This window comes from Nicotiana tomentosiformis, chromosome 7, assembly GCF_000390325.3.
Source record: "Nicotiana tomentosiformis chromosome 7, ASM39032v3, whole genome shotgun sequence".
In the NCBI taxonomy this organism is placed as follows: Eukaryota; Viridiplantae; Streptophyta; class Magnoliopsida; order Solanales; family Solanaceae; genus Nicotiana; species Nicotiana tomentosiformis.
The window spans coordinates 49697750-49758697 of record NC_090818.1 but is presented as its reverse complement, the minus strand read 5'-3'; the positions used below and the strand labels follow the sequence as shown (position 1 = coordinate 49758697).

At 37.3% G+C, this 60948-nt stretch overlaps 4 protein-coding genes and 1 long non-coding RNA gene across 6 annotated transcripts; 1 reads left to right on the top strand and 4 right to left on the bottom strand.

Moving 5' to 3' along the window:
- Positions 1–24778: 24778 nt before the first annotated feature.
- Positions 24779–25165, bottom strand: LOC104095223 (glycine-rich cell wall structural protein 2-like). Its single transcript, XM_009601304.1, has one exon. It carries the CDS (start codon positions 25163–25165, stop codon positions 24779–24781), a length of 387 nt encoding a protein of 128 aa, XP_009599599.1.
- A 2054-nt stretch (positions 25166–27219) lies between these two features.
- Positions 27220–28401, bottom strand: LOC104095224 (putative glycine-rich cell wall structural protein 1). The gene is made up of 2 exons (XM_009601305.4): positions 28244–28401; positions 27220–27851 (listed from the first exon to the last, which is right to left on the bottom strand). Exons 1-2 carry the CDS (start codon positions 28337–28339, stop codon positions 27426–27428), a joined length of 522 nt encoding a protein of 173 aa, XP_009599600.1. The 5' UTR covers positions 28340–28401; the 3' UTR covers positions 27220–27425.
- A 5173-nt stretch (positions 28402–33574) lies between these two features.
- LOC104095220 (uncharacterized) lies at positions 33575–36504 on the top strand. The gene is made up of 2 exons (XR_011409690.1): positions 33575–33901; positions 35957–36504. It is a non-coding gene; the product is annotated as an uncharacterized lncRNA (long non-coding RNA).
- Positions 36505–37260: 756 nt separating this feature from the next.
- LOC104095221 (threonine--tRNA ligase, mitochondrial 1-like) lies at positions 37261–38732 on the bottom strand. Its single transcript, XM_009601301.4, has one exon. It carries the CDS (start codon positions 38630–38632, stop codon positions 37415–37417), a length of 1218 nt encoding a protein of 405 aa, XP_009599596.1. The 5' UTR covers positions 38633–38732; the 3' UTR covers positions 37261–37414.
- A 7725-nt stretch (positions 38733–46457) lies between these two features.
- On the bottom strand, positions 46458–56335 carry LOC104095222 (uncharacterized). 2 transcript variants are annotated; one of them, XM_009601302.4, is made up of 15 exons: positions 55996–56335; positions 55341–55612; positions 55168–55232; positions 54347–54541; positions 53663–53760; positions 53196–53389; positions 52882–53063; positions 50798–51136; positions 50645–50709; positions 50124–50172; positions 49858–50014; positions 48427–48511; positions 48271–48340; positions 47472–47612; positions 46458–46883 (listed from the first exon to the last, which is right to left on the bottom strand). In XM_009601302.4, exons 2-15 carry the CDS (start codon positions 55447–55449, stop codon positions 46587–46589), a joined length of 2046 nt encoding a protein of 681 aa, XP_009599597.1. In that variant the 5' UTR covers positions 55450–55612; positions 55996–56335; the 3' UTR covers positions 46458–46586. The 2 variants fall into 2 exon arrangements, with proteins under 2 accessions (XP_009599597.1, XP_070037616.1); XM_070181515.1 differs by lacking the exon at positions 55996–56335 and having other exon boundaries at positions 55341–55625.
- Between the last annotated feature and the right edge of the window lie 4613 nt (positions 56336–60948).

Sequence of the window (60948 nt, the reverse complement as noted above, 5' to 3'; positions counted from 1 at the left end):
CAAGGTAGTCGTACTTGCTAGAATTCTATCAGAGCATGGATTGAAGGGTGAAATATTATAAGAGATTTTAAAGGTAGAGTGAACATGAAATAGTGAAGTGCTAGCTATAAAGATGTTACAAGGGCGGAAAATAATGGCCCTTAGCAATATATGTTGCAGCTAGTAGCGACGTGATACTTGAATACAAAAATGAACAAAGAAAGTTCCTACAAGTATAACCAATATATCATATTGTCAGAATAATGAGCATATCGGTATAATGATGAAACAAAAGATAATGTACGATGAAAGATTGAAGCGGTAAAGTAGAGATTTTGAATTGGGGGAGCCCGCCAGAAAGCTTTTGACAAAATAAAGGATGTAAAAGCAGGTGAGCATGTAAATGGTCAGAGAAAATTTATCTGAAACTTTTGTTATCTTTTTGAATGGCAGGTAAGAGTTTCAAATTTTATTTGCTCCTAAGTGGGGGATCGTCTGAGTAAGCATATGTCACCTTTAAAGTGATGGTTTATAGAAAAAACAAAGAAGAAGGGAAAAGGTTATAGTTACTAAAAACAAGATGAATGAGGTATTATCAGTAACCTTTATGATCATAAGGGTACAATTTTCATGAAGTGCTTGTACAACAATTATAAACTCATTACGAGCAATAGTTACGATGTTCTGCATCGGGGATGTTGAAAGTTATGTCTGATAGTCAAGAATTTAATAGGCAACTCAAATGTATTCCTACAACTTGGGGACATGTGCTATTTGAATTAAATTCAAGTATTGTAGAGAATGAGGGAGTACTTTGAATATACGTGGAATCGTATGGAATAAGGGAGTCCTTTTAGTATGTGCACACTTTGCAATGAATAAAATAGAAAGGGGTAATGCAATGCTTATTCTTAAATAAAAATAGACTTCTATACAAAAATAAAAGATGTCAGTAAAAAACACGGGTTCAAAGAAGAGCACTAATATTAAAAGGATGCAAGTGCCATCGTGGTAACGATGACTCTTGACTGTTGAAATTTTACGGGCTAAGGTAGCATGTCTATGGTGCGCATGAAAATAAATGCAATCCCAAATTTTTGGTAGAAAAATATCACAAGATAATCAATGGTGTCAAGGAATTGGTAAAAGTTAAGAAATAAAAACTAGAACACGGATATCCGCTAGTAGATGGCAAACTAGTGTCATGAACTCAAACGAAGTGAGTTGACTTCTTTTTAGATTAAACTTGTTGGTAACAATAGTTATCAAGTTATGGGTCTAACATAATCTCTAAAGGTATGAGCAAAAGTGGGGGTATGAAATTATCATATGATGGATAAATCTGAGAAAAATGTCTTATTAATCTTTGGAAGGAATAAAAGGACATTCCAAAATAGTTTTGGTGATTAGAAAATATTAAAAGTCTGAAGTGAAAAAACTTTTCCTAGAAACAAGACTCAAAAAGGGCAACAGACTAATTTGAAAGTATTTGTTATAAGGAAATTTTGAGACTACGAGTCGTAATGAACAAGATTTGGAGATACCAAATGGGCAATATAACTTCGATCTCATAAACTATGAGATATTGCCTTGAGCAAGCTAAGAAATTAAGGGGGCATGAAAATAAGTTAGTGTTTATTAAGGAAGTCCAATCACAAAGAGATTTTTGATTTATTTGAAGATACTTTTCAGGTACAAGTTGACGTATGCATGACTAAAGAAAATGCAGGCATGTATAATAGTGACATGGGAGCTATGTATAGTAGCAATTATTGATATTGAATGGTATTTATATATGTTACAAGTTAAAAGTTTTAAAGATATACATTTGATGCACTTATGGTATATGTACGACCGAATGAGGTCAAGATAGTATATTATATTGTGCATTATTGGTTGTTGAGCGATATTGTTATTGGTGTCCGTGTGGGGCTTGTTTTGTATAGGTTAAAGTTTTTGGATAGTCCTAGTTATAGGGGAAACTCTGCCGAAAGTTTTAAGAATTTGTAAAGATAGCCAAATTTTGAGGGCCATAAGTAAGTTGAGATTTTGGAAAGAAAGTATAAGACTCATGTAGTCATAAGTGCCTATGAATAATGGTTGGAAGTAAAAGGATGGTAACTCTATTCCTAGAAATGACTTGTAAAACATTTGAGGATGAATGTTCTTAAGTGGGGGAGAATGTAGCACCCCGAAAAATTTCGAAGTACTTAAGCGCTATTAAGAAAGTTGATGTGCGATAATTATATTACTTTGTGTGCAGACGAGGATTATTAATATTATGGATATAAATTGGATATGATAATAAGTGTGCGAGGTATATTATAAGTGACGTGTGGTCTAACGAGAGCCCTAAGTCAAGTTGGAAATTACATGATAGACTAAAGTTCCAAATGAGTACGTACAAGACCAAAATTTGTACGAGTATATCTACATATATATAAATGGTTATGTGATGTAAAACCTATTAAATGAAATATCTTCGAGTCTAATTTCTAACACTTCAAATCGTTTGTCATTTGGACATTCCTACAAGAAGTTATGACCAAATTACCAAAGGCAAGCGGAGGAGCCTGCAGATGCGAAGCATCCGAGGCCGCGTCCGAAAGAGAGGCTGGCAGTGAAGTGTTGCCATAGCGTCCAGGTCCGCATCCGAAATTCAAAGAAGAATGAAGTGGGGAGGCGAAGCATGTAGGGCCGCATCCGAAACCCAGAATTCTGGGCCTATAAATACAAAATCGGGGAAGAGGGTATTTTGTGTATTTGGGGGTTAGGGTTCTTGAAGTGAAGTGGTAATTTTGAGCTCAAATCAAGTCCAATCAACCAAGGTAAGATGTTAATGATGTTTTGGGTTGATTATTACTCAATATACATGAGTTCTAACATCATTCTTACATCCAAATACTAGATTTCATCATCAAATCTTCAAGAACACAAAAATTACCAAAGTTATGATTTTTCAAGATTGATCTACTAGAGGTAATTCCAATGCTTCAAACTCATTTATTATGAGTAGTTAGAAGTATTTGAAGCATTTGTTACAAGTTTTAGTGGTTGAAAGATTGGATTATAAAACTCTAGTTCATGGCATGAATAGTTCTTTTGAGAAAATAAGAGAGAAGATGAATGGTAATCTTGACGATGAACTTTATGAATACAATGAACCTATGGAAATATTTGTTAGCAAAAGATGGAAGTGATCAATTAAGTAATCACACGAATTGTATATTTTGCAAGTGTCGATTATGGAAGACGATTAATAGTAACTTGGTGGCAATGGACAATTGATGTAGTAGCATTAATGACTTCGAATGGGTATTAAAACGTAAGAATGAAGTTGAATGGTCTAGCATGTAAAATTATTTGGCGATTTGAATTGTTGAAGGCTTGTATCCAACTTATGAGCCATATATGGAAGTTGATCAATATCCTAGGTCATATTCTGATGTAATTAGGATATCTAATTGTAGATATCGACTTGTTGGTGATGTTGAGAATTTTAATCAACATTGGAATAATGGAGAAGGACTGAAAGCTTATGAATGTTAATAAAGCGAAAGCGAGGTAAGTTGATTAAAACCTACTCTTCTTGAGGGACTTTCTCTAAAAGCATATTTTGAGTTAATACTTAAGTTGTTTGCGAATGTGCTTTCGTGCTTGTGGGGACAAACAAGTATGTATGTCTCCATGTACTAAAATATTATGTTGCATATGTAGTGTCATGCCGTTTTATAAAATTTTATTTTAAATCTTGTTGGCAAAGTGACACTCAAGGTAAATTTTATAAGTTTTTATCAAAACTTACGTATTGACAAGAGTATACATATTTGAGTGCTAAAGATAAGTTTTCATGGAAAGTATTTCTTTTGAAAATTGATGAACAAAATAGCACTTGTGGTATCTTTTAAATATTGACGTTAAATTGCTAAAGGCTTTAGCATGTAAAAGGTTATTTATTTAAATTTTGTTCAAAGGATTTAGATTTTCTATAAATGCTATGATTTGATAAAAATATATCATTTGAGGCTACTATGCTATGAATCTATTTTGAAGTATCAAATATTTTGGGAGTTACTTGTATTCACCGAGATTGACTTCGGATATATCGCGTTCGTTGTCATGAAACTACACGTCTCGGTGTAGGCGTAGATGGCCATTTTGTGGTATAGACTACGGCAGAGTGCTCTCCCTCGAGAGAGTACTATTTTGTGCTATTATTAGCATGGATGAGTCGATTCGTACAGCACTACGATGAGACGACCTGAGCAAGTAGGGTATATGATACTTGCCGCTAGGTACATAACCTAGTTAACCTTCTTGTGTCGGTAATGGTATAGTACTCCCAGTGAAAGGTAAGGATGATCTTCTTATGTTTAGGCCTAAAGAGCCGAAAGTGATTTCGATGACTTAAAGTAAATGAAATGATTTTGTACGATTTTATCCAAAAACTTGGATTGATGTAAATGTTTTAAACGTTTATATTGTGGGTTATATTTCACTTGGTTGTTATTTAAAATAACAAGGGTCATGAATTGAGAATTTCTTATCGTTTTATATCAAATATTGGTACATTTTTTCTATAATGTTTGTCCCAAGAACTTGAGTTAGAGAGAGTCTATGACACTTATTGAATACCGTTGTAGTTTACTCAACCCTTAGGGGTCCCCCTCCAGGGCCCTGCTTACTTTACATGTTTCAGGATGATATGATTCGTGGCATACGGTCAGGCTAGGATGACTCTCTTTCCGAGGTATTTTGAAGCACGACTTTTATCTCGCGGTAGCTATCTATGTTCTTTCTTATTGTGAGATTTTGAATTGAAAAATATTTTATCATTTAACTTGAAAATATATATGATTTTCAAGGAGCTTCCGCAGTTAAATTGGTTTTCATGCATATGATTTGGTGCATCACATAGGGGCTTATGACTTGTACTACCAGTCTGTCACGACCCAAAATCTTCATCCGTGAACCGTCGTGATGACACCTAGTCTCTACGACAAAGTAAGCCTAACATTTGCGAAAATGATTGAAAAGCGTGAAAATTAACAACTAACAGTAACAGATATTATAAATAACACATTTGAGATGCCGCTCGGCATATACAATAATCACTCTCGGATTGTACAAAACTCTCTCAAGACCCGAAACACCGTAAGTCACAAGCTTCTACGAAGTTCTACCTATTATATACATCAGTGTCTATAGAAATAAGAGAATAATCAACATAGGGGGATAGAGGGGGACTCCGAGGATCTGCGGGCGCGGGCAGATGTACCTTGAAGTTCTCCGTAAAACAGCAGCGACTGCAACTAAGGACGAGGCTGGTAAAAGTAACCTAGATCTGTACGCGAAAAATATGTGCAGGAAAAGGCGTGAGTACTCCACAATAGTACCCAGTAAGTGCTAAGCCTAACCTCAGTCGAGTAGTAACGAGGTCAGGTTAAGGGCTTACTGGTATATAAATAATAGAGCAAAGCAGAATGAAATATCATAGTAAAATAAAGACTGGGATTTAACAAGAATGAAATCATAGAAAGGTAACAACTCAGTACACAACGATAACAACAGGGGATCTCCCGAGATACCGTCCCGTAGTCCCAAACGTAAATGTGCAGGGGGATCTCCCGGAATACCATTCCATAGTCCCAAAGTAATTATGCAAAATAGGAGGGATCTCTCGGGATACAGTCCCGTAGTCCCAAAGTAAATATGCAGGGGGATCTCCCGAAATACCGTTCCGTAGTCCCAAAGTAAATACGCAGCTCAAACAAATGAATATAACAGTTACAGCAAGAAACCTATAATTTAGACTAAGTACAAGTCAAGAAAGAAGCAGGATTTACAAAACATGCTTTAAAGAGTTCAAACAGGAAATTAGGACACGTAGACATGCTCTTCTAGGCTAACAGGATAACTATACATGCTAGTATACTCAGATAAGATGAAAACAGGCTATTACTCGATAAAAATCAGGTTTTTCCACAATTAGCCCGTGTACGCACTCGTCACCTCGCGCACACGGCGCGCACATATCAAAACAATACCCAATCGTAAGGGGATTTCCCCCCCCACAAGTTTAGGCAAGCCACTTGCCTCGAACCAAGTTCAATCAATCCGTAACAATGCTCTTTCCACAAAAATCCGACTATGAATGGCCCAAATCTAGCCAAAATTAATTACATAACATAAATATAACTATAAAAAACTAATCTAGCTACTGAAATCAAAGCTAAAGCAAGAAATTAGAAAATCGCCCTAAAATGTCTCCCCGGGACCACGTCTCAAAATCGGGTAAAAGTCACAAAATATGAACACCTATTCACTCACGAGTTCATTCGTGCAAAAATCATCCAAATCCGAGATCAAAATCCCAATCAAAGACCAAAATCTTAGTCTAAGAACTTCTACCATTTCCCCCCCAAATTGCTCAATCAAATTTCTTAATTAGATGATGAAATCAACCATACATTAGAGGAATATAACCATAAAGAAGTTAGGAATTATTACCCCAAAGCTTCCTTTGAAAATCCTTCGAATAATCGCCAAATTCTGAGCTCTCAAGTCCAAAAATGAAGAACGAAATCAAACCCTCGCACTTAGGTTTTTTCTGCCAGTAATCTCGCACCTGCGAGCCTTCATCCACACCTGCGGTTCCACTTTTGCATCTAAGACTCCGCACTTGCGGAGTTTCATTAAACTCCCAGGCTTCGCACCTGCGCACTACCCTCTGCACCTGTGAACGCGCTTCTTCGCTCAATCGTCCGCTTCTGCGGAACCTTGGCCACCTCAGCTTCCTCCCCAATTCCGCTTCTGGGACCACCATACCGCATATGCGGATGCGCTGATGCGGCCCTCATCTCGCATCTATGCTCACCTGCTCTCTTGACCAAACACGCACATGCGGTCTCCCCACCGCAGATGCAAAACACCATAACCAACAATATGAGAAATTGCATAAGTCAATTTTACATCCGTTAAGCATTCGAAACACACCGGAACCAGCAACTTCCCGAATCGGAATCCGACCCTAATATAAAAAATTTCACTACCGGTCCAAATCTCCAAAAATTTGATTTTCGCCATTTCAAACCTAAATGAGCTACAGACCTCCAAAACACTATCCGGACACGCTTCTAAGTCCAAAATTGCCTAACGGAGCTAACGGAACTGACAGAACTCCATTCCGGAGTCGTCTTCACACAGTTCTATCTAAGGTCTATATTCTAAGGCTTAAACCTCCATTTAGGGACAAAGTATCCCAAAACACTCCAAAAACCAAAACGAAACCTCTCGGCAAGTCACAATAGAAAAAAAAGATATGGGAGAAGCAGTTAATAGGGGATCGGGGCTATAACTCTAAAAAAAAACCACCCCGGGTCGTTACAGCCTTCCCCTCTTAAAACAATCGTTCATCCTCAAACGAGCATAAAGACATACCTGAAGTGGTGAAAAGATGAGGATAACGGCTGCGCATATCATGCTCGGTCTCCCAAGTTGCCTCCTCGACCGGCTGACCCCTCTACTGAAGTTTCATGAAAGCAATGTTCTTTGACCTCAGCTTTCGAACATGCTTGTCCAAAATAGCCACTGGCTCCTCAACATAAGATAGATCCTTGACTAACTACACTGAGCTGAAATCCAATACAACAGCCGGATCACCGTGATACTTCCAGAGCATAGAAATATGAAATACTGAATGGACCCCTACAAGACTGGGAGGCAAGGCAAGCTCATAAGCAATCTCCCCAACACGTCACAACACCTCAAATGGGCCGATAAACCGTGAGCTCAGCTTGCCATTCTTCCAGAACCTCATAACGCCCTTCATAGGCGAAACCTGGAGCAAGACCCCCTCTCCAACCATGAATGCAACATCGCGAACCTTCCGATCCACATAACTCTTCTATCTCAACTAGGCTGTGCGAGGTCAATCATGAATCACCTTCACCTTATTCAGGGAATCCTGAACCAAGTCTGTACCCAATAATCTAACCTTGCCCGACTCGAACCAACCCACTGGAGACCGACACTGCCTACCATACAAAGCCTCATACGGTGCCATATGAATGCTCGATTGATAACTGTTGTTGAAGAAAAACTCCGAGAGTGGCAAGAACTGATCCCAACCACCCCCAAAATCTATCACACAAGCACGAAGAATATCCTTCAGTATCTGAATAGTGCGCTCGGACTGTCCGTCTGTCTGAGGATGAAATGTTGTGCTCAGCTCAACCCGAGTACCCAGATCCTACTGTACGGCCCTCCAGAACCGTGATGTAAATTGGGTACCCCAGTCAGAGATGATAGATACCGGTACACCATGAAGCCTGACGATCTCACGGATGTAGATTCGAGCAAGCTGCTCGGAAGAATATGTAGTCATCATAGGAATAAAATGAGCTGACTTGGTCAGCCTATCCACAATCACCCAAACTGCATCAAAGCTCCGTTGAGTCCGTGGGAGTCCAACAACGAAATCCATAGTGATCTGCTCCCATTTCCACTTCGGAATCTCTAACTTCTGAAGCAACCCACCCGACCGTTGATGCTCATACTTCACCTGCTGGCAATTTAGGCACCGAGCCACATATTCCACTATGTCCTTCTTCATCCTCCTCTACCAATAATGCTGCCTCAAGTCCTGATACATCTTCGCGGCACCCAGATGAATAGAGTATCGCGAGCTATGAGCCTCCTTAAGAATCAACTCATGCAAACCATCTACATTAGGCACACATAGCATGTCTTGCATCCTGAATACGCCATCATCCCCAATAATGACCTCCTTAACATCCCCGTGTAGAACTGTGTCCTTAAGGACAAGAAGGTGGGGGTCATCATACTGACGCTCCCTGATGCGATCATAAAGAGAAGACCAAGAGAACACACAAGCCAACACTCGACTCGGCTTAGAAATATCCAATCTCACAAACTGGCTGGCTAAGGCTTGAACATCCAAACTCTCTGCCCGGCGATTCAAAGCATCGGCCACCACATTGGCCTTCCCCGGGTGGTACAAAATGGTGATATCATAGTCCTTAAATAACTCCAACCACCCCCGCTGACACAAGTTAAGATCCTTTTGCTTGAACAGATGCTGCAAACTCCGATGATCGGTGTAAATCTCACAAGGAACACCATACAAATAGTGCCGCCAAATCTTCAGGGCATGAACAATAGCTACTAAATCAAGGTCGTGGACATGATAGTTCTTTTCATGCACCTCAGTTGTCTGGATGCGTAGGCAGTCACCCTACCGTCCTGCATCAACACCGCGCCGAGACCAATCCACGACGCATCACAATATACAGTGTAAGACCCTGAACCTGTAGGCAATACCAATACTGGGGCTGTAGTCAAAGCTATCTTGAGCTTCTGGAAGCTCTCCTCGCACTCCTCTGTCCACCTAAACAAAGCACTCTTCTGGGTCAGCCTGGTCAAAGGCGCTATAATAGATGAGAATCCCTCTATGAAGCGACGGTAATAACTTGCCAAACCAAGAAAACTACAGATCTTCGTAGCCGACGACGGTCTAGGCCAACTCTGCACTGCTTCCACCTTCTTCGGATCCACCTTGATCCCATCACTCGATACTACATGGACCAAGAATGCCACTGAGTCTAGACAAAACTCACACTTAGGAAATTTTGCATACAACTTCTTTTCTCTCAAAGTTTGAAGCACATTCCTCAGGTGCTGCTCATGATCCTCCCGAGTCCTGGAGTACACCAGAATGTCATCAATAAACACAATGACGAATGAGTCAAGATAAGGCCGGAACACACTGTGCATCAAGTGCAGAAAAGCTGATGGGGCATTGGTCAGCCCAAAAGACATAACAAGAAACTCATAGTGACCATATCGGGTCCTGAAAGCAATCTTTGGGATACCTGGCTCCCGGATGTTTAACTGATGATAGCCTGAATGCAAGTCAATCTTGGAGAACACTCTGGCACCCTGTAACTGATCAAATAAGTCATCAATACGAGGCAGTGGATATATGTTCTTCATTGTAACTTTGTTCAACTGGCGATAATTAATGCACATACGCATAGAACCATCCTTTTTCTTCACAAACAAGACAGGAGCACCCCAAGGTGACACATTGGGCCGAATGAAACCCTTATCAAGCAACTTATGTAACTGCTCCTTCAACTCCTTCAATTAAGGAGGAGCTATACGATATGGAGGAATAGAGATGGGCTGAGTGCCTGACAATAAATCAATGCCAAAATCAATATCTCTGTCGCGGTAAGCTAGAGATGTAGGGGTATTTGGAAAGTCCCTCACTATTAGGACTGACTCAACTGTAGGGGTATTAATACTGACATCTCTCACATAAGCTAGATACGCGTCACACCCATTCTTAACCATTCGTTGATCTTTAAGAAATGAAATAACTCTGCTGAGAGTATACTCTAAGGTACTTCTCCACACTAGTCGCAGTAAACCTGGCATAGCCAGCGTCACATCTTAGCGTGACAATCAAGAATGGCATAATGGGGCGATAACTAGTCTATGCCCAAAATAACATCAAAGTCAACCATACTGAGCAATAATAAATCAGCTCTGGTCTCAAAACCACTAAGAGCAATCAAACACGACCGATACACGCGGTCCACAACATGAGAATCTCCCACAGGAGTAGACACATAAACAGGGAAACTCAAAGAATACCGAGATACACCCAAATGTGGGTCAAAGTAAGAGGACACAGATGAATACGTAAAGCCTGGGTCAAATAATACCGACGCATCTCTATAACAGACTGGAACAATACCTGCAATGACAGAGTTGGAAGCAACAACCTCTGTACGAGCTGGAAGAGCATAATACCTGGCATGGCCTCCCCCTCTAAAGTGACCTTGACCTCCCCGACCTCCACCTCGAGTTGGCTGAGCCTGTGGGGCAGTAGTTGGTGTTGGAATCATAGCCTGAGGACCCGGTGGAGCACATAGTGGATGAGAAGTCTATGGAGATGCACCCCTCCTAAGTCTGGGGAAATCCCTCACCATATGGCGAGTGTCGCCACACTCAACACAACCCCTCGGAGGGTGTGGCTATTGTGACTGACTCGGGCCAGGTCTGCTGGACTGGCCATTAAAAGCACCCCGAGCAGGAGGCATACTAGATACTGGCGGTGTATAATAAGGCTCCTGGGGCCTAGGAGGGACTGGGACACCAATGGCGACTGGAAGGGATGAATGAACGGGGCGACTCACATAACCCCTACCATGGCGAGCTTCTAGGGCACGAGCTCCAGAATAAGAACCAGTCTCTGGAGACCACTTGGCCTCTCTCTCCTCTTGGTCCCGGGCAAGCATGCCCTCCAATCTCCTGGCAATACTCACAACCTGCTGATAAGGAATATCCATCTCCAATTCCCTGACCATACTAATCCTGATACTGGGGTGGAGTCCCTCAATAAATCGAAGAACCCTCTCTCGAACTGTGGAAACCATGGTCGGTGCATGTCAGGCCAAATCACTGAAGCGGACTGCATGCCCTGACACAGTCATAGTGCCCTGGCGCAACTGCTCAAACTCTGCGCGCCATGAGTCCCTGAGGCTCTAAGGGACATACTCTCACAAAAACATGTCCGGGAACTGAGTCCATGTAAGTGAAACTACCTCATCCGGACGCCACCACTGATAGGCTTCTCCTCTAAGTTGAAAGGTGGTAAAATAAACCCCACTCATCTCCGCTACGCCCATAGTACGTAGAATGCGATGACACTCCTCCAGAAAACCTAGAGCATCATCTGTAGCCAATCCGCTGAAGGTAGGTGGGTGGTACTTCTTGTACCACTCAAGTCTGAGTTGCTCCACCTCAGAAGCGGATGTCCTAGTCTCATGCTGAACCGGAGCTACCAGCGGCATAGGAATGAACTCTGGGGTCGGATCAACCTGGACCCTCTGCTCAGGAGTGCGGGTTGCGGGAGTTTGTGCTCCTCTCCCGGCCTGAGACGTGGCGGGAGCTAATGGGATCAATCCAGCCTAAGCTAAAGTACTGAACATGTTCATGAACTGGGCTAGAGTCTTCTGGAGGGCCGGTGCAGCAATAGAAATCTTTGGTGCCTGCCCTCTAGCTGGATCTGATGGGGCCTCCTCTGTTGCAGCTCGCGCGGGTGCTCTGGTTGCACCACTTGCTCGTCCTCTACCCCAGCCCCGGCCTCTGCCGGCTCTAGCAGGGGGCGCGGGTGCCTGGTCATCAGATCCTCCGGTACGGGTCCTCACCATCTGTGAGAAAGAATGGAATACATAAGTTTAGAATTTTTTATGTCAACAAATTTCGCACGACAAAGAATCAAAGAAGTATAATTTTTCCTAACAATTCCATAGACTCCCGAAGATAAGTACAGACGTCTCTGTATCGATCCGCGAGACTCTAATAAAATGGCTTGTGACTTACGACACCTATGAACCTAGAGCTCTTATACTAACTTGTCATGACCCAAAATCTCCCTCAGTGAACCATCGTGACGGCACCTAGTCTTTACGACTAGGTAAGCCTAACATTTGCGGAAATGAATGAAAAGCGTGAAAATTAACAACTAACTGTAACAGATATTTTAAATAAAATATTTGAGATGCCGCTTGGCATATACAATAATCACTCTCGAAATGTACATAACTCTCCCAAGACCCGAAACATCGTAAGTCACAAGCTTCTACGAAGTTCTAACTGTTCTATACATCAATGTCTATAGAAATAAGAGAAGAATCAACATAGGGGGATAGAAGGGGACTCTGAGGATCTGCGAGCGCGGGAAGATGTACCTTGACGTTCTCCGTAAAACAGCAACGACTGCAACTAAGGACAAGGCTGGTAAAAGGAACCTGGATCTGCACACGAAAAACATGTGCAGGAAAGGGCGTGAGTACTCCACAATGGTACCCAGTAAGTGCCAAGCCTAACCTCGGTCGAGTAGTGACAAGGTCAGGTCAGGGCCCTACTGGTATATAAATAATAGAGTAAGGCAAAATAAAATATCGCAGTAAAATAAAGACTCGAATTTAACAAGAATGAAATCATAGAAAGGTAACAGCTCAGTACACATCGATAACATCAGGAGATCTCCCGAGATACCGTCTCATAATTTCAAACGTAAATGTGCAGGGGGATCTCCCGGAATACCGTTCCGTAGTCTCAAAGTAAATATGCAAGACATAAGGGGGGATCTCCCGGGATATCATCCCGTAGTCCCAAAGTAAATATGCAGGGGGATCTCCCGGAATACCGTTCTAGAGTCCAAAGTAAATATGCAGGGAGATCTCCCGGAATACCGTTCTGTAGTCCCAAAGTAAATACGCAGCTCAAACAAATAAATATAACGATTACAGCAAGAAACCTATAATTTAGACTAAGTACAAGTCAAGAAAGAAGCAAGATTTACAAAACATGTTTTAAAGAGTTCAAATAGGCAATTAGGACACGTAGACATGCTCTTCTAGGCTAACAGGATAACTATACATGCTAGTATACTCAGATAAGATGAAAACAGGCTATTACTCGATAAAAATCAGGTTTTTCCACAATTAGCATGTGTATGCACTCGTCACCCCGCGTACACGGCGCGCACAAATCATAACAACACCAAATCGTAAGGGGATTCCCCCACACAAGGTTAGGCAAGCCACTTACCTCGAACCAAGCTCAATCAATCCGTAACAATGCTCTTTCCACGAAAATCCGACTCTGAATGGCCCAAATCTAGCCAAAATCAATTACATAACATAAATATAACTACAAGAAACTAATCTAGCTACTAAAATAAAAGCTAAACCAAGAAATTAGAAAATCGCCCCAAAAAGTCTCCCCAGGCCCACATCTCGGAATCATGTAACAGTTACAAAATATGAACACTCATTCACTCACGAGTTCACTCGTGCAAAAATCATCCAAATCTGATTTGAAAATACCAATCAAAGACCAAAATCTTAGTTGAAGAACTTCTACCATTTTTCCCAATTTTTTCAACCAAATTTCTTACTTAGATGATGAAATCAACCATAGATTAGAGGAATATAACCATAAAGGAGTTAGGAATCATTACCCCAAAGCTTCTTCTGAAAATCCCTCGAAAAATTGCCAAATTCCGAGCTCTCAAGTCCAAAAATGAAGAATGAAATCAAACCCTCGCACTTAGGTCTTTTCTGCCAGTAAAATTGCACCTGCGAGCCTTCAACTGCACCTGCGGTACCGCTTTTGCAGCTAATACTCCGCACCTGTGGAGTTTCATTAAACTCCCAGGCTTCGTACCTATGCACTACCCTCCACACCTGCGGACGCGCTTCTGTGCTCAATCGTTCGCTTCTACGGAACCTTCTCTCATCTGCGCTCACAGGCTCTCATGACCAAAAACGCACCTGCGAACTTCTCTCTGCATGTGCAAGTCCGCACCTGCGGTCTCCCCACCGCAGGTGTGAAACAACAAAACCAACAACATACGAAATTGCATAAGTCAAATTTTCCACCCGTTAAGCATTCGAAACACACCTGAGGCCCATGGTACCTTAATCAAATATACCAACCAATCCTAAAATACCATATGAACTTAGTCGAACTCTCAAACCACATCAAACAATGCTAAAATCATGAATCATCCTCTGATTCAAACTTAAAGAACTTGAAACTTTCAAATTCGACAAGCGATGTCGAAACTAACCAAACCACGTCCGATTGACCCCAAATTTTGCACACAAGTCATATTCAACATTATAGACCTATTCCAACTTTCAGAATCGGAATCCGATCCCGATATAAAAATTTCACTACTGGTCCAAATCTCCAAAAATTTGACTTTCACCATTTAAAGTCTAAATGAGCTACATACCTCCAAAACACTATCTGGGCACGCCTCTAAGTCCAAAATCTCCTAACGGAGCTAACGGAATCGACGGAACTCCATTCCGGAGTCATCTTCACATATTTCTGACTATGGTCCAAATCCTAAGGCTTTAAACCTCCATTTAGAGACTAAGTGTCCCAAAACACTCCAAAAGCCAAAACAAAACCTCCCAACAAGTCACAATAGCAGAAAAAGATATGGAAAAAGTAGTTAATAGAGGATCAAGACTATAACTCGCAAAACAAATGGCTGGGTCGTCACACAGTCGTTGGGGTAGCTGTATTGAAATCGATTGTAGTTTCTATTATATATATTGTTGATTTCACAATTTAGTTATAACTTATATTGTTTGACTAACCTAGCGGGTTGTGTTAGGTGACATCACGACTTAGTGGTGATCTCGGGTCGTAATATGTTCTTAACCTAGTGGCTCAAGAGCTCAACTCGTATCCGCTTCACGACCTATACGATAACTAGAATGATACTATCGTCAACCATACAAATAATTCTCTTAATCGCATAACGAAAGATAACCATCCTACAACGAAACAGAGAGTATTTTCCCTGTTATTATAATTTTTCCTAAGCCTACCATAATCAAGGTAACATAACAGCACAACCAAGAACTCTTATAACAAGTTTTACAACCCAAACAACGATACAACGAGCGGCAAGCTCAGCTACGATTATCAAACACACTTCTTCAATCTTTTCTTTCATTCAAACCACATATCAATCACTACATCAACTATATACTTAAGTTACTACAAATATTTCCAGCCACAACACAACTTAGAAAATTATCAAACAATCGATACAACAACAATGTCAATGTACGATTTTCCGCTACTAATTCTATATTTCTCATCCCATAATTTAGCTATGACCTGGACGAATTTGAATATATCAAGGAGGGAAAAATTCTTACCTTATTTGTCAAGAAATACTCTTATTTTACCTTACTTTACTTCAAAGAAAGTATAGATTTAACAACCCGATAAAACGAAACAACGATATCGAAGTAGTGGGCAAAACCCATATATTGTCCTTGAGCAAAATTATACTTTGCTTTCATAAAATTTGGAGCTCATGTTGCTGAAAATTTCTCAAATTAACGTTCTTTGCTGCTACACTATGTTGAATCTATATATTCTTCAATTTAATTCTCAAATCAAGTGAAACAAGAGACTTAATTGTAACCTTTTTGTCCTCCTTAACTTCTCCCTCAAGATATTAAGTTTAATAGTGCCACCACCACCACTTATGGGCGTAGATTGATTAGTTACTAATATTGCTGCCACCATGTGACACATGGAATGTTATCCACTATACCATTTATTTGTATCATCACTTATCCAATAATTCAATTTAGTTCTTGTCTTTCACTATAATTTCTCATTTGCCAATTATACACATAATTAATTTTTTGATCTCAATTTATTTAAATAATTATTATTTTACATACTTCATAAATTCATTATCACTATCTTGTGGTATAATTCTAGTCCATAGCCTTCTTATACACACCAAATATTATTCCCAACCACTATAGTTATTATTTCGTGACTTCATCTTTTTATACACCGTGCTCTGTATTTTTATACTTAAATATGACCAAAATTCTTCGTGGTTCTGGTCTACTAACATAAGTCGAGCGGCTCAAGGCATAGCCCGAAAGGATGAGGTATTATATTGATGAAACTTATTATCTTTAATTTGTTGACCACTAATCCTTACGACACTTCCTCAATGTTTTTTTAAATATAGCATAACCACTTATAACCTCAAAAATAATCTTGTCCTTGAACTTATGTCAATTGACTTACGACAAATCCAACGTACAAAAGTACAGGATATAATATTATTATCCCTAGAGTAACTTTTATCCGATGAGCGAATACCCTTTCACTCGGCACAATCGTATCTCTAAGGCCAAAGATTCGAACCTTTTCATGTATGTACCAAAAACCGATGCCTCATCACTTGGCTATATTCCGTAGGCCTGCCTATTTGGATGGTAGGAACGGGAAGAGGGGGAAGGGAGAAGCAGTGCTCGAACCATAAAAAAGAGTACATATTAAACTGATAACTAAATATCAACTACAATACCTATTATCCAAAGAGGAATTGTTCCACTAGTATCGACCATTTACCTATTTTTCTTTCAGATTTCATCAAGTGATCATGCTAGAAATATAAACAGTCATGAATAATTAAGTTATGAGATATTTTCGAATGAGTTAAGAATTTAATTTTAAAAGCAAAATTGGAGAGAGAAAATAATTTTCAGCTTTTCCTTTTTGCTTTTTTGTTTTAGTTCCTATCAAAGGATGAAAAGTTGACCATCTATAAAGTTGAATCTGCGGTAAGTGGTTGGCTTTGGGGGCATGGTTTGAAAAGCTACTCTATTTTTATAATGTTAGGAATTTTTATTGAGTAGTAAAATTTTATAATAAACAAAAATGTAATATCTATCTTCCATACTTCCATCGCCTTAATCTTTTTAAATCATTCTAGGTGTTTTCACTTTTATAATTTGATTGATTTGTTAGAGCTAATTAAATTACACGGATTTGACAGAAAAAATAAAATTAAACATAAAGACAATATTACAATTTGTGATTCTTTCTATATCCGAAAGAAAAATCCAATTAAGAAAACGTGATCTATTTTATTAGAATTGTTTTGGTTTTTACAAAGTATTTATTTTTTAGAATTGGGAAATGCCAATATCGGAATGGGTTGCTTAGTTATCCTAATTAGGGGTGCACATAGGTCGGGTTGGATCGAATTTTTTAATTACCAAACCAAACCAATTGTCTCGGATTTTTAAATCTATAAACCAAACCAACAAAAGTCGAATTTTTCAATCTCGGTTTTTCTCGGGTTTTTCCTGACAAAATCTCAGAGCATAAGTATATAATTTGTTCTCTAATATTGTTTAGGTCCTGGTAGGATAAAACTATATAAGATGTTAAACAATAAAATAATACAAAATAATGTGAGAGGAATCATGATTATACTAAAATACTCAACAAATCGTATAAAATAAATATTGCTAATTAATAACCCATAATAAAAATAAATATAATCTAAAAGTGCTAAGTCATGCTAAAATAAGTACGACTAATAAGTACTAAATAATATTAAAAGTAAGTTATGCATTTTCACTATCTAAACTAATGCAAAAGTAAAAAAATAAACATCTAATACTATTGTCATTCATAGTATTGAATTGAATTCTTTTTGTTAGTATTAGTATTGATTTGATTTTGCTTTGGGCTTTATTTGAGTTACTAATTTTATGGGCTATAAAACATATTTGATCGTCAAAAGTTCTAAGTCCAAGCTTGAAATAATACATCAAAAGCGAGAACTATAAAAAAGTTTAAATAATATTTATAAATTACATTACAATTATTATTTTATGCATAAAATATTTTTAAAACTTATATACATGTAATGTCGGGTTGATTTGATTTCGGTTTGACTTGTTTTAGTTAAAACCAAACCAAACCAATTATGGTCGGGCTTTTTTTCTAACACCAAAATAAATCAAAACAAACCAAAGTCGGATTTTTTTTTCTCGGTTTGACTCGGATTATCGGGTTGGTGCAGTTTGTCGGTTTTCTTTGTACACCCCTAATCCTAATGTTGGAGGATTGGAGACAACTTCATTCTATATGATTTTACATATATCTCAAACTCTTTTAACACACTCACCATAATTTTATCTATTAACCAGTGCATCTGGAAGCGACACGACCAAATTTTTGGGCTGATTTGATAGGTTTCGGCGCGAATTTTAGAAGTTGGAAGATTTGAAAGTTCATAAGTTCGATTCTTGGTTTGATTCGTAGTTTTGACGTTGTTTTATGTGATTTGAGACCCTAAATGAGTCCGTGTTAGGTTATAGAACTTGTTGGTATGTTTAGACGGGGTCCCGGGGGCCTTGAGTGTATTCCGGGTGGGCTACGGGTCATTTTCCTCCTATTTTGAAATATTGTTTCTATCATCTGGTTTTTCTCCTTCGCGTTCGCATCTGCTCCTCCGCGTTCGCGATGAGTTATTTTGGAGGAGGGAATATTTGCTCTTCGCGTTCGCGTTCGCATTCGCGTTCAAACTCTCACGTTCGCGAATGTCTGCCTTTTTCCTTCATCGCGTTCGCGTTCATCCCACGCGTTCGCGTAGCTATGCCATTCCACTCTTCGCGTTCGTGTACTACTTCACGCGTTCACGAAGAGCAGTCATTGGGCCATTAGACTTTTCCTCTCCACGTTCGCGAACGTGTTGTCGCGTTCGCGAAGCACAACTGGGCAGCTTTTATTTTTCTTCTTCGCGAACGCGATTGCTCTCCCGCGTTCGCTATGCATAAATACCTCGGCAGAATAAATAGTACTCTATTCTGAGGGTTTGCCATTTTTACCATTTTTGGAGTTCTAGAGCTCGGTTTTGAGCGATTCCTTGTGGGTTTTTCAAGCAAATTGATTGGGTAAATGTTCTTCACCTAGAATTTATTATATTCTATGATTTTATCTTTATTTTTATCATTTAATTTGTGTTTTGAGTTGGGGAAAAAGGAATTTATTTTTGAAGAAAATTTTAAAAATAAAAAATCACGATTTGAGGGACGAAATGGTATCGGAATTTGATGATTTTAGTATGGTTGAACTCATATCGGAATGGGTATTCGGGTTTTATAAAATTTGTCGAGTTCCAAGGTGCGGGCCCGGGGGTCGACTTTTGGATTAATTTTTAGATTTTGATAAAGATTGAGGCTTTATGATCTGGAATAGTCTCTTACAAGTTTTATTTGTGCTTTGAAGTTATTTTGATTAGATTTGAGCCGTCTGGAGGTCATTTCACTCGAGAAGTTCATTTTTGAGTATCGGTCTATTTTCTTTGAGATAAGTATCTTGCCTAACTTCGTGTGGGGAACTACCCCTTAGGATTTGAGTCTTCTATGCTAATTGTAGTCCGTGTACGCGAGGTGACGAGTACGTGTCCGGACTTATTTATGGAAAATTGGCCTTTAGGGATTCTTAGGTCCTTGTATTCATTGAATATGCAGTTGTTCTCATTATGATTACGTTTCTTAATTTCCTGTTTGACTTTTATCTGCTTTAATTGGAATTAATTGCTTCATGATCCACTTTTGTTGTTCATTTGATTCATATGTGCCTTAACTGAAATTATATCTCTTCTATTATCGTGTTTTCTTTTTCCTAACTACTTATCTTTATCTGAAATTATAGTTATCTCTTCTGTAATTATTCATCCTTAATTGAGGCAAATGATTATCCTTATACTGCGTCCTTAATTGGAGTTAGATATCCTATATTTTAGTTGACTTGTCCTTATTTGGAATTATTCGTCTTGTGTTAGCTCCCTCGTTGTCGAACTGTACATTGTGGACCGTTGTTACATAATATTTCCTTTCTTGTTGAGTTGTTCTTATTATGACTATTGTTCTCTATTGTGGCTACTCCTTGTGAATTAGTTTCCTCTGTTTCCTTATGTTCTAAAATCTCTGAGTTGACGTATTTGTCGTATCATTGTATTATTATCATTGTTGTTGTTGTACTTATTGTGGTTATGCACGAGGTTTATGTCGTGCGATTGTTGTTATTATGATGCACGAGGTTTCTGCCGTGCGGTTGTTGTTATGGGGTTGCACGAGGTTTCTGTCGTGCCATTGTTACTATCGATATTTGCACATGCGGAGTGAAAAGGCAGAATATATATATATATATATATATATATATATGTGTGTGTGTGGGGGGGGAGGGAGGAGGGGTATGTATGTGGCAAGACAAGGTGGAAACATTGTTATGCACGTGTAGCGAGACAAGGCGGGTACTTACTTTATTATTGCACACATGGAAAGACAAGGTGGGCTATGTCAGGGATTGATTTGTGATGGCCTGGGGGCATTCTTATTGTTGATATTGTGTAGTGGTACACTAACTTGTGTGAGCTTTATCTTGTGAAAGCTGTGAGAAAATATTCTACGTGTTGTCCGTTCTTTTTCCTTATGCTTATTTGCCGGTATGGACTATGTTAGGACACTTGCACAAGCATACACGTAGTTAAGCACTCTTATCAGATAAGAGGTGTTCTTGATATTGTTGAGCATATATGCTCACCCTTGCTTACTTGCCTTCTATGTGAGAATGGCTCTATTGGCACGTGAGTCGTCAGTGCGGTTATCAAGTGTTATGAGGACACAGGATGCCAAGGGTTAGGGTTCAGGTATTGATACCCGTGAGTTGTGATTTGTTCGAGGTTCGGTACCTCATGGAGTTTGTTGACTAAAACCTGATGTAAAAGCGGTTGTAGTTGCTGAGTTATTAATTGTCCCTACTATATTTGTGATTCCGGATTTAGGTTGTGTTCCATTCACTTTTCTGTGTCATTTTTATGGTATTCCGCTGATACTTGGTGTTTCCTTTCTTATTGCTATTACTGTATTATGAGCCATAATGCATAGTCTTTACATAAATATCATATTTTTGATGTTCATATACTTATACTTGTTCAGTTTATTAGACCAGTGGGTGTCTTGACTTTTTTCTCGTCACTACTCCACCGAGGTTAGTCTTGATACTTACTGGGCACCGCTGTGGTGTGCTCATTCTATACTTCTGCACATTTTTGTGCAGATCCAAGTATTTGTTCGTTAGTAGCTGTGCAGGTCATTGCCGTGGAGACTCAAGGTAAACTTGTTGCTGCGTTCGCAGGTTTCGGAGTCTCCTTCAAGTTTTTGTTTTGCACTGTTTATTCTTATTTCTGGACAATCGTATTTAGAAATTTTCTAGCAAACACTCTGTAGAGCTTATGACTTGTACTACCGATTTTGGAAATTATAAATTTTAAGAGATTTCTATTTCAAATTATTAGATGTTATTTAAATAATGTTATTGTTTCAATTAATGTTAGGCTTACCTAGTCCCTAAGACTAGGTGCCGTCACGATACCCAAATGGAGGGGAAATTGGGTCGTGATAAATTGGTATCAGAGCTCTAGGTTCATAGGTACTACAAGTCATAAGCGAGTTTAGTAGAGTCTTGCGGATCGGTACAAAGACATCTGTACTTATCTTCGAGAGGCTATAGAACTATTATATTAGGACAATTTCACTTCCTTCATTCCTATCGTGCGAGTTCATTGATCTCGAAGTTTGAACTTTTGTCATTCCATTCTCTCACAGATGGTGAGGATACGAGCTGCAATTACTGATGACGTTACCCCCGGAGCAGACGTCGCTAGGGGCATAGGCAGAGGCCGATGAGGAGCACACGTCGTAGCTAGAGCACTTACCAGAGCAGCAGTTGAGGAGCCTCCAGTAGTTCCGATTGGGGGGAAGGTACCGGAGGCGCCTGCTTTTACCCCGGGACTTCAGGAGATCTTAGCATAGTTCCTGAGCATGTTTGGTACATTAGCTCAGGCGGGGTTAATTCCGGTTGCACCAGCTACTTCACAGACCGGGGGAGGAACTCAGACTCCCGCCGCCCACACCCCAGAGCAATGAGTTCATGTTGGTCAGGTTCCAGGTGTCATGGCGACACAGCCTGTGGTTCCAGTTCAGCCCGTGGTCATGGCAGCAACATCTGAGGAAGAGCAGCTTAGACTTGCAAGGTTCAAGAAATATGACCCTCATACATTCAGTGGTTTGGCTTCAGAAAGTGCACAAGGTTTTCTAGAAGAGTGCCATCGCATTTTTCGCACTATGGGTATTGTTGAGACGAGTAGGATTGCTTTTACTACGTTCCAGCTTAAGGGAGCGGCTTATTAGTGGTGGCAGGCATATAAGTTGGGCAGCCCAGCCGATGCAGTTCCACTTACGTGGGTTCAGTTTTCAGAGATGTTCTTAAGAGAGTTTGTACCTCAATCCTTACGAGATGCATGGCACGCGGAGTTTGAGCAGCTGCGCCAGGGCACTATATTAGTATCAGAGTATGCCGTGAGATTCAGTGATTTGGCCAGGCATGCACCTTCTTTGGTCGCCACAGTTAGAGAGCATGCTCGTAGATTCATTGAGGGGCTCAGGCCTGATATTCGGTTCAGCATGGCTCGGGAGTTAGAGTCGGATGTTTCGTTTCAGCAGGTGGTAGGGATCGCTCACCGAGTGGAGGGCATGTGGGATCAGGAGAGAGAGGACATGCGGGGCCATGAGAGAGAGTACCGGCGATATCAGGAGAGAGAGAGGACAGGTAGGCGAAGAGGCCTCGTAGACCAAAGAGATCTACTGGTACTTATTTTGGAAGCAGGGTACTACATGGTAGAGGTTTTGTGGGTCAGCCAATTCAGTTTGCACTTCAGGCTTCACACAATATTTCAGGTGCTCATAGGTCTCAGAGTACTCGTACCGCACAGTTCCCATAACCACGTCAACAGAGAGGTTGCTTCGAGTGTGGAGATACCAGCCATAGGGTGAGATATTGTGCTAGACTTCGGACAGGTGTGAGTAGAGGGCGCCCAAGAGGGGAAGGCCTGGCCCGTTGATGTGTTTCATATAGTAGGCTTGAGGCCACTGCGCCAGATGATGTCATACATGTATGCTTTTGATTTGTTACAGAGGGGCACCATTCATATTTTGAATCGGTTCTGCTTATCGGGGCGAGTTCCCCTATTTGTTTTCCGGCCTATGGGTGAGTTCATGACTTAGTATCATGTTTATGTGTTTATCCCTGTTAGGAGATTATATGAGTGATAGTTGTGTCTATCGTTTGTTTCTATTCATTAGTGAAAGTTACGAGACTAAAAGTGAATTCATGTTGTCTATTATGACAGATTTGATGTGATTCGTGAATAAATTGGTTACGATTTGTGATTTGATACTCTACTGGGTGAGAGTTTAGTAAGTGTTGTGATTTTATTGGCAGAATTAAGTTAGTGAAAGATTTTTATTGGTATGATGTGTATTCGACTTGTAATTCAGAATTGATGGTGAGACCCTCGCGATTTCATGTGATTTGATATGTTTGAGTCGGGCTACGTGCCGCGGTGGAGAGTTGTACCAGGATGAGATCCTTATGATTTGTTCATGTACTTTGATTTTTCCTATTTAAATTGATTCGTATTATGGTACGGTTAGAGAGTTGTGCCTGTCGGGTTTATTTATTATTTCTCTTATGTGTTTCTCTTTACATATTCAGTCATTTTTGTTATGTACTTCTTAAGTTTTAGCTTGCGGGGTGTGTGTCCGGTGGTGTTAGTTGTGACTTGTTGATTCGGGTGTATAGTTAAAAGGTCTTTAGTATTGTGGAGGTTTGAAACAAGGTTCTAACGGATACCTACCAATTTAAAAACTATTTACAATATATACCTACTAAATTAAAATTAATTACCCCCACCTACATACCCACCCATCCCAACTTTTGTTTACTCATATGCCTTAGCTTAGCTTGATTTGGCCTGCTTTTGTTTGGTTTAGCTTGGCTTGACTTGACTTAATTTGGCTTTGACTTGACTTTCTTTGGCTTGAATTGGCTTGACATGACTTGAATTGGCTTGATTTATTGTAGCTTAGTTTGACTTCATTTGCGTGAATATTTAAAAAAAAAAAAAAAAGGATAGGCAGGAGGGGAGAAAAGTGATCGGCAGGGGCGAGTAAATATTTTCCCTGCATGGATATTTGCTAAACTTCCCCATTTATTTATTATATTAGTTTCAACACTTGATGTTTGTTAACTAGTTGATATTTATTAGCTGCTTTGAATCAATTAAGATCGAAAAATTCTATTTACGGAGTATTCATTATAGTAAACTCCATAATAATTGCGGAGATGGAATTATACAAAAAGAAAGGGGAAAAAAAAAGGCATGTGGCAATTTGTTTGCATTCCCACAACATATAGCTAATTGTTTTTCATTAACCGTCCATACTCTCCATAATTTGAAATAGAACTCATTATTTTCAATAAAATTAGAAATCAAGATTTTTTAATCGTCCAATCCACGGAAACTTTGGCCACCACCCAAACCTTGTCCACCGCCAAAACCTATATCGCCGATTTGACCACCGATGCCTACGCCGCCGCCTCCTCCGATGGAAACTGATCCATCTCGGCCAATGCTTCCGCCTATCCCGATGCCTCCACCGCCGCCAATTGACCCAATTCCAGGTACAGTTATTGAACCCCCACCACCAATACCTCCTCCAATGTCTATACCGTCAGGACCAACATGTCCTCCACCGCCGCCTCCACCGCCAAATCCGCCGGTAACTTGTGGAATGTTATCGGGGAAACCTAATCCGATAAGCTTTCGAGCCGAAGTAGTATATATTAGAGTTCCCAAAATCAACAAAATCATGAAATTTGAAGCCATTTTTGTATGCGTTACTATAAATTGAAAGAATAAACTCTTTAGTGAGCTAAAGAAGATCCTTCGTTCGGAATTGAGTGATCAACTTAGCTGCATACAGTAGCAGGTTTAATAAATTACTTTTATGAACATGTTGCAGAAATGACCAAGTATGGAGAAATATATAGTACAGTACTGAATTTACAACAAAATGAGTTCAATTTATGGATGTATCGAGTATGCAACTGCAGATTAAAAGAGGAAGACGAAACTGAAATTTTCACCATTAATTGCATGTGTAATAAATACGAGAGTTTTTGCATTAACACTTGATGAAACAGATCAATTTATTAAGGATGCATTAATGAACAATGGCATTCTATTTGTAGCACGTTTCAGATTCAAGTTTCTACTGGGTGTTGTTTGGTTAACCTTTTACATGCTTGGAGTTCAAAAAATTGAAAATAAAATTATAAGAATCTGATAGAAGAATATATCGCTACGAACTATGGTCAAACTTACATAATTTGCAAACTTTGTTCCCCTCATGTCGAGAAGTAATAAATATTATTTGAATGTATTAATTATTACTCCTGTTAGGATCGGGAACATGTAATTTAGCCAAATAACGTTCTAATGACAATAACAAAGACAATGCAAGTTGATAATAACGACAATTAAAGTAGATAAAGAAGATATCAATTTAACGTGGTTCGATCAGTGTGACCTACGTCCACAAGCGGAGATGAGCAATTTCACTATATCGATAAGAGTACAAAAGAGAGTACAAAATTAGAATAAATACTCTAATTAATCCCAAATACCCCCGAGAGATTAACCTCACAAGATCACTCCAAAGAAAGAGTTCACACAAGTGTTTCCCAACACTTAACTCTCGTACAAAACACTTTTCATAAAAGAGGAAAGGAAGAAACAAGAAATAAAGACTCAAATCTTGTTGGTGTGTTTAAAATAAACTAATATCATTTCCTTTTATAGGCAAAAAAGTCTTGGCCTCTTAGTTGTAAAAGAAAAGATACAACTTGTGCAAATGATATCCACCACACAATGCAATATTTTTGGGTCCCAAAAAATATTGTCAACAAAGTCTACACTTTGCAAATATGCTTATGCTTATGTGAGATGGACTCCTTTAGCCAAAATATTTGCCATATTAAACGTATTGTTTGAGTCTTGGATTGGACTTTGGGAGAACCTTTCAAACGTCACATTTTATTTTTCTTAGTGGGTCCACTCAACACAAACTTAAATGGGGTATTTTTAGCCCGCGTTAGAAACTATTTATATTCGATAGCCAAAAAAAAATATAAGATTTGTATAATTTTTGTATATAACATACAGAATATATATATATATATATATATATATATATATATATATATATATATATATATATATATATATATATATATTACATATTCGGTTACATTCCCATATTTTTCTTTTTTTAAATTGGGAATATGATACTACATACTAAATATATTGTTCCCTTATCATAGTACAGTCCTCTCCCAACATTACATAGGAGGTCAATTCACATGCCAAAAATGTTCTTTTATTTCGTTAGTGCCGATAAATGTAAACAGCCATAGATAAAGTTTTAGAATCCAACTTTCTACGAAGCCATCCATGCTAATACTCGCACCCGATTAGCAGAGGCCAATTCAGATATTGATTATTGAGTCACTGAATACTGATGCCAACTAATAAGTTGGGTGAAAAGGCCATATATATATTCGAGTAATTAACAAAGCCCTTTACAGTTTCTTGACGAGCAAAACAAAGATCTCCCAGTAAATAATTAACTAAATACTTTAGGTATTGTGTGCTTGTATCGACATATCCAAATTGAAAAACAGTTGAGCTATTCATTATTGCACTTGCTGTGATCAATAACAGTTTGAAATGAAGGAGACAAGTATTCTCTTTTTTAATAAAAAGCTACAACCCCACCGAAAAAGGGGGAAAATGTTTCTGAATTATTGTAATAATGTTATAACGTACGAGAAAAAAAAAACTTAATTTAAATGCGTAAAACCAATTATGCATGCATGCCATTGCAAAATTGGAAGATGATCTAGGAGGAAGTTTATTACTCCTATATTGCCAATTGGAGAAACAAAAGTTAACTAAATTAAACCTCCACAACAAAGAAGAGACACAGATAGATGGAAAAGAAAATTAGTTGAAAAAAGAAAAAGACAGTAGTCACGGGCATGTCCCAATTTATTACTGGAGAATTGATGAACAAAAGCTTAGGGTTTCAAGGTATTCCAACTCCTCCATAGCCAGCACCAGAACCTTCCCCTTCACCAAATCCAGTGCCATCAGCTCCGCTCATACCACCACCACCTCCACCTCCACCTCCTCCTCCTCCTCCGCCACCATCTCCGCTGGCTCCTGTTCCAATACCATAGCCATAACCACTCCCACTACCGTAACCCGAACCATCTCCCATTCCTCCGCCACTTCCTCCGCCACCCCCACCTCCATATCCTCCACCACTACCACCATCGCCATCACTACCTACTCCTTCACCAAACCCTTCCCCAGAACCATACCCGGAACCTTCACCACCACCCCCACCTGAGCCTCCACCGCCACCATAAGCAGCAGGATGGTAAAATGACTTCTCTTCCCCAAGCGTGTTCCTCGAGCTTACCGGCGGCGGCATAGCAGAATTGATGGCCTAAAATCAAATCATAATTAAAAAAACTTTAAACTTATTTCATAAAATTCATATACTAATCAAACAAATAGCCTTGCCTTCTGAAGTATATATATGAATCAATGAAATGGGATAAAGAGAAAAAAACTAATTCAGGAAAATTGAGTTCAAATTGGAAAATGAAATGATCGAAAATAGGAAAATGAGATGAATGTAAGTACAAGAGGAAAAATCTGATATTGAAGAGGGAGTTAAATGTAAATAAGTTTATCATAATTTACTTACTCATTCGAACTGCCTCAACCAAATTCTAAAAATAAAAAGTATAATTGGAACCTTATTAGTGATAATTATACAAATTACTATATTCTTATTTATATAAAAGACAGTAACTTTGGTTTCAATTTACGTACCTTGGTGCCGGCCCCGGAAGACAAAGGCTGCATGGCACCAAGAAAGCAAAAAAAAGCACATAGAACCAAGAGAAGGAAAAGCTTAGAGTTAATCATCTCTGAATTAGCTGGGACTGAAACGAGGAGAAAAAGCTCGTTATTTTTTAGGCAACGAGAAGTGAAGCTTACATCATGTATATATAGAGGTAGGGAACACAAATATGCTAAGGAAAATTTAAGTCTCAAGGAGCGGGACAGTTGAAAACGTTAAATATTTTCAATTGATGTTGTGGTGCAGGTTGCATTATAATTTTCAATTAATACATGCAGCTAAATTTACGGTGAATCAAATGATGATATGATTCTCACCTCTTCCTACGGTATTGGCTTAGAATTTCGGGCCTCTTAATTATGTCTTCTCTATATTTTGTTCTCTTTCTATGTTCATCTCTTTGATGATAAGTTTAACTTCCCTATTATTAGTATTTGCAATACTAAAATATCGATTGATTGCCAAACAGATTAAACAAAGACGAACAAGAAGAAGAAGAAAACAAAACCGTGGTTGTACTTTTTCTGGATAGTACTTTTATTAATTGGAAGGTCAACATTGTACTACTCCATGTATCAACCATTTTCTCCTCGTGTATTGCTTCTAGATTGACTTCAAATTTCAAGCGACTGTAGTAGATTACTATATATTGTTTAAGTGTTTACTGCTTTAGAATGTTATAAAGAGTTGGTCATGGCATCCAGACCAATAATTTATGGATTTAAGGAAATAGTGTAAACTTTTTTCACATTGGAGTCAATGTAATTAATCGTGCGTTACTGTATTAGTTATGTTTTTTACTAGGTTAGTATAATATAATTGGATGGAAGCATAAGAAGAGGGTAAGAGAAGTGAAACAATCATTTTCCACAGTCTGATAAAAAGTGTAAAAGCCAAGAGAAATGAAATTAAGAGCCCGTTTGGATTAGCTTAGCTGATTGTAAATAACTGATAAGCTTGTAGTGCTGAAAATTTTTTTTAAATGCTGAAACTGATTTTTAAAATAAGCATTTACGTGTTTGGATAGAAGTGCTGAAACTGATAATAAGCAGTTGATGTGTTTGATTAAAAAATGCTGATAAGCTATTCTTTTGTTAAAATGACTAAAATACCCTTGAATCTTTTTCAAAAGATTATAAATTAAAAATTTCTTTGTAAAGAAAAGAATTAATAACGAATATGGAATGAAGAGAAAATTAAGAAATTTATTTTGAGAAAAGTATTTTGTGAATTAGAAAATATTATTAAGGATAAACTAGTAAAAGTGTTGGTCAAACTAAAAGTGCTTATAAGTTGAAAAGCCATAAGTTGGGGGTGACCGGCTTATGACTTATGGCTGATTTTAACTTATAAGCACTTGGCTTATAAGCACTTTGAGTGTTTACCAAACGCGTAAATAAGCCAAAAGATGCTTATAAGTCAGTTTGACCACCTTATAAGCTTAGCCAAACATCCTCTAAGAAGATAAATTGTAATATATATCACTTTTTACTACTCCACTAGCTTTCGAACGTGTTTTTATTTATTTATTAATTAAAAATCATTCACGTATCCAAACTGTACTGATTTGAGGTGATGAGGATTTAGCCAGACACCTATTTGTCTATAGAATTATCCAAATAAATATTGTTAGATAAAAACAAGGGGCGAGAACATCGAGTTGTTTATCTTATTGATGCGGCGGAAACCGTTGAACTCACCACCAAAAGAATTATCCCAAATTAACCTTTGAATCACTAGGAAATAAAGTTAATCTTTCACCAATTAGATGTCCTAACTTGTGTGTGTTTTGCTTGAAGAAAAGATTAGTCAGAGAGAAATTTAGCCAGACACCTATTTGTCTATAGAATTATCCAAATAAATATTGTTAGATAAAAACAAGGGGCGAGAACATCGAGTTGTTTATCTTATTGATGCGGCGGAAACCGTTGAACTCACCACCAAAAGAATTACCCCAAATCAACCTTTGAATCACTAGGAAGCAAAGTTAATCTTTCACCAATTAGATGCCCTAACTTGTGTGTGTTTTGCTTGAAGAAAAGATTAGTTAGAGAGAAAATTCCAACGCTAAAAAAAAGGTTATGTATTTTCTCTTTAACATAAATAGACAGAGTAATAGCGGTTAAGGAAGATAACCCACCACTCCTTTTTTTGCACGTTTATTTTAATAGAAATTTGTAATTTAGTAGTAACGTCTCTTAACCTCTGTTACTTATCTCTCCTAACCGGGTCGAATCAGCCCACATGTAGCGACCCACGACCCATAGCCCAACAAATACACTAAGGATGACATAAACCTTAACCTTCGAAATGACATGAAAAATAAGAGAACTCATTCTTATAGAAAAAAAGAAAGCAAAACATATTAGGAACGAAACATAAGGCAAAGACGATCTACGAAACCCATTAGGCAATACTCAAGGGAACGAGATCAGATTTGACGACTAGCAAATCCCATTTTTAATCAACAATAAGCTGCAGTGCTAAGTGTTTCAAATTAACCAACCAAAATGAAATTTGAAACACCAAATCTTGGATATTTTTCCTACTTTTCTATCTATACTTAATTAGTGATAAAATTTATCTCAATTTCCCATATTAATTAGATACTGCAAGCCCAACGTTGCAGACCTTAGCTTGCTGCTGAGTGGTGCAGCAGCTAAAAGTCCCGTCGCTATTCTCAGCGTATGAATCATGATCACTTGTGCTATCGGCATGATGAACTATGGGATAAAAGCGTATTATGTTGGGAAAATAAATATATCCCGCCCAGAAATAATATCCACTGTAAATAATAATAACACAAGAGAGTAACAATAATATCAAATCTTTTAACGAGATAAAATTCAATACCCGAGTGGACCAATATTACAACTTAGTAGTGTCAAGAGATTACTACAATTTCGAAAGAAATAACACTTTTTATTTTAAAATATCTCAATACAATAATAATGTTACTCACTATTTATCTCACAGACAACAATCTGTGGATTACTCTCACTACTTTGCTTTCTATTTAGCTTCTCTTTATTTTTTTGGTGTATTAAACATAGAGGAAAGCATCTCTATTTATAGGCAAAATTGCCAACCTCTCAGCCAATCAAATTTGCCCATTCAACAATTTGCAAATTGTTGAATCAGCCGCCCACCTGCTTCTTCAACTTTTCAATCATTTTCTTTGTTTCATTTTTGGGTCCCACAAATCTCTCCCTTAATTTTGATTTTTCTTTTTCAATCCAAGACTTGATCTCAATCTCTGAAAATCTTCAAACTTAAGAGGCTTTGTAAAGATATCTGCAGCCTAATCATGAGACTTCACATATTTGAGTTTGACTTCTTTCTTGTCTGGTGGATTTTAACTTCATTGTTGAAGTTTTTACCATTGCTTCTTCCTCTTCCATGACTGCCACGGCCTCGCCCCCGTCCATTCCCTCGATAGCTCTTTTCACCTGCATAATCCTTGAAGGATGCCTAAGTTTTAAGAAGTTTCTCTAATGGCACTTCTTGTCTCCTTTTGATCTTTTCTTCGTGGACCTGTAAAGAGCCCTCTAATTGCTCTACCAGCATAGAGTCTAAATCTTTAGACTCCTCAATAGCACACACCACAAAATTAAATTTAGGTGTTAAAGTGCGAAGGATCTTTTCTACCACACGGACATCTTCCATGTCCTCCCCATATTTTCTTAATTGATGTACAACAGCCTTCACTTTTGAACAATAATCCGAAATGCTTTCGGATTCTTTCATTTTTAAAACTTCAAAATCAACCCTTAGAGGGACAGGAATAATATCCACGGCAAATAATAATAACACAAGAGAGTAACAATAACATCAAATCTTTTAACGGGATAAAATTCAATACCTGAGCGGAGCAATATTACCACTATAATATTATAACTTAGTAGTATCAAGAGGCTACTACAATTTCGAAAGAAATAACGTAACACTCTTTATTTTAAAACACCTCACTACAATAATATTGCCACTCACTATTTATCTCACAGACAACAATCTGTGGATTACTCTCATTGCTTTGCTTTCTATTTAGCCTCTCTTTATTTTTTGGTGTATTAAACATAGAGGAAAACATCTCTATTTATAGGCAAAATTACCAACCTCTCAGCCAATCAAATTGGCTCATTCAACAATTTCAGTCGCCCAACTTGGCTTCAGCCGCCCATATGCTTCTTCAACTTTTCAATCCTTTTCTTTGTTTCATTTATGGGTCCCACATATTATGCTTTTGGGTTAAGTCAGACGAGAGATTCTTTTTAACATAGTGTAACACTGGTCGTTTTAAATCAAGTATATACGTTTTCCCCCCAAAAAATGTCATATCCCTAACAGTATTAGTATACTTTTTTCTTATCAACATCTTATTATTCCGGAATTTTGTTAACACATTCAACAACTTGCCATATGACTATCATGAACCTTTAAAGGTCACTCAGAAACTTGATGGTAAGCAGGGGCGAAGCTATGTGTGATTAAGGGTGGTCAACTGAACACCTTTTACCGAAAAATTATATTGTGTATATAATAAAATATTATTGTTATAATAAAAAATATAAACTTTGAACACCCTCGCATAACCCATTAGCAAATGGTATTCAAATTTTAAAGATTCTTATTGAATTTTATGTCTCGTAAGTGTGTTCGTATTACATAAATTAAAATTCTCCAGCGACATTTCAGTCCACACATTGGAAGCTAGCATCTCGGGATAATTCACACGGATAAATGCTTCATCACACCTAGGAATTGCATTCATATTAAACTTGTCTTTAGTTGGTGAAACAAACCAATTACATTATCCAAAAATAGTATGTTTAATGTTAAAGTGTCATTATAAAAAACAAATTCCATACTTGGAAGTTAGAAAGTTAACTGGGTCGTACGATCCACTTATGATGTTCATGGATAGACACTAGTTGAGAAAGTACAAATAGCCCTCGAAGTGGATGATCCGCTTGTCTATGGTATAATAACAAGTTTAACAATTATTATCCCTTGTTTGTCCCATAAACAATACTTTTAATTTTGTATGTTAAAATTTTGCTCATGGAACAAACAAAAGTCAAAAGTTAAAAGACCATCCTAAAAAGTGTCATATTAGTGCAATTGTTTTGCACTAGACAGGCCTTGACCCAAAATAAAGCCCTCCATGATTTCCACAAATAAAGCCCACTATCCATTATCAGAAATTTGTTCTCCTCTTCACTCCTTGAAACCTTATCCATATATAAAAATAAATAAATAGATATTCCTTGTTAAATTGCACACACTTAATGGAATAAAAAAGGACTTCAATTTTCCACCAAAATGAAGTGCCTCAGCCTTCACTCCCCAATCTTACCTAAACATTCAAGCAGCAAATACAAATGCCAGCACCGTAAATCAAAACCAGCAGCTCATAGCTTACTGGAGAAGCAGCAGTATTATTATAATGCTAAATTGTCTTGTTTCCCAAACCACCAACCTACTGGCTTTCTAAAGGGACAAAAAAGGAGTCTGTTAATTGCTCCGCTTAGGGCTGTAGATATACCTATTTCCTCCTCCTCCTTTTTCATAGCCGCGGCTAATTCACCTGCTGCTCCGAGAGACTTGTCAGTTTTGCTACAGACAAGGTTTGTTTTCATTCCTCTTTTTCTTCCGATTTTGAAGTTTAAACTGCATACAACTCCGGATATTTTATTGAGATGGATTTAAGTTATATATATACTGTGAGAATATAACTTATGTAGTTTGTGAATGCAATTTAACATGCTGCGGTAGGTAATTATTCTACTTCCCATACCATGTCAGAGTTTTTTTTTTTTTTTTTTGTGATTAACTGGATAATAATATATAGAAACAAAAAGGAGAATTAAGTAGCAGTAATACAAGCAGCGGTATTGCTTCCCCTCAAATTGTCCGGAAACGAACTAGCAGACACATAAGAAGTACTATCCGAAATTCCCCTTGAAAATGTAGTTCCTAGAATGTCTGCCCACACCGGATCGTTTGCAAACAGGGGAGGAACTAGCAAAAGTTTGATTTTATCAAAAAGTTTCCTTGTAGCGGCTTCCTTAGCAAGTACATCCGCTACTCTATTTTGTTCCCGGTAGCTATGCACTATGAGAGGGTGCCCAAGTTGGTGTATCATTGACCTGCATTCATGAGTAATGGAACTATAAGTCTCATGTCCATTGTTAAGTAGTCTGATTACCTCAGTTGATCGGTGCAAATTTCTAGTGGAAGTAAGGCATTTTCCACCGCAATCTTCAGCCTCTAAATTAGTGCAATTAATTTTAGTGGTGTTAGGGATGCTTTTAATATAGCCTATTACCCAATTACCTTAGTGGTCACGGATTAACCTCCTATCCCTCCTACACTTGGATTGCCTAAGCAAGATCCATTGGTATTAAGCTTATAGAAGCCTCTTTTTGGGGGATCCCATTTGACATAGATGATGGTTTTTGTTAGTAAGTCTTGAGCTGGTATTAGTTAGAAGAGAGTACTCAGTAGTACTTATAATGCAGTTGTTGTTGTTGTTGTTATCGATACGGTTATCATTTCTTGTTAACCATAAGTGCCACGAACCGAATGGGTTGATGTCTCTCCATAGGAGATTATTGTTGTAACTGATACTAGCTTATACCAAGTGTTGTTCCAATCGTTTATGGTGAACAACGCTTAGCCAATTAAGCTGGGATCTGATGACTTGAGGATGGCGTAAAGCCAGAATCTGTTTACATTGGGGCATTCAAAGAAGATATGCCCAATAGTTTCAGCACTTGTGAACAGTTCTTTGGTGTATTTAAAGCAATTGAGTGCAGGTAGGAATTTGTGGGCAGACGTCCATGAAGGAGTCAGAGGAAGAATTTAATTTTATTTGTTGTACTAAGTTTCCAGATCCAAGAAAAATCTTTAGTTTGTGGTTCATCAGTAAGTGTATTTTTGGAGGCTATAAAGTGATATGCAGAACTTGCTTGTGGAGAAGAGACCATTAGCGTTCAGACCTCAAATAGGTTTATCCATGTGCTCGCTATTTAAAGGAATATAAGCACTCTGGATAGCATAGATCAATTCCGTGGGTAGGGTAAAGGATAGAGTATGAAAATCCCATATGCCATTTCTGAACAGTTTGCTAATCTTAATATTGATGTCAGTTAGGTTAAGAGGCCCATAAATTTGAGATCGTAAGTACCAGAATGAGGAATCCACCTATCCTGCTAGAAGTTGACAGTGTTGCCATTGTGAATGACCAATCTCATGTCTTCACTGCATGTTCACCAGCCTGTTAGAATACACTTAACATGACAATCTAAAAGCTTATATATTTACTTTGCACAAAACGAGAACTCTGTTTAAATTATAATTCCTTCCATCCAAAAAGTATTGTCAAATTGGAACTGAGTGAAGCATCTAATTCAAGTGTGAATTCGAATAACTTTTAAATTTAACTAACGGAGTGGTATATATTTAAAATTAAATTATTTGTATTTACAAGTTCTTGTATTTGAAAAATTCTTATCATTCGGCTCCTCTAAGAACAATATCCTAATATTAAGATAGGATAATGGGAATACCAAATCTTTTACAAGCATTAGATTAGAGAAAATAAAGTACACTTTGTTTTCAGTTTTTCCCAGGATAATGCGTTTGCTTATTGTTTCCTTTCTGGAAAATTGTGACGACAGTGCAGTAATGCTTTTTATGTACTGGATTGCCAACTTTGTGGTGCCGGGGATCATCTTAAAGGATCTTCAAGATGACAGTACCACTAGGGATAAGAAGACTGATGAAAAAGATCTATAAAGATAAGCGAGAAGCAGAAGATCGTTACAAAAAGAAACTGGATTTTCAGTGAGAAAATCAATTAGGGTGAAGCTTCTGGGTACCCCGTCTGCTGTTGTCAATGGTTCGTTTGAGGCGCACTTAAGTCCTGAGACTCAGTTAAAGCAAGCCGAATTGTGTGCTTCGCGTTGATATATTAATTGTATCGGTTAGTAATGTTATCTTTTAAATCAAAGTCTGAAGCATGTTTTATGAAGGAAAATCGTACTGTACAGTTGGTAGAGCAAGCTGAATGTTTGCCGATAAACTTTTGAAAGTTTTTACCACTTGGTAAAATTTGAATTACAGAAAGCAAACTGGTACTTCTTCCTAGCTATTAGCAAAGCAATCTTGATTTTTCTGTTTGAAATATTGTTGAAATAATATACACAGTCAAGACTGTTTTGGTTCACTTTTTCTTGGTCCCAAAATTATGTACCCTTAGCAAGAGGTTTTCTGAACTTTATTAGTTTCCAATATCAACTGCACACAAAAGAATTACACAGCTTAACGGTTATAACAGCATGTTATGCTGATTTGATGTGTATGATGGCCCAATATTTATTTCTGTGATGCCTGTTCTCTAATCGCCATGTTAGCAACAACAACAAGGAAGAGATGGTACGTGACTCTTATTATATATCCTATCTCTGCAAATTCCATCAAATCTTTGTACTTACAATGCTTTTAGCCTTCCACTTTGGGGTCATTGTTATTTTCAGATTGTAAGTTAGTTCCAAGGTACTGACTTGCTAGTAGACATTCCATGAACATCTCATGGCCTCAATCTTCTTGCTTGGCATTTAACTAGCAGAAAGTGCTAAAAGCTAAGATGGATGCGTGTGTGTGAGTGCGAAGTTGCAAAATGTGATTCTTTTATATGCTGAGATATTTACTACAGTGCTTGTGAGCTTCTTTTGATATTGCAAATTGCAATTGTGATTCTCCATTCTTGAACTATTCTGATATGCTGAAATTTTCACTCTTATTACTATGACTCGTATCCAATTTTGGATCGTTTGAATGAATACTTGGTGGAAGATGAGAAAGAAAATTGGATTAGCTCAATTGTAATGCTTTTTATTTACTGGATTGCCTACTTTGTGGTGCGGGGGATCATCTTAAAGGATCTTTAAGATGACAGTACCACAAGAGATAAGAAGACTGATGAAAAAGAAGTATGAAAATAAGCAAGAAACAAAAGATCTATCGTTCGTACCAAACAAAACAAAGGAAAAAAAGAAAACTCTGCTAGACTATCAACTCTTCCAGACTAAAGGGTTCTTATGATTGACTGATTTTTCTGTTGAATATAACACCTCCTACTGAAATGATGCAACTATATCTTTGAAGTGATGGAGGAGGTCATCAACTGTCATGACTTGAATATCACGATTGTCTCTCACTCTAACGCTCACCTGCCCACTTTTGGCTTCTGCTTCTCCAACAACCAGAATATAGTTATATTTTGCCTCTTGAGCCTCTCGTACCTTTTTCTGGAGTGTTTTATCGCTTGTTTCAACATCAACATAATAACCAGCATCATGTATCTGCTTCCGGAGCTCAAGCGCGTACGACTGAGATTTGTTGGAAACAGGGCAGACCATTGCTTGTCGAGGACTAAGCCAGAAAGGCCATTTCCCCTCAAAATGCTCACAAAGAATAGCGAACATACGCTCAACTGACCCAAGTATAGCTCTATGTATCATAACCGGTCTCTCGTCACTTCCATCTTCTGCTTTGTATGTAAGTTCGAATCTTTCCGGAAGTTGGAAATCAAGCTGCAATGTTGCACACTGGAACTCTCTGTTCATTGCATCTGAAACTGTGATATCAATTTTCGGACCGTAAAACGCTCCATCTCCTTCTTTTCTCCCCCACGGCTTCCCGAACTCCTCCAATGCTTCCACAAGAGCACCTTCAGCTTTTTCCCAGGTTTCTTCGTCTCCAATAGAGTTTTCAGGCCTTGTTGATAAATTTAGCTTAAAAGTTAAACCTAATATTTTATACACATAGCTCATGAAATCTAAGACATCCTTGACTTCATCCTTAACCTGTGACTCCCTGCAGAAGATGTGAGCATCATCCTGTTCAAATTTCCTAACGCGCGTTAAGCCGGCAAGTGAACCACTGATCTCATTCCTGTGAAGAACCCCAAAGTCAGCCAGACGAAGTGGTAGCTCCCTGTAGGAACGACCACCGTGATTGAAGATTAAACAATGTCCGGGGCAGTTCATTGGCTTCAGCGCGTATTCTTGTTTGTCAATCTCAAACACAAACATGTTGTTCTTGAATTTTGCAGCATGACCAGAAGTTTCCCACAATTTCATCTTGTACATATTTGGACTCCAAACCTCCTCGTAGCCTCTCTTCCAATACTGACTCTTTATGAAATCCAGTAATTTGTTGCAAATTCGAGTACCATGTGGAAGAAAGAAACAACTTCTAGGGCTTACTTCATCAAAAAAGAAAAGATCCTGCTTGTCACCCACCTTTCTGTGATCGTAATCCATTACTTCCTCCGGCTGTTTCTGATCCATAATCCGCACGTCCCAATTTAATAAGTATGGCTATTAAGAAGAAATCTAGCAAACAAGAAAAAGAAAGGGGTAGGAGGCAACCACAAGAAAAATAGGTAGCAACACCTCTACTTATAATGGTGCAAAACCTTCTTTGAGTAGAAATTGAAAAACCTATATTCAAAAATTTTTAGCAAATATAAAATCCTAAACCATTTAGGTTTCCTACTCTTTATTTAATTCCTACGTTTACTAAGTAAACAAATTAACAAAACTAACATAAATCTTAGAAAAGTTACCAAAATAGTATCAACGTTAATGGCAATAACGTTTTATCTACTTTTTTGAATTAATAAACTTTAACAGATAAAACGTTAAGACAGCGGACTGAAGCTAAAGTTCTAGGGCAAGTCAAATTTAAAGAAAATCTCTGAAACTGTAAATGTCATTAAATTGAAAGTGACGATAGTACGCTACAGTTCCAACGGTAAATACTTATTAATCAAAATAAAAATGGATACTATTTAACCATGATTAAGTATTAAAAAGTATATAATGAAATACCTTATCACTTAACCATCGTTAAGTGCTAAAAAGTGTATATGCAAGACATATATTTCAGATTTGCTTGATGCAAGCGAAGGGGAGCCTTGACGTAACGATAAAGTTACTGTCATGTGACCAGAAGGTCACGAGTTTGAGTCGTGAAAACAATCTCTATTATTCTGCGTAGAATAGAAGAGCTTAGTGCACCGGGCTGCCCCTTTGCTTGATGTTGTAAGCACCCAACAAGGATAAGTTCTACCCAATTCAACTATGTTATTCATGCGTTTTCTTAGGGTGTGTTGGTATGAAGGAAAATATTTTTCGGAAAATATTTTTCAATTTTTTCATGTTTGGTTGGTTTAAATGTTTTGGAAAATATTTTCCTTATGAATTCATTTTCCTCCGATAGGAGGAAAATGTTTTCCTTATCAAGAGAAGGAAAAATATTTTCCAAAACTCCTTCTCAACCTTCCCCACCCTCACTAACCCACCCCACACCCCTACACCACCCACCTAACCCCGCCCCACACCCCTACACTCACCCATCTAACCCCACCCCATGCCTACCTACCCCCACCCCTCTCTCCAAAATGACCACCCACCCTACTATCCCCTCCCCCCGCATGAAAAAAAAATTTACTTTTTTTTTGGTTTTTTGCATCACTCATCTCCACCCCACACCCCGCCAAACCCCACCCCCTCACTGCCCCCAACCTCCGCACAAAAAGAAATCACTTTTTTCTTGTAATTTTCAAATTTCTGTTCCCCCGCCCCACTCCCCCGGCACAAAAAAAATCTTCTTTTTTTTTTGTAATTTTTAAATTTCTGTTTTTTCTTTTTTCTGCACCCCCACTCTCCACCCCGGTACGCTGCCCCCTCCCCCCCCCCTCCCCGCCCCATCCCTCCCCCCAAAAAAAAATAAAATTTTTTTTTATTTTTTACTTTTTTTTGTAATTTTAAATTTCTATTTTTTGTTTTTTGCACCCCCTCCCCCCCCCCCGAAAAAAAAAATATTTTATTTTATATATTTTCAATTTTAGTTTTTTCATCTTTCGGTTTACAAGTTCGAAATTTTACAAGTTCCAAATTTATGAGTTTGGAGGTTTATGTGTTTGAAAGTTTACGGGTTCGAAATTTCACGATTTCGAAAGTTTAGCGGTTCGGAAGGTTGTTGGCTCGAAAGTTTATGGCTTTCATGTTTATTATATCTAAAATACTTATGAATATTATTGAGAAGTTATTTTCCTTAATTTGCGTATCAAACACCGGAAAATGAATAAGATTACTATTTATTTTCTAAGAAAATATTTTCTGTGGAAAACATTTTCCGTTATACCAAACACACTCTTATTGTTTTCTTTCTGAGAAATTGTGACGACAGTGCAGCAATACTTTATTATGTACTGGATTGCCAACGTTCGGGGTACCAAGGATCATCTTAAAGGATTTTCAAAACGACAGTACCGCCAAGGATTAGAACGCTGATGGAAAAAAGAAAATCTATGAAGATAAGCGAGAGAAAAAGGGCTTACAGATTAAAGAGGTTTTTGTTATGAAAATAATTATAATGTAGATGTCTATTTATTACTCCGCTATAGATAATCTTCCTAAAGAAGATTATCCGTTTGGTACTCTATTGAAGTTTATCTACAAGCAGTTGATTCATGCAGGTTGCAAGCAACTCAATAAAATGATTTGCAGCAGCTTCTTATTAAGCAGACAGGTTGCAAGCAGCTCATGCAGACAGCTTACAAGCAGCTCAAGAAAAGCCTCGCAACTGCTTCCTTTCTTCTATAAATAGAGGAGTTTTCAGTTCATTATAAACATAAGTTTGAAGTTGAATAAAAATATCAATCTCCATCTATACTTGTCTTCGATTTATTTCTTTTATAGTCTTTATTTTATAACACGTTATCAGTACGAGACTCTGCCATCTCGAGCAAATACTTTGAAAGAATCAAAGGTACGAACTTTCTTTTTGTAAATAATATCATTTTTTTTTCTAAACGTGAATTTGTAGCACCGGATATATCGGGCAAAAATTACATGTCTTGAGTATTTGATACTGAAATTTATCTCTATGTCATGGGTTTAGCAGACACCATCAACGATAAGTTATCATGTGTTTTACTTGCTATATATGCTACTGCCAATTTAAAAAAAAAGTATTTAGGAACTTAGTAAGTGAGCCATAATCATTGGACGAGATTCTGGAGCATTCTATGAATTTTAAAACACTATAATTTGTATATCTTTATGTTCCGGTTTTCACTTACACGTTTTCGAATTAGAATTTTAAATTTTACTCCATAAGAGTAATATTGCATAGGAAACTATAAAGTGGATGACATTGTTAGATCCATTTAAACTCCGGCAGAATTTGTAAGAAATATATAACCACCAGCAGTGGTAATATTTCCTAAATCTTGCTATAACTTAACTTCATAGTTCACTTGAACTCTAGCCGAGTACAATCATCAGAAGTGGTTATGTTTCGTATATCTCATTGTAACTAAATTTTATTAACCACCAGAAGTGGTATATGCCTATGACCACCAGAAGTGATAGTTTAGGCTTGTTATGGTTACAATTGAAGATAAGTTAGAGAAAATTCTCCATATTACATACATGCTTCGATTTGCTCCTGAAGTAGCAAATATCTTAAAAGGAGGTTCAAATTATCACAATGTGATTTGGTTAATGCACGTTCAGATAATTATATTCTATTCCCCGAAGGATGAGAATTTTTGATAAATATTAATTCATTCCCATAAGTGAATGTGGCAATGTTAATAAATCTTGATATGAATATATTATAACTGACCTCCAGAAGAGGTAATATGATATACTCAATATTTTGTATTTTAAATTTGCTCCTGAAGTAGTAAGCAATTAAAATTTCCTCCTGAAGCAGAAAAATATTATGTAGTGGTAGAAATATTAAATTTCTTAATTTTTGTCATTTAATAAATTTAGAATTGTCTTTATATTATTAATTTGATTATGATTTTCTCTCATGATACCAGAAGTGTCTGAGAAATATTTGATAGTACAAAATGTATCAAAAATGCGTGAAGAACTAACTGTTTGTCTAGAAGACACATGACACCAGTAGTGTCTGATAAATATTAGATTGTGGATAATAAATGAAGGCTCTCGAAGAGCTTATATACAAATATGTCATTCATATTATATGATTATGGTCAAAACATATGTTATAGTAAACCCGAAATTTACTAATACAAATGGCTATCATATTGAGATCACAAATGATTGGAAGATTGAAAATCTTCATATTTTCACAATCATAGGGGTAAAATAATATGTATGTGAGAAGTTACACGCCTTATTCTTCAATTTGTACTACATCATGTATCACGGTAAACCTGAAGTTTACTAATTCAAAAGCAGTCACAGTAAATCAGAAGTTTTACTGAGGCAAAAGTAGCTATTGTAAACCAGAAATTTACTCATACAAAAGTAGTCACAGTAAATCAAAAGTTTACTGATGCAAAAGTTTATGTCATAGTAAACCAGAAGTTTACTTAGAGATAGCACATGCCATGATAAACTTGAAGTTTCATTTGCCATTTTTAAATGAGCTATTTGAGAACTCAGATAAGCATATACTGAAGAACTAGAAGATTCTTCAAGAATTCTCTTGTGTTGCTTGTTCTTATAATAAATTGATTATACCAGCTAAAGTTGGGACTAAAATTCTCGAATTCTAGAATATATAAAAGGTGAATATGGGCTCATTCACCTATCATGTGAATCACGTATAGATGCATATATGAGATGGTTACATGTGTGTTTATTGTCAACCTGCAGTTTGGCATTTGAAATTGCCTTTCTCAATTAAGAGCATAATTTTCAGATTATGAAATCAAGATAGTTCATCTTGATGATGCTGGTTTATATCCAAGCTAATTTAGCATTGAATACCTCCTATTAATAGCTAAACTATTGCTTATGAGAACAAATCCTCATGTTTTGGTCTAAGATTTTCTAAATTGCATACAACAACACTTGTATGCATCAGACCAACAAAATATGATAAGTCCTCCCCTTACAATTGGTTTAGGATTAGAAACCAAAATGTTTTACTATCTAATAATTTTTGATGTGTGGTATATGATTAATTTCTCTACCACAATGCACAAAGATAGGTTTTTCAAAGAAGATTGGGGATATAAATTAGTTTTTTTAACATTTGGGGGATAGAATAAACAGCTCGAAAATATACTATATGAATCGAATTATCATTAATATGATCCTCACTTAGAAGATAATTCAAGTCAAATGCCAGAAGCATTTACTGATCCAAAATTAAATATCATATTTCAGCTACAAATGTTTCTATTAAAATTGAAGTCCCTGAAGGATAAAGTTTACTGCACGCATGAAACGTAGTAAACCGATCGGTTCCAAAGTTAACAATCCTTGAAAAATAATAGGAGCAAATGATCATAATAAGGAGGAAACGAGCTTTGGAAAAGCTCACGACATAACATTTCATGAAACTCCAGAAAAAGTTCAGGTACCTGAAATAAATAAACTGATGAGATCTCAACAAGTTATGTCGCTTAGGAACCGATACTAAATAATCGTCGACGATATATTTGATACAATATATTGCGCAATATTGTAAAAGTTTGTGAGGATTGGACCTGCAGTCTAGACATCTGAAGATGTCATGCCATTTAAATGCAAGCCATAACCTATATGACTCATTTGATTAAATCTATATAAAGATCCCTGAAGGATTTAAAATGCCTGAAGCATATAGTTCAAAGTCTCGGGAAGTCTAATCAGATTACAAAGGTTTTTGTACGATTTAAATCACTCTGGGCGAATGTGATATAATCGCCTCAGTGAATATTTGCAGAAAGAAGGTTACATAAATGATGTTATTTGTCCATGTATTTTTATAAAGAAAATGGCATCAAAATATGTTATACTTGCTATTTATGTTGATGACATAAATCGTGTTGGAACTCCAGAAGAGCTCCAAAAGGCAATTGAATATCTTAAGAAAGAATTTGAGATGAAAGATCTTGGAAAAATAAAATTTTGTCTTGGTCTGCAAATTGAATATTTAGCAGACGAGATCCTTATCCATCAATCTGTCTATATAGAAAGGGTCTTTAAACGCTTTTACATGGACAAAGCGCACCCATTAAGTACACCAAATGGGTGTTTGATCACTTGAAGTGAATAAGGATCTGTTCTGACCTCCAGAAGAGGATGAGGAACTCCTTGGTCCTGAAATACTCTATCTCAGTGCAGTTGGTGCACTTATGTATCTGGCTAATGCTAACAAAGGTGGTGTAGATCATATTGGTTATGCAGATGCAGGTTATTTATCTGATCCCCTTAAAGTTCGATCTCAAATCGGGTATGTGTTTATATGTGGAGGTACTGTCATATCATGGCGCTTCACAAAGCAATCTATTGCTGCTTCTTTTTCAAATCATGCCGAGATAATAGTTATTCATGAAGCAAGTAGGGAATGCGTATGGTTGAGATCAGTGATTCATTTTATTCGAGAAAAATATGGGTTGGAATGTGATAAAAATCCCACAATATTATACGAAGACAATGTTGCATGCATAGACCAATTAAATGGAGGATTTACAAAAGGAGATAGAACGAAGCACATTTCACCAAAATTATTCTACACATATGATCTTCAGAAAAATGGTGACATCGATGTGCAACAAATCCGTTCAAGTGACAATCCAACAGATTTGTCCACTAAATCTTTGCCAACTTTAACTTTTGAGAAGATGGTATACAAGATTGATATGCGAAGATTTAAATATTTGGAACAAGTTTTCCATAAGGGGGAGAGAAATATGCGTTGTACGCTTTTTTCCTTACTAAGTTTTTTCCCATGGGGTTTTTCTTGTAAGGTTGTTAATGAGGCAGCTAGAATTGCATATTACTAAATATGTGTACTCTTTTTCCTTCACTGGGATTTTTTCCACTGGATTTTTCCTAGTAAGGTTTTAACGAGGCACAATATTTTTTAATGAACATCCAAGGAGGAGTGTTATGAAAATAATTATAATGTGGATGTCTATTTATTACTCTGCTATAGATAATCTTCCTGAAGAAGAATTATCCGTTTGGTACTCTATTGAAATTTATCTACAAGCAGCTGATGCAGGCAGGTTGTAAGCAACTCAATGAAATGATTTGCAGCAACTTTTTATTAAACAGGCAGGTTGCAAGCAGCTCATGCAGACAGTTTACAAGCAGCTCAAGAAAAGCCTCACAGCTGCTTCCAGAAAAGCCTCGCAGGTGCTTCCTTTCTTCTATAAATAGAGGAGTTTTCAGTTCATTATGAACATAAGTTTGAAGTTGAATAAAAATATCAATCTCCATCTATACTTGTCTTCGATTTATTTCTTTTATAGTCTTTATTTTATAACAGTTTTTGAATATACTGGAATGTTAACCTTTCTTGAATGTAAAACCTATTTAATCTTAATGATATAAATGGAGATCTTAATAGCTCAATTGGTTGTTAACCTATGCACGGGTTGGATTGGATTGGATTGGATATGGGAACTTTCGTATATACTTCGGTTTTTAGATATTGCAAAATTAATCCGAATCCGATCCAAATAAGCTCAGATTAGATCGGATATTTTGAGTTTGATTTCGGATTAATCGATTTGGATAATTTGAATTTTCGGTTTTGAGCCTATAAGTTGAGTTGCTTCATTTTCTTTACAAAAAATGAATATTCGAATAAAGTATTCTATCAAATTGTCTTAATAGTTTCTCATTCCCACCATAATCATCCAAAGAAAGTGTTTATGGAAGCAATGAAACCATTACTAAAGAATTGCAACAGAAGCATTAATAAGACCCTAAAATTAATGTCCAACATAGTAAAGCCATGCCAAACAAAAAATATGCCAGCAGTGACATCAAATTTTTTTAAATAGTCGTCATCTTGAAAATTAACAAGTCCAAGCATATTGGACGTAATAATTAAGTATTGGATATATGGGCTAATATCTAATGGGTAGCCGGGTAGGGCTAAATATAAGATATAAGAATTTCGGATTTCAGGATATCCAAAAATTTGAAGGTCCAAAACTGAAATCCAATCCAAAGTTTGAAAATTTTAAAAGTTAAATCCGACATCCAGTCCATATCTGAAAATCCAAACTAAATATATACTCGGTTTGGATGTTGGTTCGGATTCAGGTTTATACAAACTATGCACACCCCTAGTTGATTGGTTATCTGAACTTTTCCCTTGAAAATACTTACCAACAGAATCTTAGATAAATTCTTCCATTAATCGTTTCGTCAAAAGAGTCAGCTGAAACTCACAATGCTGGATATCATCGGGTTTGTATGCCTAAACTAGTAACATGAATTTACAGTTGGAGAATGAACAAAACAATTCTTACACAATTGTCCAGTCATTTTCAACGGGAGTAACAGGTTTATCAGCTGGAGATGAACTGCCGGGCTTCGGAGGTTTCTTTGAAAATATGGATGAGAATGGTTGCCGTAATGGACTCTCCTCCTGGTTCTTCTGGCCTTGGGGTGATAGTTTATCCTTGTTACCAAAAATGAGACTAAGCCTTTTAAATCGACTTTTTAGTTCATTGGCAGGCGCAGCTGTAGGTTCTTCAGGTTGAAATGTGATCCTTATGACTTCATCTGGACTAAGTACCATTGACTCTACAGTTTCGTAGACCTAGTAAAAAAAATGTAATTCTTCATGGCATAACTTATTAATGTAACAATCAGGCATTAATCTGTGATTCTATAATCTATGTAATAGCATCCTGCACTATAAAGCAAACAAAATTGCAGAAAGAAATGTCTAACAAGCAACAGAACCCTGCTTCCCCTCCCCGGGAGTGGGACTGGCAACCGGGATTATAGGAAATCAATAGGTTTCGAAGGATTCCTAAAAAATCTTGCATCCCTCAAAAGTTGCGAGTCCTTTTTTTGGTTAATAACTGAGAAATTACAAGGACCTGTTGGTGCATGGCTCGAGACCTGGAAGATAAATGGGCAGCTCTACTGTTCTCCACTTAAAACACCACGTTCTCATCCGCGATAGTGTTCATGACGTGTGCCTAATCCACACATCATGCACTGCGCTCTTACCATAGAACCAAATCCCTAGGGGCGTAGTTACTAGTCATTTATAAGCCAATCCATGAGAGAATGTCAAATACACAAGCACATCTCCGCAGCAAGACTTGTGCTTGTATCCAACACCATGGGACACAGTCAGCAAGCTTATTCATCTCCACCAAGTTAAATTAAGACGTACCTGGCACAACTCATCAACTTTCTCAACCCAGCTGCTGCTTTGACAGGTGACAATGACGTACTCTTTACAATCACAGAACAGCTTTGATAAATTTGAGTTGTTGGAAAGGGTGGCCTCAGCAGTTACAAATCCTGATCCCAACTGAAATTTAAATAGAAAATAACATAAGATTATCAAGTCTTTGTGATTTTGAAGCTGAAAATGTCATTGCCAAGCCAGAATAACACTTAATTTTCTATGTAAAGGATATATGAGAGGGAGGGGGACATGATGACAGAGGAAAATTTGACTTGGAAGGTTCCAAAGCATCACCAAATGAACGGCAATTTATAATTATATAATCGTTCTGGCTACTAAAAGTAGATGGAATATAGGAAAAGAAATTGTGTCACACACAAATTACATCAACTTTTTCCTCTTGATGGAAAATGGATGCACAAAATGGAAAATTCTGAACAGTATATTTGAGTTTCTAAGATGAAATTTCCACGTGACAGGCTGATATAAATTCAAATCTATGTTCAGAACAAAAGATACCAAGTCTTGAAACAATAACAGAAAATCCTTATTCAACATGGACTGAAATACTACCACAAGAGAGTGTCTGCTAGTTTCCAAAAAAATGATATTGGCATTCATTTGAAAGAGAAAATATGTATCTGGGATTATTCATTCTGATTTCTGTTACCAATGACAGGCTGAATTCCTTCCTCTTGAGAGTTTGAGGAATGAGAGTAACAGGAGAAGACAGATAAAAATTAAGACCAGACACATTTCATACATGCATAAGAGGACTTACAAGAGATATAAATAGCTGCTTGAAAAGCTCATGGGGTGATATATCCTCTAAATTATCCAGAATACTTTCCCTACAGAAAGCATCATAGGGTTCCTTTCAGAAAATCAAAACAAATTGTTTAGATCTTCTACGCTAACCTGGAACTTAAATACTTACACAGCCAAATCCTCATCAAAGAGAGGAGTTTGTCTAACAGCTGGCACTGGCTTTGCAGTTTCCCATAGTTCACGCCACAAGTTGCCTAAAAACATCAATCCATAGAACTTGTCAGACAGAGTTTTGCACACTTCTTTCACCTGTTCTGCTTGGAGTATGCTCAAAGACGGCTTGTACTTATCATATTATCAAGAATCATAATGCAAACAATGAGAAGTCTTAAAAGGACATTCTAAACTTAGTGCAGGTACCACTTCCACCAAGTTTAAATATTCTTCTACAACTTGCTTAGCATTATTAGTAAGTGAATAGACCCCTTTTCATACCTAGAACTGCTGGACATACCCAAGAATCTTTCAACCAGGACCTACTGGACTTGCTAGACTACTTGAATGGACAAGTGGAGAATACTACCATTTTGGAAGGTTTTGATCTCATTTATGCTAAATAACATGCGATTCTTCCTTTTGTATCCACAACCGGTGCACTAGTAGTCCAGTGTTATCAAAGGCGAAAAGCGCAAAAAAGCTCCAAGATCCGTTGGGGCTTTAAGCGCAAAGCGCAAATAAAGCGTGGGCTTTAATGAAAAAAGGCGCAACTAGAGAAAGAGTAACCAATAATTATAAGCATGAATAACAAATATATGGACAAAGAAATTGAAAAAATAATTACGATAAAGTGAAATATCAATTATTTAGTGTCGCCTTTTCAGGATTACACTCGTTGGCAAGGAAAAGTATGGCTTAGAGCCTTGATGCAACACTGAAGCGCCCACAAAGCGAGGCGAAGCGCTCAACATATTTTGAGCCACGCTTCACGGCTTAAGCGCGCCTTTAACAACACTGACTAGTACTTTAGCAGCTTCCTTAATTAATAATAGCCTATGCCCAATTGCAGATACAAATAAAAGAAAATAATAACCTTGTTTCAGTTTCTACTTTCTCCATTCATCTATTTCCATGAATCAATCAATCATGGGACTCCAGTAGAAAATAACATCAAATTTATCACCAAGCTTTAAGCAAAACCAACAAGTGGTATTTCAAGGATAAGATATCCACCATCAAAACCTCGAAATAACTGTCATGATCATGTCGCTTGTACTAGCACAATCTCATAAAGCAATCCATTGAGGCAGCACTGTTATTTGAAAAACATCTAAGCTCCCTGTATCACCACCTAATACACTGAGCAGATGAAACCTTAAGACTGATTAACAATGGCTGCTAGCAGATAGAAACAGATGACCACTTTTTCTTCAGCAGCTCAAGTAGAGGGTGAATTTACATCCTACTGGCTAAAGAAGACACTAAAACCAGCAAGTCTCATGAACGACAAAGAAAAAGTATCTGAAGTACGACAATTGAAATGATTTCAGAAAACAAGAGTGTGGGGATTGTGGCATGAAATTTGAGTTAATTAGAGTATAACCTTCTTTCTGCATTCGAGTACTCAGTTGGCCTCTTCCAGACAATGAGTCATTAGCATCAAGGGTTTCATTGATTTCATCATTTGTATCACATTCCATCCAATCAGGAGGAGAATGCCATCTTATGAAATCTTCTAATATACACCCAGGATTTGCTGCCTAACAGAGTTCAGGAAATTTGCATGTTAATTTCAATCACTGCCAAATTGCCAGCTTGAGAAGTTACTTAAGAAAAATCTAATTACAGCTTGTGTTACTGAAACTTCACCTTGAAAGCCTGCATATCAGACAGGAGTTGAGAGCACCCTGCTCCAAGACTGATAATAGAAGAAACAAGCAATTCAGATGAAAAGGTCAAGATCATCCTACTTGTGCTAAAAGTTGGAGTTTTAGAGAAATTTGGGCAAGCATTGAACAATAAAAGGAAGAAAATGACAAGGAACAAAAGAAATCAGACAATCATACTTTTTAGATATAGTTGAAAACCCGAAAGTTCCTCCATGTATTTGTAATAACTAGTAAATAAGAAAATACAAGACAGCTTGAACTATGTTCATGATTAGTAACATTCAATTTGTTTCGATGAATTGATGATTAGTGACCACTTATCCAACAAAAGAAGACCTGCAACTACTGACTACTGAGTCATTCCTAAGCAACTTTTAATGCAAGCAACATACAGATAAAGTAAACGTTTTTGAAGAACAAGTATTAAACTGCTAATCTTAATGATTGGCCTCCATTCATGAACACATGCCGGTTTATCTTAAAACAGCCTAAAGGCATTACCTCCCTGTTCGGAGCACCAGCTCCTCTGTTTCTTTGATTAGATCTTCTGTTAGCAAAGGTTCTTCCTACATATATAGTCACGGTTGTAAGCAATTAATAATTGAAGAGGAAACTATCCAATTATTATCATAAGATCTGCTCCTGTCCACAAACCTGCATCACTGGCGTATATATAGGTTCACCTGTTTCCAACATTGTCAAATCAGATCGTGTGTCCACTCCTAACCGAAGAATTAATTCTCCTGTGCTAACTTTAGCGTACAAGACGGGAGTTGCAGGAAGAGTGCCCTCAGAAACAAGAACATCAGCATTTGAACCTGCTAGCCTCAAAACCGAATCCAATGATTCAGTGGCTGCAATGCGTCGATTTTTTCTGGAAATGCAACGGTTAATAACCTGGAACTGCTGATATAGAAGACATGAATTTAGGTTCGGAATTTGATCTGGAGGAATGCCAGGGATATATTGTCCTTCAGACCACAGCCTCCTCAACTACATGCAAAAAGGATTGAAGATGTAGTACTCAGTTAGATCGTTTACAGAAGATTCATAACACATCAACTAAATTAGGAAAATGATCTAAAGAATAACTTGATGTCTAAATAGTAAAGATGATATTCTGTTAAAATCTCCACTATCTACAATAAACTGAATGTGAGATTAGTATCTACCCATGTAGATATAATACATTAGTGCAGCTTAAATGAATGTGGGCAGTGAGCTAATGCACTAGTGGACACTGCAAAATCTGGAATGGGTTTTCCATAGACTCCATAAAATGGTAATGAGAGTAAGTGAGCTCTTTCACTCTTAACAAAAAACAAAAGAAGGGGGGGGGGGGGGGGGGAAAAGAGAAATGGGAAGAGAAGAGAAGAGTATGAAGAGATTCAACAACAACAACATACCCAGTGTAGTCCCAAAAGTGGGGTACGGGGAGGGTAGAGTGTATGCAGACCTTACCCCTACCTTTAAAAAGGCAGAGAGGCTGTTTCCGAAAGACCCTCGGCTCAGGAAGGGGGGAGGGGAGGGGCAATAACAAGCAAACCAATATGACAACCAAAGCAAAATACAAAACTAGCAAAAGGTAATGTAATCAGAAAACCGAAACACAAGACAACAGCAAGTAGTATCAGAAGACTAAGGGTACGGAAAGAGGAAAACAAAAAAACAAAAGGCACCAAGTGGTGTGTCAAAGGTATGAAGATATTCAATTTGCAAAAAGTTTCAAACAAGGATATAGACTTATCATAGTTTATCACTATATGAGAATGAAAATGAAATTCAAATTGATTGTACTCTTAACTATTAAAGCTATATCAACTTCGGGTGGAAAATTTTGCAAATTTTCTAGCAAACAAGTCAAAGACCATTAAATAAGGATAAAGGGCAGAATCTGACCAATTGACTATTTTTTATTGTTCTAAAACAATTCTGCTTCAAGAAATATGACTCCTAATTTTGTGTCTGCTCACAAGTCTTATCCAAATGCACTTAGTTTTTTCCCTGGAGTAAATGAATAAAAGCATTTGAAAGAGGTCGAAGGCCTTTCTGGTGTTTTGGACCCTACCATTCTACAGATTGCCGTTTTAGCATTTTAAAACTGGAGTGGACCAGAGAGGTCAACCGGTTGCGATTTCGAATAAGCCTTTGTGCAATCCTAGTCATAAGTAGGGAACTGCTAGGTAAAAAATGGTTATCAGTTACTAAAACAAATGACCTCCACCACCATCCTCACCATTAAGAAAATAATATAAGCATAAAATGAAATTAATTCAAGACATACTACTTCTAACCATGGTAAACATCAAATATTTACGCTTAAATATACATACAGATAAAGAGAGAGACACATGATGCATTAAAGCACCCAATTGAAGCATTAGAACGTGAACATCTAGTCCCTACTAGCCTTGCTGGTTTTTGGATCATTGCAGATGAATAAACTTTGACTTTTGGCAAGTTTACTACACTCAAAAGAACCAATTAGTGTAGCATTAAGATATAGCTGCAGCTATCTATCAGGGATGTAAAGTGACACTTCTATATTATTCTTCAGAAACTCCTTGACAGCAGGACAGATAGCTCAATGCATATTCATATAAGAAAAAGCTGATGTGCGATGTAATCAATGACAACAAGCAGAGGTAAGTGATAGAGAAATCTGCTATGACAACAGGAATCCCTGACATAGCTGCTTAGAAAATTGAATGTGAACTATTTTCATAGAGTCTACTTACTTCAGCAACAATTTTGCACCATAATAATGCCGTTTTCCGCAGTGATTTCATACGTCCAATTACTTCAGCAAGCTTAACAATAAAACTTTCAGGAGGAGCACCATGAATATCCTTAGGCAAAGATGAAGCATTTGCGGATGTTTCAGTATCAGAATCAACCTTGCTACCAGGAAAATGTCCTTCTACAAGCATCTTGCAGATATTGCAGTTGAAGTGAAAATCACAGAGGGTAATCCAAATGGATAGAGATAGAAATTACTACTATATTTACTACAAAGATATTCCACCACATAATTGAGGAAACTGGCATCTACCTGCGTCTAGCAATGAATTGATAAGAGACAAGACTTTGTCATCACCACCAAATTCACCGGAAAACTTGTCTTCTTTTTCACGTAGCACTAATGACTTCACTGCTGACAAGCTTAAGCTAGCCCTCTCCATGATGGGTGAAGAACCTCTGGATGAAGCTAGGAAGTCTTTCATTGTAATATACTTCTTTCCAGCCCTAGGAACAAGACAATAGGGGGAAAACGAAAAAAAAGGAAATTAGAATCGCATCATCAATTTTAAGTAAAAAACAACCATATACATAAGTGATTAACATTCTTTTTTAGTTCACAGACTGGTGTTTATCAAATTACTTAAAGGATATGGAAGAGAATTCACTTGCATGACGGAACTGAAAAATGTAAAATCAAACATTTCAATGAAAATTCAGAGAGAACCCCAACTAAAAGTGATAGAAATTTCCAGATTTAAAGATAAACAAATATCTTACTCTACAGCTACAGCTAGTTGCTTCATGACAGCTGCTGGAGGAATAACGTCTCTGTCCCGAAGGTTTGACTCTTCCATGGTCGAACCTAATTCAGAGTCCTTAAGAAAATAAAGGAACTCATAACATTAGAAAAAAGCAAGATTAAAAAATCCATATTTCAGCTAAAGGAGACATAGCAATGAGATATCCCGCTATTCCTTTGATAGATCTTCAAAAGTTACAGAATAAGCTTTGCTCTCCAACTAAGCATTTCCTATAGGTGAGAACTATATGCACATTTACATAATTCATCGACTCTAAGAATGAAGAAAATTTGATTCGAACATACAAAAGAAACAGCTAGTCTATGTTTAAAGTCTTAAAAAAGCTCAGTAAGTAGATGATACCCAAGTATAGTATAAGTTTGACAACAGCACCAACTTTTGACTTACAAAAAGAATAAGCTTTAGCCTTAAAAAAGCACCAATAAGGTTTCTGCAAGTATAGGTCAGCGATAAATAAGCACATTTCTGAAACAATACCAAACGCGGATAGAGTCGCTAACAAACAACTACCATGGCATGTCAAAAAGTAGAATTTATGTGAGAAATAACCAGCGGAAAAGAAAATCAGCTCAAGGAATACTGAAGACAAAACATGTGTACATTAAGAACCTTGCGCTGTAGAACAAGTGGGATAGCTCACCTTTGAATTAGGTAATTCCCTCTCACTCATGAAGCAAATATTTTCATCAAAAATTGCATATGCCATTCGTGGACTTTCAGCTTTGTCAGTAGTACCCTCAGTTCCTCTTTTGCCTATTCTTATGTTCTTAAACCTCTCCTGCCAGTCCTGCTTTGCCTTTATTGGTGGCGGTCTACGCCATGAAGTCTTTCCTTCCTGGAAATGAGGCATCCTCATGATTACTTATAACAGCTCAATATACTCTTAGATGTATCCAACAAAACAAACAGCTAAAATTCCAGTTAATGAAATATAGCACATCACAGTATGAGCTGCACTAAGAAATTAAAGATATCGACACCAAGTTGTGCTGCTATATTCCTTGTGGATAAGAAAAACAGTGAAAATTGAAGTATTTGAAATTAGCCAGTTAAACTCGCCTATATTATCTTCAATGGGCAGCTTAAAAATAGCTAAAATATGATAGATCCTTTAAATATGGAACTGACGCGAGCAGTATTGAGGATTCATATAGCCAAGTCCAATTAATTGCATATTAAGGCATAGTTGATTGATTAACATTGAAATTAGCCAGTTGACCTGTAATTGTTTTGAACTTCTAATTGATAAAATGAGTAATGAATCAAATATGAATCAAAACGAGGTTAAAATCGACACTTAAAACATTCTCTTTTTTTTTTTCCTCCTTATCATCTTCCTCATCAAGCAAAACATGAAACATATAATTTGAGGGAAAAAACCTCCCGATCAAATGAATTCAACAGAAAAAATATTGAAAAATCAGAATGATGATAATTAGAATAAACGAAGATAAAATTTACCTTAGACTCGTCCTTATCGTCTGGAATCTCACTTGTAGAAGTCGCCGGCGATTGGTTATCGGAATCTGTTCAAATTTGAATATCGGGTAGAGGAAAAAAAAATGTAAACCAATAATGAAAAAGCATTTATTATAGTACTTGAAAAAAGAAAAGGAGAAATGAGATGGATGAACCTGGATCGTTGATGAGATCAGATTTTTTAATGTCAGTGAAAACTTTCTCCGCTTTAGCTGCGGCAGAATGGAAGGCAGTTTTTGCTCTGGATACGAACGACGCCTCCATTTCCTACGCCGAGTTTGTAGCAGCGGATTGGGAGAGAAATTGGATGGACTTATGGAGCAAAACAAATTCAACCAGTGGATGGACCAGACTCTAGACAGACGACTGCCTTTGTCAAATTTCCAGCATTTGTTTACAATGTAGATTTGATGCTCATCACTTTGTGCTAAAATAATATAAATAACTAATTATGCTACTATCATGTCTCCTATTGTTAATTATTACACGCCCTAGATTAAATTATATTCCATAAGGTAAGTATAACTTTTAGTAGTTAATAAAATTTCAAGGAACCTAGTCAACTCCTTCCTTCCGTCCAACTACGGAAAGTAATTCTTTTGATTAATTATAAAAAAAAAAATCACTACTTATTAGTTAACTAGTAGATAAACTTTATAAGCAACACTGGACATCATAAAATAAAATTTAGTGTAATAGAGTAGTACGTTTAGGTTGAATATTTGGAGCGAAGACGTAACATGACAATTACATGTATGTGCTACATTTAGTTTGATTTTCAAATTAAGAATTTCAATGTATTAGACTAACCTCCGAGTGAGGGCGTGAGGCCAACCGGCAAGGACTCCAACCTCATCTTTACAACACGAACAGTCTCATCAACGTTAATTAACCACCAATTGAAGGAATTATGCTACAGTTGATCTTACTCTAAACGCACATGAAAGTTAGTTCCTTCACCTATATAATAATGGAATTAAAAAAAAAAAAAAAGGAAAACAACAAAGTAAAAGAGATGAGGCTGAAAACAAAAGACCAAATAAAGAGAAGGAAGACAAAGGGAATTAACAACAATAGAAAAACAGTAGCAGCAAGGGTATTAGTCGAAGAACAATATGGGAAGGCAGCTCAGCTACCCTTTTCTCTTAGCAAATCGGTGATCGCTAAGTCAACCAACGCACACTATGTACTCTTTATGATCCTTTTTTTGGCTAACGTGTTCGTGTCGTTTTCTCCCTTTTTCAATTTAACGTATTTCCTATTATGGGTATTACACTAACTTAAGCCTTTGAGTAGGCCCCGATTCGTTGGAGCCCATCCTTAATGTCGTGTTCCATTTTATAAGGAAAAGGGATGCATTGGAGATCCTGGTGCCATATTACCAATTTTTTATACCCGTGCTACCGGCCTAAACATCCCTTTTAGTGGTGTTTGGTCCCACGTCACTAAAAGGGGAGTGCTATACTACTATAATTACAACACGAGTATAATCCCACTAGTGGAGTCTGGGGAGGATAGTGTGTACGCAGATCTTACCTCTATCCTGGGGTAGATAGACTGTTTCCGATAGAAACTCGGCTCCCTCCCTCCAAGAACTCCCCCACCTTGCTCTTGGGGTGACTCGAACTCACAACCTCTTGGTTGGAAGTGGAGGGTGCTTATCACTAGAGCAACTCAATCTTGCTGTACTACTATAATTAAGAACATAAAAGAAAAGAGGATCACATGTAGGAGTCTACATATGTCGGATTGGTTCGGATTTTCTAATTACCAAACCAAACTAATTGTGTCGAATTATTAAATCTAAAGACCAAACAAAACCAATAAAAGTCGAATTTTTTAATTTCGGTTTTTCTTTGGATTTTCGAATTTTCGGGTTATTTTGGATTTTTTTATAAAGTCTTCATAGCACAAAACATAGAATTTGTGCTCCAAAAATTTCTTTGATCCTAATAAGACATAACTATATAAGGTGCTTTTCAACAAAATAACATAAAATATGAGATGAGCTATGGCATTGTACTAAAATATTCAACAATGAAGATAATAAATTCGTATAAAACAAATATTATTAATAAGTTATAACGAAAGTAAACATAATCTAAAATTACTAAGTTGCTAAAATAAGTACGACTAACAACTACTATTTTTACATGACTAAACACTATAAAAAAAAATAAGTTGTGCAAATTATCTAAACCATGAAAAAACTAAAAAAAATAGATATCCAACACTATTATTATTCTTAGTACAATTTAATTGAATCTCTTTTATTAGCGTTAATATTGACTATAAAACTTATTGTAGCATTCAAGAATTATAAGTACAAGTTTAAAAGAATACGTTAAAAGAGAAAATTAAGAAAATATTCAAGAAATATTTATAAACTACACTACAATAAATATTTTTATGTACTAAATATATTTAAAACTTCTACATATGTAATGTCGGGTTGGTTTAGTTTCGGTTTGATTTTTTTTAGTTAAAACAAAACCAAACCAATTATGGTCGAATTTTTTTTTCCAATACCAAACCAAATCAAACCCAAATCATAATCGAATTTTTTTCTCGGTTTGATTCGAATTATCGATTTGGTACGGTTTGTCGGTTTCCTTTGTACACCCTAGAGCTAAGGATGTCAATTTAGAGGATGCCAAACCACTTAGATATGAAAACTACATGCGAGACCACTATGCCCCATTTCTACCACACTACTAGTTTCTATCATTCATCAAATTCACAACTGATCTTAGACATAGAATGAGTGTATTTGACTTGTTTTTTCTAGACCATAACCAGATTCATAATTTAAAGTTTATAAATTTCTATAACCACCTCGAATATGCACACAATAATAATTACTTTCACAATCAAATATTTATAAATATTTGATAAATTTCTTAATACAAATACATGATTGGGGCAAAAGCCGTTAGTGTCATGATCCAAAATTCCACCACAAGCGTCGTGAAGGCACTTAGTCTCTAAGACTAGGTAAGCCGATTACAATTTTATTTCGAGCCATTTTTATTAAACATATAATTATAATAACCTCCCAAGACTGGTAATACAGAGTCACGAACTCTAACTGAATACATGCGATGATCTCAAGGATCGAATATACAATACTGTTCGAATAAGAGTTGACAATACAAAATAATAGAAAGACTCCAAGGGACTGCGACGACCAAGCAGTCCTACCTTGAATCCTTGCGATCACACTCTAATCTCTGTCCGAATCCGATATATCCAATACCTGGCTCTACACAAAAATGTGCAGAAGTGTAGTATGAGTACATCACAGTCGGTACCCAGTAAGTATCAAGACTAACCTCAGTGGAGCAGTGACGATGTACAGTCAAGATATTCACTAGTCAGATAACATGTGCAATATAGCATACAAAAATAATAGAAAATAAATAGCAGTGATGGAAACAATAATCAACTTGTGACATAAACAGCAAGGCAACAAGAACACCATAAATATTACTCAAACGAATAATAAACACAAGTACATCTAATTAATTAAGTCCTTCAAAATATACATCTTTTATCTATAAGTTTTTCAAATAAAAATATTTAGAATGTAATTCGTACAATTAAATATATCCCGAATGTACTTTCTTCAAATAAATATCTTTCAAATATAATTCTTTCAAGTAAATATCTTTCGAATATAATTCTTTCAAGTAAATACATTTTGAATATAATTCTTTCAAGTAAAAGTCATCGTGTGACACCTCATTTAACGTTTCTGGTGTGAAAAATATATTCAACATATCACATCGAATGGCACGGTAATACCTTCGTGCACTTGTCTCATTCTCACCGATATATATGTAGATCAAATCAATTGGCACGGCAACTGTCACGACCCAAAACTAATCCCTGTCGTGATGACACCTATCGTGGAATTAGGCAAGCCGACTCATTTCCAAAACAAACCGACATTTTCATTTCAAAGATAATTTCAAGGTTATTTAACATAAAACCTCCATTTAAAGAGTTCAAATCAAAGAAAAACAGAAGTGCGAAAAAGAAAAGCCCGACATCGGGATGTTACTAGTCATGAGCATATACTACAATATGTCTAACAATATCAAGGCTAACTCAGCCCGAAAAATAGCTAAATACAACTAGAAGAAGATAAGAGGAAGAAGAGCAGGGGCTGCGATCGCCAAACAGCTACCTTGCTATCTCCAAGAAAATCTGCATCCAGAACACTCAATAACCGCTACCGTGTCCAGCTAGACCTGGATCTGCACAAAAGGTGCAGGGAGTAACGTGAGTACGCCAACTCAGTAAGTAACAACAATAAATAAAGACTGAGTAGTAGTGACGAGCAATAAATCATATAACGTTCATATCAGGAAATCTCATTAAAATACCACATGCTCAAAAAAAACAAAATCAGGATTTGAATCAAACATCTCGTTTAAACCCAGTTCCAGTAAAAATCATTTAAAGACATTTTTCCAACAGTTTTTCAAACAAATGCTCAATGCGAAGGTGAGCAAAAATGATGAAATGATAAACAGCCCCTCGGGCAAAACATCACTCATATACAGTTCCTCGGGCAAACCTCACAGTCACTCGTGCCACTCGGGCATACCTCGCAATCACTCTTGCCACTCGGGCATAACTTATAATCACTCTTGCCACTCGGGCATACCTCACAATCACTCATGCCTCCCAGTCACTCAGCACTCGGCACTCGCACTCAGTAGGTACCTGCGCTCACTGGGGGTGTGTACAGACTCCGGAGGGGCTCCTTCAGCCCAAGCGCTATAATCTGCACGGACAACTCACGTGCGATAATAATAAAGTATGCTGCAGGCGGGCAGCCCCGATCCACACTCATCCTCACAAATCAGGCCCTCGGCCTCACTCAGTCATAAAGTATTCTGCAGGTGGGCAGCCCCGATCCACACTCATCCTCACAAATCAAGCCACTCGGGCATTTAAGTAAAACAGGGCATTCGGCCCAAAATATTTATATGCATCAAAATAGAGTCATAAAACTGAGTTATGCGGTAAACAAGTATAAACATGACTGAATATAAATTTTCCATCAAAACAGTGAGAGGATGGTAAGAAACAAGCCCTAAGGGTCCAAACAGCATTGGCACAAGGCCCAAACATGGCATTCAGCCCAATTTACAGTAAATCTTTCTAAAATATATAAGTATCAATGGTTTCAATAAAGTAAGCAACTTTACAGTTGCTACGGGGCGGACCAAGTCACGAATCCCCAACAGTGCACGCCCACACGCCCGTCACCTAGCATGTGCATCACTAAAAATAGTAGAATGATACAAAATTCGGGGTTTCATACCCTTAGGACTAGATTTACAATCGTTACTTACCTCAAACCGGTCAAATCTCTAACCCGCAATGATTTTGCCTCTGGAATCGGCCTCCAAATACTCTGAATCTATTCACAATCAGTACAATACAATCAATACGCGCTAATGGGATGAATTCCACAAGAAAAACTACAAAATTAGACCAAAACCCGAAATTGGCTCAAAAATCGCCCGTGGGGCCCACGTCTCGGAACTAAACAACAGTTACAAAATCCGAAAGCCCATTCAACCACGAGTCTACCCATACTAATTTTACCAAAATCTGACCTCAACTCGACCCTCAAATCTACAAATCTTATTTCTAAATTTCTAAGTCCAATCTCCGATTTACACCTCAAAATCATGTAATCTAGTCGGATTATTCGATGATAATTCAATATTATGGAGTAGAAATGAT

What these genes read in the sequence shown, in the direction of transcription:
- LOC104095223 (XM_009601304.1), bottom strand. Translation starts at nt 25,165, where the DNA reads ATGGCTTCAAATTTCATGATTTTGTTGATTTTGGGAACTCTAATATAT.
- LOC104095224 (XM_009601305.4), bottom strand. Translation starts at nt 28,339, where the DNA reads ATGATTAACTCTAAGCTTTTCCTTCTCTTGGTTCTATGTGCTTTTTTT. An exon ending in CTTCCGGGGCCGGCACCAAG is followed by an intron (nt 27,852 to 28,243) that starts GTACGTAAATTG and finishes ATTTGATTTTAG; the next exon opens with GCCATCAATTCTGCTATGCC.
- LOC104095221 (XM_009601301.4), bottom strand. Translation starts at nt 38,632, where the DNA reads ATGGATCAGAAACAGCCGGAGGAAGTAATGGATTACGATCACAGAAAG.
- LOC104095222 (XM_009601302.4), bottom strand. Translation starts at nt 55,449, where the DNA reads ATGGAGGCGTCGTTCGTATCCAGAGCAAAAACTGCCTTCCATTCTGCC. An exon ending in CAATTCATTGCTAGACGCAG is followed by an intron (nt 53,064 to 53,195) that starts GTAGATGCCAGT and finishes AGATGCTTGTAG; the next exon opens with AAGGACATTTTCCTGGTAGC. An exon ending in AAGTTGATGAGTTGTGCCAG is followed by an intron (nt 46,884 to 47,471) that starts GTACGTCTTAAT and finishes TTTTTTTACTAG; the next exon opens with GTCTACGAAACTGTAGAGTC.